Raw genomic sequence first — 71,790 nt, 5'->3', positions numbered from 1 at the left:
AACTATATCAGGGTGTCATTTCTCAGGCAGAAATGTAGATAAAAATAATGAAATCCTGTTCCCCAAACAAGTGCAAGAACCACAGAGTCAAGAATAGGTTAAATATACAAATAAAATAAAATCAATTAAAAACAATAGCACATCAACATAAAAACATGTAAACATAAATCTGAAAGCGTTGCTCAAACTCCCGTAACAGTCCCGTTATTTTATCTTTGAACCGCTTCATGTCTGCCACATGTTGGGTCGCGCACACATTTTTCAGACAGGGGAAGTGAGCTGCATCACCACCGGCAAGTTGCGTCTCCCACAATGACAGCTTCAACTTGAAAGAACGTATGCTGTCATAATACTGCGTGACAACTTTGTTGCGCCCTTGCAGCTGTTTGTTCAAGTTATTCAGGTGCTCTGTAACATCCACCATAAATGCAAGGTCCTGCATCCATTCTGCGGAATGAAATTCTAACACTGGTTTGCCCTTTTCTTCCATGAACTGTTCAATTTCTTCTCGTAAATCAAAGAAACGCCTCAGCACAGCACCTCGGCTTAACCATCTTACCTCAGTGTGGTATGGCAGGCCATAGATGTGGTCTTTCTCTCTGAGAAGGCTGTCAAACTGACAGTGATTCAGGCTTCTGGATCGGATGAAATTAACAGTTTGGATGACCACCTTCATGACGTTATCCATCTTTAATGACTTGCAACACAAAGCCTCCTGGTGCAAAATACAGTGAAAAGTCAAAAAATCACGTCCTCCATTTGCAGATTGCACTTTCTCACTGAACTTTGTCACAACGCCTGCTTTTTTCCCGATCATTGAGGGCGCACCATCTGTAGCCAGGCTGACAGCGCGGGACCAGTTCACTCCGACCCTGTCCAGCGCGCCGACGAGTGCGGTAAAAATATCAGCTGCTGTCGTTGTATCTGTCATCGGCACCAACTCCACGAACTCCTCGGTGACGGTCAATGTGTCATCAACTCCGCGGATGAAAATAGTCAGTTGTGCAACATCTGTAATGTCCGTGCTTTCATCAATTGCAACCAAAAACGCAATAAATTACTTTACTTTTTGCTTCAACTGGCTGTCCAAATCCACTGAAAGATCGGAAATCCTGTCTGCAACTGTGTTTCTTGTCAGGCTGATATTTGCAAAAGCCTGCCGCTTTTCAGGGCACACAATCTCCGCCGCCTTCATCATGCATGTTTTTACAAATTCACCCTCACTAAATGGTTTTGAAGCCACTGCGATTTCATTAGCAATGAGGTAGCTAGCTTTCACTGCAGCGTCACTGATGTCTCGGCTGTGAGTAAACACAGACTGCTGTTTCTTCAGACCCACCAACAGTTCATTCACCTTCTCTCATCTCCGCTGTCCTTGAAAGTTGTCATATTTGTCGGCATGAAGACTCACATAGTGGCGACGAAGGTTATATTCTTTCAGCACTGCAACATGCTCTGAACACACCAAACATACAGCTTTCCCATTCAATTCCGTGAATAAATAGGATGACCATTTTTCTTGGAACACTCTGCACTCTGCGTCCACTTTTCTCTTTTTTGACAGAGACATATTGGGGCAATGAGGGTGCCAAAGCACATAATGTTAAAAGTAGAAGACGTAATAAATATCGCGGCAAAACAAAGTAGCTCATTGGCTGCACGTGCTTGACCTACTTGCTCTGCCCCGGTATATACAGTTTGCTTGCTTAACACAATTGCTATTGCGCCATCCAGTGGACGCAATTGGAACAGCAGTTTATTTTATTGAATAAATTGCAGCGCATTTTTATACTTTACAAAAAATATATATATATATATATTATTTTTTTTTGAAATCATCTTGCGGGCCGGATTAAACCCGTTTGCGGGCCTGATCCAGCCCGCGGGCCGTACGTTTGACACCCCTGGGCTAAAGGATGCAGAGGCCTCTATAGTGGGCAGGACACACCCTCATCATGGGCAGAATCAGGATATTAAAGGACCTGACTGTGGGTCTAGTCTCTAGTCCAGGGCTCTTCAACCCTGTTCCTGGAGAGCTACCCTCCTGTAGGTTTTTGCTCCAACCCCAGTTGTAACTAACCTGGTTCATCTAATCCACCAGCGTATTATTAGAATCAGGTGCGCTAGATTAGGGTTGTCGCGAAAACCTGCAGGACAGTAGCTGTCCAGGAACAGGGTTAACTTGGAGAGCCCTGGTCTAGTCTATATTTAGCATAGCGTTACTACAGTATAACTACGTGGCATAGTGGCGTTGGCTGACGTAAATCTCAGGCATTAAGATAGAGGGGTGATAGAAGATTACAGGTTAATTGTTTTTTAGATGTTGTGTAACATATTCTGGATTTTCCACCGTTGTGTAATCAATCACCCTGGCATTGAAGTTCTTAGTTATTGTCCTCGGCATTGACCTCATTGTCTTACCTCGTCTTTATTGCCTTTACCATAATGTTTCAAGGGGGAACATTTGATGATGTTTGCTAAGACTGTACATACAGTACAATCTTTTGTAAATGAGTCTGTAACAACACAAGCTGTTACAGTAAAGTTGATAGTGAAGGAATAGATCGATACAACTCATTGAACTTCATCGATCCAGACTCAAACCTAGAACCAAACCTGTCCATAACCCTAACCCTAACAATCGATAGTGATAACCCTAACCACCCTGACTCTAATCATTAACCACCAAGTGATAGACATCTCCTACAAGGCATTGCAGGATCTGCTGAGAAAGGAACATAACTGTATCAGCACTGTACAACAGAGCTGTTGTAGTGTTCTGTGACTGAGATTGAAGTAGAATAGAATGCTTTCGAATGTTCCCTTTCATTGTGTTTCAAAGTGACATGTGACAACAGAACTGTTTGCTGTTTAACATATAGTGGTTGGCTCCATGTGTTTCTCTGATGTAGGACCAACCACTGCCTATGATAGATCAAGCGATTAGCATAGGAAGCTATAATGACTTCCATTGTGAAGGGATAACAATGGGATCTTTCAGAGGACAACATGGACACAGGAGGCGGTGGGGAGCAGTCCGAGCATTTCAAAGTCCAGGCGGGGTCTCGTAATGCGAAGACCTGGGAGGAACTGTAGGAGAGCAGACTCAGAAGCAAGTGTGTGTCCCAAATGGCGCCCTATTCCCAAAATAGTGTACTACTTTTGACCAGAGCCCTATGGGTCCTGGTCAAAAGTAATGCACTACATTGGGAATATGGTCTCATTTGGAAATGTAATTATAGCATTGAAATAGACAGGAAGTATTTTATGGCTGTTGCTTCCGCTTGGCCATGCAGGGAACCCTTGAGAAAGAGATTAAATCTCAATGGGACTCACCTGCCTAAATAAAGGAGAAATGAAATTTTAAAATGAAGTATAAGAACATGACCTGCCTGAGCAAGCTTGTGTAACACTGTCAAAGTAATGGGCACTGTCTAGGAAATCTGACATTCCTCACATTACGTATCATCATTATGATGTTCATTAACCACAGCTTAGCCCAGGAACCAAGACCAAAATCAGCAGGAATTAAACTTAAGCTCCGTTTCCACTGGACTTGGTCTGTCACCTCACCTTACTTGAAAACTCACTTCCTCATCGTTGTCTAGCAACAGTTTGAGCTTGTGTAACACAAGCAGGTGGTTTGTGATGCTTAGGAATGAATCATGGTCAGGTTTCTGTCAGGTTCTTTCTTTATTTGATAATATCAACTTTTTTATGTACAGATTTCTCCACAGTATGGATATTACTGATATAGGATATGTACTACAGAGCAATATACAATATAATGTATATTGGTATATATATTATATAATGTATGTGGTAAATCAGTAATATTGCCCTCTAACTAGAGAGAATGTATAGTGGAAATTTCAGCAGAAATGAAACTAATACAATCAGATCCTCAAATATCCATGAAGTCATTGTCTTGTCAAGTTGTGGCAAGCAAGCAAGTCCTTATATTTCACCATTTAAACACACATTCCCAAAATACTTTGTACATTCCTCACATTAATTATTATTTGCTTTCTACAATATGTTATACTTTTTCTCTTTTGATCTATTTACAATTTGTATGATTAATTATTCCTGTAACACATTGTTTATTGAGTAACTGTGTAGGCTATAAGAATATCAAGAAGGGATACATTTTTTATGCACTTCCTAGTGAGAAACCAGCTTCATTCAAACTGGCTTCATTTAGTAATTGGACAACAATGATGATAGATGCTGTAAAGAACAACTGGTATTGCGATAAGATATTCAAGAGACAATATAAGATATGATATCCAAGACAATCATTGATATATTGACATACAGTATAATCAACCTTGGTCAGAGTTGAAGCTTACAGTAATTTCACAGACAATATACTGCTTGTCATCAAATTGTCACCATTGCACAGTATCTCTTACACAGTACCTACAGCAGGCATAGCAACATATTAGGAAGAAATGGCAGCTTTAAAAACTGTAGTCTCTTTGGTTCCGTAAAATAATTTCTGTTTGATAAATGTAGGTGATATTTTTTGCAAACATGACATGCACAAAACCCTGTCTGACTGACTGAAATAAGTACCAGCATTGTTTGCAAATTCTGTCTCAATATATGGAGAAAGATTTGTCCCAGCAAGAGTACTCAATAACTTTAGCTAATGTAGGTAAGCATGAAAAAGCTTTAGGTAAGCAGCGTTTTATTCACCATTGATAGAGACAGGGTAGAGGTTACTGACAATACTGTTCTCACTTCTCAATAGCTTATCAAACATATTCCATGGACCTCTTCCTATGTGGGATATTGGTAGTGTGTACGTGTGTATGTCTTCTCTGTAGCGGTATGGGCATTTGTAAGGTGCAGGGCTCATCTTGTAGGCACACGCAGGAGGTGACCAACAGAGAGCCAGCCACCAGGTGTAGAAACCCTGCCGTCCAGCCACAAAACAGGGCATCCCCAAACTCCCAGCGCGGCACGATGGCCGGCACGGCCTCATCGAAGAACCGCATAACCGTCAGGTGAGCGATGTAAGACACAGGTATGAGACCCAGTATCCCTGCGACCAAGCACAATATCCCCCCCAGCATCTTCATCAATCTCTTCACCCTCAACCCCTCAGACCCCTGGTTGCAGCTGTTGACCCAGTAGATTCCAGGAATGGCTAGCAGGAGACCCAGGAGGCCAGTGGCCACTGTTACACACATGAGGATCCGGGCTAGTTTGATGTCTGGGGGCAGGCCGAGGAGACTGTCATAGGGTCTGCACTCCAGAATTCCAAGGTCCTGCACCACACATGTCTCCCACAGGCCCAGCTCGTAGCTCTCCGCGGGCAGCAGGTCGGTGGACAGGGTCAGCCAGGTGGACATGATGGTGGTGGCCAGCGAGCAGATCCAGGCACCAATGGAGAAGAGGACCCCGAGGAGTTCCAGAGCGCACACCCCCGGATCCATAGTGCTGCCCACTCTGAGTGGCCACTCTCCGGCTCAGCTCAGCTCTGGCTCCCAAGTTGCTTGCTCTCCCCTGTCTCTCTGTGCCACAGTCAGCTGCAGCCAGGGCTCCCGACTGCTTCTCTCTACTCCTGTCTCTCTGTGCCACAGTCAGCTGCAGCCAGGGCTCCCGACTGCTTCTCTCTACTCCTGTCTCTCTGTGCCACAGTCAGCTGCAGCCAGGGCTCCCGACTGCTTCTCTCTACTCCTGTCTCTCTGTGCCACAGTCAGCTGCAGCCAGGGCTCCCGACTGCTTCTCTCTACTCCTGTCTTTCTGAACTGCAGCCAGTTGAAGCAAGAGGAAGCTACGGCCAGTAGGTTCCTATCAAGGCTCAATTTGTTCAAAAGACTGTTTGTCCAATTAGGGTTTACAACTACCAGCATGGGCTGGGAGGGAGTAACTTCTTCAAAAGATCAGTAGTTCACTCAAAACATGCACACATCATCTGCAGTTGAGAGGAGGAGAGTGGTGGCTTGCTGACATGTTGCCCTCCCCTTGGAGGCTCGCTTCAGCCGCTGCTTTGCTCAGTGGTCAGGAGAGAGTGACTGAGTGAGAGCCAGACGCATCGAACAACAGCATCATTCAGATCTACAGTGATGCCCATTTCCACACACACAGTGAGGAGGTTGTAGCCTACGCAGGATGCTATTAAAATGCAGACAGGATGTTATAAAAATTATGATATTTTTTAGAGACAGAGCCTTTTCCCTGCAATCAAGAGCCATAATTGTAATGCCTAATTCTATGTAAAAAAATAGGTATATTTTTCTGCATAGGTTATCTTAGCTAAGATAGTTAGACAAGTTACTCTAACTTGATTGATAGCCTGAAATGGCTTGGTAGCTAGTTATGAGGTTGGGAGATAGCTTTTGCTAGCCAGCTAGATAGGGAACCTAACTTCATAAAACTGCTAGGTGGCTAGTATTACAGGGAAACAACAAAATATTTTTGTTTGATTTATTCCATCAAGAAGGAATCAATAGGCTACATAGCTTGATCAAATTATACTGAACAAAAATGTAAACGTAACATGCAACAATTTCATCGATTTTACTCAGTTAATATAAGGAAATTAGTCAATTCAAATAAATTCATTAGGCCCTAATCTATGCATTTCACATGGCTGGGCAGGGGTGTTGCCATGGGTAAGCCTGGGTGGGCATAGGCCCACCCACTTGGGAGCCAGGCCAACCTACTGGGGATCCAGGCCCAGCCAATCAGAATGAGTTTTTCCCAACAGAAGGGCTTTATTACAGACAGAAATACTCCTCAGTGTCACGGTTTCGGCCGAGGCTGCTCCTCTTCCTTGTTCGGGCGGACTTCGGCGGTCGTCGTCTCCGGAGTACTAGCTGCCACCGTTCGATGTTTCTTGTTCTTTTGGTTTTGTCTGTTCATAACACCTGTCCCTTATTTGTGTTTTGATTGTTCCCCTTATTTAGTTTGTGTGTTTAGGTCAGGTGTTATGCGTTATTGTTTTATGTCAGCCTGTGTCTGCTGTATCAGTCTCTCGTGGTTATTTCGAGAGTTTGCACTGCGTGCGCTTCTTTCTTGTTTTCCGCACAGTGTTTCAGTGCGTATTTTGTGCGCCACCCGGTTGGGGAGGCTATTTGTCCTATTTTTGGGATTTACTAAAGTGTTTAACGTCATCCTGGTTCCTGCGTTTGATTCCACACACACACACCACTCTGACAGAATAACGCATCAAAATGGAATCAGCAGGAGCGACCGCGCCGACCACCGATATGGACGAACGTCTTCGTGGTCAGGAGGACCGAATGAACCAGGTCTGTCACGCCCTGGAGAGGGTGATGAACACTCTACACCGATGGGAGACCAGCGGGGTGCCCACACCTCCAACCACCGACCCAGCTCCAGCGGTCAGCCCTCCGGTTTCATCTCCGGAACCCAGTGGGATTCGGCTCTCGCTCCCGAGGGCGTACGACGGCTCCACCGCCGGGTGTCAAGGGTTCCTGCTGCAGGTGGAGCTCTACCTCGCCACCGTACACCCGGCGCCCTCGGGACACGAGAGCGTCTCAGCCCTCATCTCCTGTCTCACCGGCAAGGCGTTGGAGTGGGCCAACGCCGAGTGGAGGAGAATGGACGCCGCTACCACGAACTATGCGGAGTTCTCCCGCCGCTTCCGTGCTGTATTCGACCATCCACCAGAAGGGAAGGCGGCGGGGGAACGTCTGTTCTACCTCCGACAGGGGATGAGGAGCGCACAGGACTTTGCCTTAGAGTTCCGGACCCTAGCGGCTGATGCAGGGTGGAATGAGCGGGCCCATATTGACCATTTCCGCTGCAGCCTCCGAGAGGACGTCCAGCGAGAGTTGGCGTGCAGGGACACGTCGTTAACTTTCGACCAACTGGTCGACATGGCCATCCGGCTGGATACCCTGCTCGCCACCCGTGGGCGTCCCGGAGGAGGGGGTTCGCCCATTCCACTTTCCAGCGCCTCCGAGCCGAGTCCTATGGAGCTCGGGGGTGCTGGCGCTAGGGAAAGGAGGAGGAGGAGCCCACGGGGACCCGGCCCTTGCACCAACTGTGGTCGTGGAGGGCACACTGCGGCTAGGTGCTGGGGCGGGTCCTCCAGGGGAGGAGATGGCAGGTCTAGCATTGGGGGGTCCCCCCAGGTGAGTAGGCGCCCTGCTTACCCAGAGCTTTCTGTCGTGCACCTAACCTTGCCTGTTTGTTTCCCACAGGTTGCACCTCGTTCCCAGCATAAGGCGCTGGTAGATTCAGGCGCAGCTGGGAATTTTATAGATCGCCAGTTTTGTTTAGAGTTAGGGATTCCCCTTCTTCCAGTGGATAAGCCTTTCCCCGTCCATGCCCTAGATAGCCGTCCGTTAGGGTCTGGGTTGATTAGGGAGGTCACAGCACCACTTCAGATGATGGCGCAGGAGGGTCATGAGGAGAGAATTCAGCTTTATCTGATTGACTCTCCTGCGTATCCGGTGGTGCTGGGTCTTCCCTGGTTGATGACTCATGACCCTATTATTGGGTGGCGAGAGAAAGCTCTTAAAGGGTGGTCTGCTCAATGTGAGGGGCGGTGTCTGGGTGTTTCCATAGGGGCGACCTCGGTGGAGAGTCCGAATCTAATGCCAGCACTGCAGATTCCCCCCGAGTATGAGGATTTGGCATTGGCGTTCAGTAAGACTAGGGCTGCGCAGCTGCCGCCTCATAGACGGGGGGATTGTGCGATAGATCTCCAGTCAGGCGCAGCTCTCCCGCGGAGCCATGTGTATCCCTTGTCTCAAGAGGAGAAGAAATCTATGGAGACATACATCTCTGAGTCTCTTGGACAGGGATACATACGGCCCTCCGTTTCACCCGTTTCCTCAAGTTTCTTTTTTGTGAAGAAGAAGGATGGAGGTCTGCGGCCGTGTATTGATTACCGCGGTCTCAATCAGATCACAGTGAAGTACAGCTATCCACTTCCTCTGATTGCGACTATGACGGAGTCACTGCACGGTGCGCAGTTCTTTACAAAATTGGATCTTAGGAGCGCATATAACTTGGTGCGCATCCGAAAGGGCGATGAATGGAAGACAGCGTTTAGCACGACTTCCGGGCACTACGAGTATCTAGTCATGCCATATGGGTTGATGAATGCTCCCTCAGTCTTCCAATCCTTCGTTGATGAGATTTTCCGGGACATGCAGGGACAGGGAGTGGTTGTGTACATCGACGACATTCTGGTGTATAGTCCTACCCGTGCTGAGCATGTAGCCCTGGTGCGCCGAGTATTGCGGAGGCTGTTGGAGCATGACCTATATGTCAAGGCAGAGAAATGTCTGTTTTTTCAGAAGTCGGTCTCCTTTCTGGGTTACCAGTTATCTGCGTCAGGGGTGAAGATGGAGGTAGACCGGGTGTCAGCTGTGCGTAATTGGCAGACCCCAACCACTGTGAAGGAGGTGCAACGGTTCTTGGGTTTTGCGAATTACTACCGGAGGTTTATCCGGGGTTTTGGACAGGTGGCAGCTCCCATAACGTCTCTGTTAAAGGGGGGTCCGGTGCGCTTGCGGTGGTCAGCTGAGGCGGACAGGGCATTTGGGAGACTGAAGGACCTGTTTACCTCGGCGCCGGTGTTGGCGCATCCGGATCCCTCTTTACCGTTCCAAGTAGAGGTGGACGCGTCAGAGGCCGGGATAGGGGCCGTTCTTTCCCAGCGTTCTGGTACTCCACCTAAACTCCGTCCCTGTGCGTTCTACTCTAAGAAGCTCAGTCCGGCGGAGCGGAATTATGACGTAGGAGACAGGGAGCTGTTAGCCGTGGTACAGGCCCTAAAGGTGTGGCGGCATTGGCTCGAGGGGGCTCAACACCCTTTCCTCATTCAAACTGACCATCGTAACCTGGAGTACATCCGGGCAGCTAGGAGACTGAATCCTCGCCAGGCTCGTTGGACTATGTTCCTGGCCCGGTTTGTGTTTAAGATCACATACATCCCGGGGTCCCAGAACGGGAAGGCAGATGCTCTGTCCCGGCGGTATGACGCAGAGGAGAGGTCAGTTGAGTCCACGCCCATACTACCGGAGTCTTGTCTGGTTGCTCCGGTGGTGTGGGAGGTTGATGGTGAGATCGAGCGGGCGTTACGCACCGACCCGAGTCCTCCTCAGTGTCCTGTGGGTCGGACGTACGTTCCGCTCGAGATACGCGATCGCCTCATTTGTTGGGCTCATACGTCCCCCTCCTCTGGCCATCCGGGTATCGGCCGGACAGTGCACTGCCTTAGCACGAAGTACTGGTGGCCAACGTTAGCTAGGGATGTGAGGATTTATGTCTCCTCCTGTTCGGTGTGTGCCCAGTGTAAGGCGCCCAGACATTTGCCCAGGGGTAAGTTACAACCCCTGCCTATTCCACAACGACCCTGGTCCCACCTCTCGGTGGATTTTGTTACCGACCTTCCCCCCTCACAGGGGAATACTACCATCCTGGTCGTTGTGGATAGGTTCTCGAAGGCCTGTCGTCTCCTTCCCATGCCGGGTCTACCCACTGCCCTACAGACCGCTGAGGCTCTGTTCACCCATGTCTTCCGGCATTACGGGGTACCCGAGGATATAGTGTCTGACCGAGGCCCCCAGTTCACCTCTAGAGTGTGGAGGGCATTTATGGAACGGTTGGGGGTGTCGGTAAGCCTTACCTCGGGTTACCACCCGGAGAGTAATGGGCAGGTTGAACGTGTCAACCAGGATGTGGGTAGGTTTCTGAGGTCATACTGTCAGGGCCGGCCGGAGGAGTGGGCGAGATATGTGCCCTGGGCCGAGATGGCACAGAACTCTCTTCGCCACTCCTCCACCCAACTAACCCCGTTTCAGTGCGTGTTGGGGTACCAGCCGGTGCTGGCACCATGGCATGAGAGCCAGATCGAGGCCCCCGCTGTGGATGAGTGGGTAAGGCGCTCGGAGGAGACGTGGGACGCTGCACACGTCCATCTGCAGCGTGCCATACGTCGACAGAAGACGAGCGCCGACCTACACCGCAGTGAGGGGCCAGTGTACGCACCTGGAGATCGAGTCTGGCTCTCAACCAGAAACCTGCCCCTCCGCCTGCCCTGCCGGAAGCTGGGTCGGCGGTTTGTGGGGCCGTTTAAAGTCCTGAGGAGATTGAACGAGGTGAGTTATAGGTTAGAACTACCTGTTGACTACAAAAATATTAACCCCTCGTTCCATGTGTCTCTCCTCAGGCCGGTGGTAGCTGGTCCACTCCAGGACTTTGAGATTGAGGAGACTCCTCCGCCCCCGTTGGACATCGAGGGGGCTCCGGCGTACACCGTGAGGTCCATACTGGATTCTAGACGCCGGATGGGGGGTCTTCAATATCTCGTGGAGTGGGAGGGGTACGGTCCGGAGGAGCGGTGCTGGGTGCCAAGGAGGGACGTGTTAGACCAGTCCCTACTGACCGATTTCCATCGGGGTCATCCTGCGCGCCCTGCTCCGCGTCGTCCGGGTCGTCCTCGAGCTCCGGGTCGGCGCACGGCTGGAGCCGCGCGTCAAGGGGGGGGTACTGTCACGGTTTCGGCCGAGGCTGCTCCTCTTCCTTGTTCGGGCGGACTTCGGCGGTCGTCGTCTCCGGAGTACTAGCTGCCACCGTTCGATGTTTCTTGTTCTTTTGGTTTTGTCTGTTCATAACACCTGTCCCTTATTTGTGTTTTGATTGTTCCCCTTATTTAGTTTGTGTGTTTAGGTCAGGTGTTATGCGTTATTGTTTTATGTCAGCCTGTGTCTGCTGTATCAGTCTCTCGTGGTTATTTCGAGAGTTTGCACTGCGTGCGCTTCTTTCTTGTTTTCCGCACAGTGTTTCAGTGCGTATTTTGTGCGCCACCCGGTTGGGGAGGCTATTTGTCCTATTTTTGGGATTTACTAAAGTGTTTAACGTCATCCTGGTTCCTGCGTTTGATTCCACACACACACACCACTCTGACACTCAGTTTTATCAGCTGTCCGGGTGGCTGGTCTCAGATGATCCCGCAGGTGAAGAAGCCAGATGTGGAGGTCCTGGGCTGGCGTGGTTACACGTGGTCTGCGGTTGTGAGGCCGGTTGGACGTACTGCCAAATTCTCTTTAACGACGTTGGAGGTGGTTAATGGTAGAGAAATTAACATTCAATTCTCTGGCAACAGCTCTGGTGGACATTCCTGCAGTCAGCATGCCAATTGCACACACCCTCAAAACTTAAGATATCTGTGGAATTATGTTACATTTTACATTTTAGCCATTTAGCAGACGCTCTTATCCAGAGCGACTTACAGTTAGTGAGAACATACATTTTTTCATACTGGCCCGCCGTGGGAATCGAACCCACAACCCTGCCGTTGCAAGCGCCATGCTCTACCAACTGAGCTAAAAGGGACTATGTTGTGTGACAAAACTGCACATTTTAGAGTGGCCTTTTATTGTCCCCAGCACAAGGTGCACCTGTGTAATGATCATGCTGTTTAATCAGCTTCTTGATATGCCACACCTGTCAGCTGGATGGATTATCTTGGCAAAGGAGAAATGCTCACTAACAGGGATGTAATCAAATTTGTGCACACAATTTGAGAGAAAAAAGGGAACATTTCTGGGATATTTTATTTCAGCTCATAAAACATGGGTCCATCACTTTACATGTTGCATTTATATTTTTGTTCAGTGTAATTTACAAACATACTGCACCTCCTGCCCAGCACCGGCAGCTAAAATCAAAACCACTTACTGGGGAGAATAGGGGGGGTACTCTTTTCCTGGTCCAGTCAGTGTGCCCTCTCAGCAAAATACAGCTGACAGACCTTTTTATAAATAATGATGATAAAACATGTGCTTAAAAATGTTTAGTAATTAATTGAACATCTAAAAAAATTGAAAAACAAGACAATCTGAGGGGGCATGTGTCTTTGTGCCCCCAATGGGCATGATGCTACTGAACACACACACACACACACACACACACACACACACACACACACACACACACACACACACACACACACACACACACACACACACACACACACACACACACACACAGAGGATGGAATTGCTTTTTAAGTTTATGGAATGACTTCTTCCTCTCACTACTAGCTTTGTCTCTTTAGAAACTGTGGGGCCCCATGGAGGGTTGCCAGATTAAATAAGAATACAACTGACTGTGTGTACCTTTAAAAATAAGGCTGATGGAAATGGGAAAAGACATCACTTTGGTTGCTATATCAACTAAAAAGACCAAACAAGCTATGCTGCTACTAGGGCATTTACATGTCATCTATAGATTTAGGAGACTCTGAACTGATCAAATACATTCAATAGCCTGTTTATTAACTGCTATTTTAAAGAAATCAAGTGATTGTTTTACTATACAGAGGTATTCAAAGTGGTGCATTTATTTGATTTGGAACAATATCCGGTGATACATTCCTTTTTCCTGTATCACATCTCTGACATACAGAGCTTGTGACCCAAGTAGGCGGCTGAATATGCAGGCCATGTCAAGAAGAGAAGAACAAACATTTTCAACACACAATAGCACACAAATAACCCTCTATAGAGGCAGTTTAGTGGTCTGGTGGTCTCTCTGTGAGTGAACAGTAGCCTACACACTGAGATGAATAAACGGATACAAATTTTAGATTTTTCTTTCAGCCACAAGGTGCTGCCATTTCCCTACTCACAAGTCCACCTTCATGCGTTGACAGGTTGAGCAGATGCATTGTGGGAAGCAGAAGCCTATGACGTCATCTTCTCTCTATTTTCTAAACAGGTTTGGCTGGTGACAACCTAACACCGTATCAAAATGCATTCAATATTGGTGATTATATAGCTAAGAGATATATATGTCTTTATTTTGAGGAGTCGGATCGTGTGAACAATGGACGGAGACGGTAAGTGTGAATTTCATTGCATGTCTAATAATGCCATAATGATTAAAGGGAGACGCAATGATATCTGGCCAAATCTTAGCTAGCAGTAACGTTAGCGGTCTTATTACATCCATATCTACTTGCTTTAGCTAGGTATATCTAAAAGCTACATGAAGGCCTCTGTCACTGTCACTGATCAATGATTTGTAATTCAGTATTCAAGCATGGCCAGCAAGTTCCGCATGTAGCTAGCCTACTCTTGTATTCTTGACTGCTCAGTAACGTTACTGTTTTCGCTGCCTCTGCATGACGTAGCTACCCTATGAGAAAAAAATGACAGAATTATAGCGACCATGTATCCAAGTAAGCTACTAATGTAGTTATGTGCAATAAAATGCAAATAATACATGTGAAATATATGATGATCAACAACAAGAACATGAAAATAGGGCCACTGTCTGCTCTGGACAAATGTCCAAACTGAAGCTAAAATTAATCTGGACATAGTATCACAAGGTCTGTCTGGTGACCCGAATCCCAATAATTACAATTTCATACATTTCATGGGCATTATTGGCAGCATAGTGCTTCATACAGTGTTGAGGATCGGAGTACTGACTTGGCTGGGTTCGCGGTCTCTTCAACCTCTGTGTGTGTGTGTGTCTTTTGGAGGTGTTGGGATAAAGCAGAAGTGTGTGAAGGCCTGCATTAGACAATAAGAAATCTTCTTTCGTCTCTCTGACCAGGGGCCAGCAGTACTGGGGCCACTCCCTCAGAGGAGATGAATGGTACTGGGAACCTGATGGACTTCCTGGATGAGCCCTTCCCTGACGTGGGCACCTATGAAGACTTCCACACCATTGACTGGCTCCGGGAAAAGTCACGCGACACAGACCGCCATAGGAAGGTGAGGGGCACACACACACACACACACACACACACACACACAGCTCTACACTCTAAGCATTTTCTTCTTCTTCATCCCCAGAGGATATCATTCTTCTTCTTCTTCTTCTTCTTCTTCTTCTTCTTCTTCTTCTTCATCCTCTTCATCGTCATAATCGTCATCATCATAGAAAAACTATTGATGTCCACCTCATTAATTTAACCTGATGATCCATTGAACCTCCATTGATGGTTAATTGATGGTTGTTCTAGATCACCACCAAGAGTAAGGAGTCTTACTGGGAGCTTATTAAGAGTCTTCTGGATGCCTGGTCAGGATGGGTGGTGATGCTGCTCATAGGAATGCTCACAGGTAGGAACCACAGAGACAGAGGCATCCTGCAAAGCTCTTACATCTTTGGTACTACACTAGTCTCTTGTGATATGGCACACATGAGATTTGCTTCTGGGTGCCGAGATTCATACTGCACAAACATGAACACATGACATGGCTCTCTAACAACCAATCAAAAGTCACACAGCCAGAGTTGTGAAATACCACGTCTGGTCTGGATCCTTTTGATAGGCATGCCCGTTCCCTTTCTTAGAGTGATCTGTGGTCTCATGCTGTGTGTCCTCCCATGTAGGTACGCTGGCTGGAGTGATAGACCTGGCTGTGGACTGGATGACAGATCTAAAAGAAGGGGTGTGTCTGTCTGCGTTCTACTACAGCCATGAGCAGTGCTGCTGGACCTCCAACGAGACCACCTTTGACGACAGAGACAAGTGTCCGCAGTGGCAGAAGTGGGCCGAGCTGATGACTGGTCACTCTGAGGTCAGCAGATCAATGACCGTTAACCAGATATCCTCTTGATTAAAGCCACAATACTGAGTTTGTGTTTTAGCCCGACGAACGACAGACGTCACTTGGCTAGATTAAGGGATGTGGCTTGGGGAAATGTAACTACTCTCAGTTTCTGAGGTTTAACTTGGTGTTTGTTGTGATAGAGAGTGGGATGATTGTGTATCAGGTCATTAAACCCATATATTCCACCTGTTCTTGTTTCTCCAGGGTGCCGGGGCATATGTGTTGAATTACTTCCTGTATGTATTGTGGGCGCTGTTATTCTCTTTCCTGGCTGTGTCTCTAGTAAGAGTCTTTGCCCCCTACGCCTGTGGGTCAGGTATTCCTGAGGTGAGTGTTTGAAATGTTGGCGTTCACTAATAGAAAATAACCATACTATAGTATTTTAAATACTACATTTTGATTGGCTGAAGAGCATTCTAAGAGTGTTTATTAATTTCAGATAACTGCACAGTTGCAAAGGTTATACCAAAGGGGGATGCTGTGTGTCGTCTTGTGTAGATCAAGACCATCCTGAGTGGGTTCATCATCCGGGGGTACCTGGGGAAGTGGACCCTGCTGATCAAGACGGTGACCCTGGTCCTGGCTGTGTCCTCCGGGCTCAGCCTGGGGAAGGAGGGACCCCTGGTCCATGTGGCCTGCTGCTGTGGTAACCTCTTCTGCTCCCTGTTCTCCAAGTACAGCAAGAACGAGGGCAAGCGCAGAGAGGTACAGTTGTAGCCCATTACGCTCACATTTCAGGGGAAATAATACAATTTAGAGAAATTAAACAATTTATCCAAGTATTTAGTGTAGTCTGTATGTAACTCGGTTTGTCTGTTGTGCAGGTGTTATCGGCTGCTGCTGCCGCTGGGGTGTCAGTGGCCTTTGGAGCTCCGATTGGAGGAGTTCTCTTCAGCCTGGAGGAGGTGTTGTATACTTAAGTCCATTAGAAATCACCTGCTGTGTCCAATCAAATTCCATCTCACTTCCAGATACGTTGCTGTTATTTTTGATCCATTTCCTTTTAAATACTAAAGTATCTCTGTCCTGTCCAGGTGAGCTACTACTTCCCTCTGAAGACGCTGTGGCGCTCCTTCTTCGCTGCGTTGGTGGCAGCCTTCACCCTGCGCGCCATCAACCCGTTCGGCAACAGCAGACTGGTCCTGTTCTACGTGGAGTACCACACCCCCTGGTACATGGCTGAGCTGGTCCCGTTCATCCTGCTGGGGGTGTTCGGGGGCCTCTGGGGAACCCTCTTCATCCGGGGGAACATCGCCTGGTGTAGGAGGAGGAAGACCACTCTGCTGGGGAAGTACCCCGTCCTAGAGGTAACTAACTGTGGCACCCTATTCCCAATATAGTGCACTACTTTTGACCAGGACCCATAGGGTAGTTCTTGCATTGATTTACTTGCTTACTAGCACTGATTTAGTAGATAGTAGCTATTTATAAGAATGTTTTAGTGCAATGATTGTGATTTGGCCTATCTTAGTTGAATGCACTGATTGTATTTAAGTTGCTCTGGATAAGAGCATCTGCTAAATGACTCAAATGTAATGCCAGTTTCTGCTTCTTGCTAGCTTTTTGGGGTCTTTGCCAGTTTACTGTAAAGCACTTTGTGAGAACTGCTGATGTAAAAAGGCTTTATTAATACATTTGATTGATTAAGGTGATCGTGATAACGGGTATTACCGCGGTCCTGGCGTTCCCTAACCCGTACACGCGGCGCAGCACCAGCGAGCTCATCTCAGAGCTGTTCAACGACTGCGGTGCGCTGGAGTCCTCTCAGCTGTGTGACTACGTTAATAACCCCAACATGAGCCGTCCGGTTGACGACATCCCAGACCGCCCTGCTGGACCCGGGGTCTACACCGCTCTGTGGCAGCTGGCCCTGGCTCTTATCTTTAAGATAGTTATTACCATCTTCACCTTCGGCATGAAGGTCAGTATGCTGTACGGCATGGCTAGATAGGGTTATGTTAACTGACGTAAGCAGTTATGAAATGCTACTGAACTGCTTATGTGTGGGTTATGAAATATGAAAGTGTTAGGTCCTTTATGTAGCTCCCTTCAAATAAAGTGTTACCAAGTTTGGATCCCAGATATTGTGAGTAGGATAACCGTGCTCATGGTTGATTTGTTGTGTTCAGATCACCTCTCCGCCATGTTGTTCTATGTCCTCTGTGTTGTCTCCAGATCCCGTCTGGGCTGTTCATTCCCAGTATGGCTGTGGGGGCCATCGCTGGGCGAATCGTGGGCATCGCTGTGGAGCAGATGGCCTACCACCACCACGACTGGATCATCTTTAAGAACTGGTGTCGTCCCGGAGCCGACTGTGTTACCCCAGGGCTCTACGCCATGGTGGGCGCTGCCGCATGTCTGGGTGAGTCCCTATTCATTAGGGTTGTGTTCATTAGGCACCAAACGGATGAAAACAGACTGAAACAGGGCGGGATTACTTCACACTCTATAAAATATACACTCAGGTCATTAGGTTGACTCCTTTGTGTTGTTGTTATAGGAGGTGTGACCAGGATGACCGTGTCCCTGGTGGTCATTATGTTTGAGCTGACCGGTGGTCTGGAGTACATCGTACCCCTCATGGCCGCAGCCGTCACCAGTAAGTGGGTAGCGGATGCCTTTGGGAAGGAGGGTATCTACGAGTCCCACATCCAACTCAATGGCTACCCTTACCTGGACGTCAGGGACGAGTTCACGCACAGGTATTAATGAAAATGTATGCACTCACTAACTGTAAGTCGCTCTGGATAAGAGCGTCAGCTAATTGACTAAAATGTAAATGTATTACGGGATACATATTAGGAACTTTGTCGTTCCTCCTTCTCAGGGGAGGAACCTCGCCCCTAGTCAAGTCTCAACCCTGCAGTAGTCAAGAGTCATCCCTTCTCTAAGGGCTGGTTTTACCAGACACAAATTAAGCATAGTCCTAAACTAAAAATATATGTGTATACTTTGAGCATGTTTTTGCTTCCAGGAGTGGGATTAATCTGTGTCTGAGAAACAGCCCAAAGAGTTCCTAATATGTGATCCGTACACAGGACCCTGGCCACGGATGTGATGCGTCCCAGGCGCAGTGAGCCCCCCCTGGCCGTGTTGACCCAGGACAGCACCACAGTGGAGGATGTGGAGACGCTCATCAAGGACACCGACTACAACGGCTTCCCCGTGGTCGTGTCCCGAGAGTCGGAGCGCCTCATCGGCTTCGTCCAGCGCAGGGACCTCACTGTGGCCATCAGTAAGACATTAACCCTGGATCTCGCACACACAAACACACTCACACACACATTTTATATACTTTATTCAAATCCACAAATCACATTACAATCAAGAAGGATTCAAACATTTCGAAGGTCTTGGATGCATGGAACACTTAAGGATACAAAAAGCACCTTCTCCATACAGCTAGGATGCCCATAACACCTGCAAGAGAACAGTACCTTGCTAATTGCTTTACTCAAGTCTTAGGTCGGCCTGCAATCTGAAGGCCACGTACTGTAAGCCTATGTAACGTGGCCAAGGCTGCCAAATATCAGTGCTACCGACTTACAGTCATATCCAAGGCTGTGCAAGCGTGATATAAGGGGCTGGTATTTAAGAAGCTTTTCAGCAAAGGCCCACTCCATCAAACTTTCAAATGAGCAGCCCACTTCCAAAATGACCACCTCTCTCTGGCCTCCCTCTACAACAACAATATATGTTGTGCTTAAAGGCCTGCTTCCATTGAACAAAATAGTGGGACTGTTACAGTAGGTTGTTTTCACTGTGAAATGACAGGCTAAACAACAAACATAATAGTTTGGAGAACATGAATAGGAAGTTGTGATCATAGCTATTGTAAGTCACATAGAAAGACATCAGCATATGTTGAAGAACACTGTATTTAATGTGTCAGTTCATTGAGTATTATCTGTGGTGTCTGAGGAGTCACAGCTGATATTTCTCCCTCCCTCTCAGAGACTGCCCGTCAGAAGCAGGACGGGGTGGTGAGCAGCTCTGTGGTCTACTTCACGGAGGACACCCCCCAGGTGGCCGAGGCCTGCGACCCCCAGCCCCTGAAGCTGCGGCGCATCCTCAACCTCAGCCCCTTCACCGTCACAGACCACACCCCCATGGAGACTGTGGTGGACATCTTCAGAAAGCTGGGGCTCCGACAGTGTCTGGTCACCAGGAGCGGGTAAGGCTGAGAGAGGGGTGTGTGTGTGAGGGATGAGTGTGTGGGGGTGAGGGTTATGGGGGTCTAGTGATCTGAGCTGGGGCTCCGACAGTGTCTGGTCACCAGAAGCGAGTGAGTCTGTCATCAACCAATCAACCAACCTAACATAGTCTTCATCCACCAGAGTTTCTGCTAGTTTAGAATGTTTCACATTTTAGTCATCGAGCAGTTGCCCATGAGCGACATACAGTCCAGGGCCCGGTTTCCCATAGCGATGGAATTTAGGCTTACGACTGTTTTAACAACGCATCTTTTCTACAACGGCCGAAGTATGTAACGTGCGTTTCCCAAAACACCACGCAGATAGAACGTTCGCTAAGTGCGTTGTTGAGGCATGTGTCGATACTAATAGGATCGAAAGAAAGGCAGCGCTGCTCTCGGATCAGCTTTCTCCCTTTCAAACCTTACCTTAACATTAGAATTATTCCACAATACTGACGACGGGTCAGCTCCTATGAGATATTATCACCTATGGCTACAAATATTGAAGCGCCTTATTCTAATGCTTACCCTATAATAATGCACTAAATCAAGATTTGGCACATCATTGCGCACATGTAGGCTATACATCATGAAATATATTGAGGCAAAAATTACAGACAGTAGCGTAGCCTACAAGCTAAATAAAACTCAATTGAATTAACTTGAAATGAATTCCTTATAGTCTATACTGTATGTATCTTTTAATACAGTCATCTTGGTTTTCATTTGAAACATCTTTATATCCTTCGCTTGTTTGTAACAATTGCAAAGACATTGGCAACTTTGTATTTGTAGTCACATTCGTTCTGATGTTGTCTGCGGTCACAGAAAGACAGATAAAAAAGTTGATTTTGTGTTAGCTGAGATCTTCTGTGTATAAAGGGCAAAAAAGTATCTAACGACGCACTTGGTGGTCTGAGGCAGTAGTTAAATAACAAGTGTTTAAGGGCAACTGTAGTGACGAGGGTTTTGGGAAACAGCTCAGAGATTTAACTATGCTCCTACAAAGGTTCTAACGATGAACTTAGCCTTAAGATGCATTTGGGAAAACGGGCCCAGTATTCTAAAATGGGCTCATTTTACTTTGGTGTTAGATTTATGAAGACCATAGACTCTGTTGAATCATTCCAAGGTTTATTGGATGGTGGAATGATTTGTGTTTTGTCCCCCCCCCCCCCCCCCCCCCTCTCTCTCTAGGCGTCTGTTGGGCATCATCACTAAGAAGGATGTCCTCCGTCACATGGCCCAGATGATGAACCAGGACCCAGAATCCATCATGTTTAACTAGCGGCCCAAGAAGAAGAAGAAGCTTTGTTATCCCCAGGACCTCTCTGCCCCTCCCCTCCCTCAGACTGTAAATAGTGAAACTCTACTGTAACCTGTAATGAAGATGACTCACTCTCAAATACTAACAGGCCCCCAGTGTTTAGAATGGAGGGATGGAGATAGCGGGGTGAAGAAAGAGGGGGATCAGGACTAAGATGGAGAAATGAAGGAAGAGGGGTGTGTGGACCAGAATGGAAGGATGAATAAATAGGGGTGTAAGGACAAGGAAGGAGAGATAAGGAAGGAAGATGGTGTCTGGTCAAGAATGAATGAAGGAAGGAAGATGAATGAACAGGGTGTGAGGACCAGGATGGAGAGGGGATGGAAGAGGTGTCAATCATGGCAAGGAGGGAAGCACCTTATGTCTGGGATGATGACAGTTGTTGTTTTAGTTTGATGTGCTGCTGACACCATATTTATGTTTTTAGTGAAGCTTCAACGCCTACTGTAATTGACTTGAGTCTAAGTTGTCAATGTTAAGTTGGTGGCCCTTAGAACCCATTGTTCCGAGGGTATATTTCACATGTTAACGTTACTTTAACATTTGCGTCTTCTCAAATGTTTCTCAATATTGAACTGTAATAACATAGTTTTAACACTGGTACTGTATGTATTTACTAGAAGACAGCATATCATGTCAGTTGATTTAGTTTATCCAGGGTATGTATATATATGTATATTTTTTTTGCAATGAAGAATGCACTTTGGATGAAAGAAAGCTGAACCAGAAAGCGCCACCAAGTCCATTGTTTTTCTTGTTACTTTATAGTTTTCACTCCATGTTGTCCCTCACCAGTTTCATAGGTTTTGTTTTTATATGCCAAGGGAATGTATTGTTGAAAATAACTGGAAATATTGAACCTGCCTCACTTTTGTTATTTTTGTTTTATTTTATACTTGTCAGTCCAGACGGGCCACAGTGGTTGTGTGGATTCAGCCACACTTGGTTCTCTTTCTTAGTCATTTCATACTGAAGGATAATTCCATATTTTTCTCAAATCCAAATCCATCCATCCATCCGTTGTTACTGTATTGCGAAACTATCGATTGTCATTATCTCGAGCAATTGAACACTACTGTAGTTGTTTATATTTATTGTTCAACATTACTGTAACTTGGAACTGGTACAGAAAACAGTTATTTGCACATTTGTTGGTGTTTGTAAATGATGTCTAAGTGATGCACAATATATACTATTTGCAATGTATGCAGTTCTGACATTAAAGAAAAGGGACATTGTGTCAACAAGAATGAGATTGTATTTATGTAATTGAGGCATATGATACTCATCGCGTTAGTAATATCTTTGTCATATTTGTGATGTTGAAACACAAGGAATCATGTGGAAAATGAATATTTTTAAGGGTGGTTCATTAAACATTGAGCGTCGCTATAATATTATGTAGAGGTTCTACTGACAAACTGTTTACGGTCACATTATTTTAAAAAGGAGGACCAAGTTCTAAGATCAGGTCATCCCATAATAGCCAGTGTTTAACACCTGAGCTGTTTTAAAGTTCAAAGGTCGATGCGACCAGTCTCCTTGAGCTTTTTGGTCAGGATACTTCTACAGTTCTCTGAATGGACTTGAATTTAAACACAGCTGGTTGTGGTTGTAGAGGGGGATGGAGACGATAGTGGGTAGCTCCCCAACAGGTGGAGGGTTGTACTTCTCCACCCTCAACAGTCAACATATAAGATACTGTCTCTGTCCTTTGGCCAGGTGAAAACTAGAGTTATCTGGAGCCAAGCACAAACATGGTACTGAGACAAGTGGGAGAGACACTCCATTAGAAGGACATTGATCTGTACTACAAAGTGAAATAGTGTTATTTACACATAGTGTTTTATTAACAAATGCTTTATTTACACAAAACTATTTGAGATACAAAACAACACACTGCACAAAAACTTGTAATTGTCAGTGTTACTGTTTTGCGATCAAATATTTGAAAGTGAGAGTGAGCTTTCTGTAATAGACAGCAGAGGGCACTGTTGGCGTGCAAACAAGCTACACATGTATGACTTTCATTGGAAATTATTACTATAAACAATGTAACCAAATAGCTAATGTAGCTAGCAGATTTTTTTTTTTTTATATAACTGTTGCTAGCTAAATGATATCACATATTGGATCGAGCTAGCGAGCAGGCTACATAACGGTCTGCTCTGAGTACTGTACTTGGCTCCACGCATACAGTACGTGTGGGTTCATCGCCTGCTACTACTGCTGGATGTCCAGTATCCTGGCTCTTGATTTTTTCCGAACGAATCTGAGCTGAGACGAGCGTCTGGATGCAGATTACTGGTAATTGGCTAACTAGCTAGTTAATAATCCCTTGGTAAATTAGTGACGACAATTGCTTAATTGTAGTCTAAATGAATTGACCGCTGATATTTGTTGGCATGATTTAAATGTTTGCTGGTAGCTGCTAGAGACAGTTAGCCAACGGAAGCTAGCTGGCTAGCTAGCTGGAGGAGCCAGTGACGGTGAAACAGCTTGGCGTGCTAGCTAGTGGCTAACTAGTTAGCTTAATCTAGCTAGCTAGCGTTAGCTACGTTTGCTGTGTTGATTCAGCTTTGATTGATAGCTACATTTAATCTAGTTAGCTAACAATTTAACTGTAATGTTTTAACTAGCTAGCTTGTTATTTGTCTGTATAGCAAATAATTCGTCCTATTTCAAGTTAGCTAGCTATCCATTTTGCTTAGCACAAAAGCTACCTAGCTAGCTACCTAATTTACTAAGCTAGCCAGCTAGCTTGGCTAAACACTAGCTAGCAACTTTCACAACGTGAAGTAGCCAGCTAACTAGCTAGGTAACTAACGTTAGCTAAGCCAATTGTGTATTGATACTTCAATAAAAATTGGGTTTTATTGCTGTGTAACGTTAGTGTGTATTTGTCAGTTCAGTAGTCCAGCTAAATACTATTGTTATTAACTAACTACTCATTGTTACACTGACTGTAACTACACTGTTTTGCTTAGCCTATGTTTGTGTTACACTAAGGCCTATTGTCTGGAGTACTTGTTATAATACTTCTGTATCCCCTTGTGATTTTAGGTCCATAGGAAAGCAAAGAATTACTGAAGAATGAAGTACAATCATTTCAGCAATCCTCTTCTTCATCATCAGTCCACGTTGCTGTCCTCTTGTCCACGACTGATCATATTTGTAGTTTGATCTGGAACACAAGAGTGACCTAAAACCTCTGGACAGTTCCTGACTGGACTGCTGTTATCTCTGCATTCTCGCCTTCCCCGAGATTTCATCTCCACAGCATACCCTTGAAATAAAGGGTCAACTTTTTGGGATAAACGTTACACACTTTATATAGGAAAGTGTGTAATATATCTGGAATATAGGCCTACCCTACACTTCTCTGTGAGCAGAATAGGCCTATACATTTTTCTTTGTCCCGTGTTATTGTGGTGTTATACCTTTGGTGAGACACTATGGAGTGGAATATGGAGTACTGTATGGAGCAGGTTATGCAGAAGGACCTGGGTCGGAGACTACAGGTGGGCCAGGACATCATAGACTCCATCCTGGACAAGGACAAGTTCCAGGACTTGGAGCAGGACCAGACCATGCTGGACAGAATGGTGGATGGTGTCGCTACCAACTGGGTCAACTCCAGCAATTTCAAGGTATGGGATACCATGGGATGGCACTGTCACAGGCAGCCAAAAAACGTGCTGCTATAACCATAAGGTGAAAGTGACTGGTGTAACACAAGTATAGGAAAGAGACTGTCATTCACTGTAACATAATTCAGAAAGGGTGTGTGAGACTGTCACCTGGGGGGAGAATATAACCTACAGGCCCTGTGGCTTCAAACTTCACACAAGGGCTTGTTGTGCACAATATTAGGTTAGTTGCTTTATAAGCTAGCTTCATGCATACTGCAGTGATGAACTGACTAGTGGGTTAGCTCCTGATGACTGTTGATGGCCACTCAGTACCATGGGGCTTTTAATAGCTGGCTGTCGTAAAGAACAGTGCAGAGTGAGATGGATGGACTCTAAACCACTTTGGTGTCTGTGATCCCTGTGTATCATAGTACAAATTTGAGGGTCTTCTTGACCCCCAAATCCCACCAGAGTAGATCTCACCTTGCCAGTCCTAGATAAGATGTGATGGTGATTCATCAGATGTAGCCTAAGCCTAGCTAGCCTACATGTCCAGCAAACCAAAACATTACATCACCCACCCATTCTTTCACTATTAGGTCTTCAGCCTCAGTACAGTCACAAACACAAGATGAAGGCTGAGCAGTAAGGAATTCATTCTTCACCAAGGGGATGGTTATCTGTTTGGTGGCCTGAATCCTTTGTGTTTGATCTGTATCCACTAGAGACGGTATCCCAAGGGACATTTAGCTAACTACACAATCACTGCACTGCTGAAAGGCCATAGGATAACATGATAGGATAACATGGGACCCTAATGTTATCAGCAGAGCAGACAATTCAGCCCCCTACCCAAGCTTTAGGCTATTAACCTAGCCTATAAAATTCCCCAGACTGTTTATAACAGCTATTCAAACTCCACAAATGTCCTTCCAGACTGTCAGTGGTCAGAGTCTCTAACGGCTTCTTCCATGTAAACATTGAGGTGGCGGAGCGGGACACTGTCAACAGTATCACAGCTTGTTTTTGTCGAGCTCTGATGTTGAGTAATCTATCGACTGAGCTCAAGCAAGGGGTTCGCTGCTTTGATTTGTCTGTGCTTTCAGGCTGGAGCTGACCTCTGAACTCTGTGTGTGATGAAGGGAGAAGCCATGTCAACCACTCTACTGCCACACACACACACGCGCACTCACACGCATAGAAAACAGCTTACCCCTCTCTCAGCGAATCAGAATGCTGCACCCTGTGCTGCTCTAGAAATGGTGTCCCCTCCAATCAGAGTGATTACTCCGAGAGAGCAGTGCAGTAATGGGGACATGGACTCCCACGGCAATAGTGTTGAGCTTATTTTACCAACTATCATTAGGCTACCCCAGATAAGACCCAGTCTGTCTACCTGGGCTGGCCCCCCACAAGTAGAGGGGAGGAGAACACCAGATATGAATGGCTAAGAATCAATGAATAGGCTAACCCCCTACGTGAAGAATGATCAGGATTTAGTTTATTTTCTCATTTTGCTAGCTTCTGTCATCGCTCTGCTAGTAAAGACCAGTTAGTTTTTAGCATTCAGCGCCGGAAATGCTGTGTTTTTGTTTCAGCATCAGATGGGAGTAGGTTGAAAGCTGTTGATAAAGAAGGAAAGGAAGGCAGGCCTAGTCAAACACTGCAGGACTTTCAGAGGGAGGGAGGGGGCACTGCAGCAGGCTCACAGCTCTATACAGCTGTTGACGGACAACCTGTTCTCAAATGGTGTGTGTTTGTGTTCTGTCACTTCTGAATAGTCTTCAGCACCTTGTTTTAAATGTTTTTAAATTAAAGCTATTTACTCAGACACATTTTTGATATGCAGCAATTATGAATTTGTATTTACAACCAACAATTATTTTGTACGTGCAATGTGAACTTCTCCACTAGGTGACATTAGGCAGCAGGAAACTGTTGAGAAATTGTTCTCTCTCTACAAATATAAACCCTGGGGTTCCAAAAATTGCACCATAGCCCGAGCAAGAAGCTCAGGTGATGCGAATGTGTTGATTATGGCGTTAGCAGGGATACTCTCACTACACGTTCATTGAGTGTCCCATGCCACCCCAAGACAAGGAAAGATACCTTCCTTTGTGCCAGCCAAACCCTTATCACATCTCAAAGTTGTTTCCGACATGGTTAGTATTTTATTTTCTACAGTAGTCCTACAGCAGCATCAGTAGGTTGTTACAATATATATATTATTTGTGTTTGAGGGCTTCCTTTGCTTTTAACATTTTATAAAGGGAACAAAACCAAGATTTATCACATTACCCACAATCCTTTGCAACCTGAACTTGTATTTCAAAGGCTTATTTTTATGATGTTATGCATTCTTCTCTCTCAATGTCTCTAACATTTATGCTTTTGTTGAATAGCCTATGTTATATATAAAAAAATATATATACTAAAATGTTTATCTTTTGATCTTTATTCTTAGGTGGCTTTGTTGGGAATGGACATACTGTCAGCTTTAGGAACAAGACTACAGGAACGGTTTAGGACACAGATTGGAACTGGTAAGCTATCCATGGCAATTGTATGCATTATAACAAATATTTTTGATTCATAATTGTTTTGTCACATAATTAATATCTTTGTCCTTGCCTTCTTCCTCCCATTAGTTTTGCCGAGTTTGATAGATCGACTAGGCGACTCAAAGGACCAAGTCAGAGACCAGGACCAAGCTCTTCTACTAAAGATCATGGATCAAGCTGCTAACCCACAGGTAATGTCAGCATGTACTGTAGACTCACCTACCTGTTAGTATCGGAAATAAACATTTAAATATAAAAAACGGACAACAATACATTTCTTTTATTTTATTTATTTGCAGTATGTATGGGATCGAATGTTAGGAGGATTCAAACACAAGAACAACAGGACCAGAGAGAGTGTCTGCATTTGCCTTATCGCCACGTTAAATGTGTAAGTTCATAATAGCCAGGAAGGGTTAAAACATACTATTTCATCTGTTTTGTCATACACATTCTTTGTGCTTTTAAAAAATAATGATTTTTTTCCCCCTTACAGATATGGAGCTCAAGGCTTGACCCTCAGCAAAATTGTCCCCCACATATGTAATCTTTTAGGAGACCCTACAAGCCAGGTATAGTTACATTATTTTTTGAAGCAAAAATTGGTGCTTAGGCTATTAAACTATACTGAACAAAAATATAAATGCAACATGCAACAATTTCAAAAAATTGACTGAGTTACAGTTCATATGAGGAAATCAGTCAGTTGAAATAAATTAATTAGTCACATGACTGGACAGGGGCGCATCCATGGGAGGGCATAGGCCCACCCACTTGGATGCCAGGCCCACCCACTGGGGAGCCAGGCCCAGCCAATCAGAATTAGTTTTTCCCCACAAAAAACGGATTTTCCCCGCTGGTGAAGAAGCCAGATGTGGAGGTCATGGGCTGCAGTTGTGAGGCCGGTTTGATGTACTGCCAAATTCTCTAAAATGACGTTATGGTAGAGAAATTAACATTAAATTGGACATTCCTGCAGTCAGCATGCCAATTGCACGCTCCCTCAAAACTTGAGACATCTATGGCAATTTAATGTGTGACAAAACTGCACATTTTAGAGTGGCCTTTTATTGTCCCCAGCACAAGGTGCACCTGTGTAATGATCATGCTGTTTAATCAGCTTCTTGATATGCAACACATGTCAAGTGGATGGGTTATCTTGGCAAAGGATACATTTTTACTAAGGGATGTAAGCAAATTTGTGCACACAATTTGAGAGCAATAGGCTTTTTGTGTGAATGGAAAAATTCTGGGAAATTTTATTTCAGCTCATGAAACATGGGACCAACACTTTACATGTTGCGTTTATATTTGTGTTCAGTATACATTGTAGTGTTAAACTTGATTTCAGCTGTCACTGAGGTTGACAACAGCATTATTGGTGTTTCAGAACTCTCTGGTGGTTGACCAACAGTGTTACAGATTCCATGTGAACTTATCAGACTTCAGTACTTTCCTGATATCTCTAGTCTGTTTATTCCTTGCAATTAGCTTGTTTTGTACACTTTTTCAAAAGGCTTTGCTCTCTTCTGTCATCACGCACTTCAACAGCACTTCTGCACTTCCTGTCGGGAACAGGAAGCTGTGTCCATGGACCTCTCTTCCTGTACTGATATAGTGCAAGCCATCTTTGTCAGTTTCAAATAGCACAACTATATTGACTATTACAGTCAATAAGAGAGAATTTCTGTATTTTTTACATATAATTTTGTGTTCAATCCAGACAAACGATTTTGTCGTTGGTTAGTGTGCAGATGGATGAGTGAAGCCGTGTTAATGTGTCCTGTTTTATTTCCTGACACGCAGGTGCGAGACGGGGCCATGAACTGTCTTGTTGAGATCTACAGACACGTCGGGGAGAGGGTGCGGATGGACTTGGGGAAAAAGGGACTGCCACAGTCACGGTACCTTCATCCTCTGTTGTATTTCTGATATCAAGGCTTTCTGTTGAAGTGCAATCACCATGACCCAGTTCTCTGGTATCTCCAGGGAGCCTGCCTGTCCGCTTTTAGGCTTGCACCTTGTCATAATTGTATGAAAATGCCTTTAAAACAATATTCTGTCTTTCTCTTTCCAGGTTGAATGTCATTTTCAGTAAATTTGATGAAGTTCAAAGATCGGGGAACATGATTCTGTCCCCTGTCTCAGGTAAGCACAGTACTTCCTTTGCTCTCACTGTTGTACTTTCCAACTGTCCAACACCACATGGAAACATTCATCCCTTTCCATTGAGCGTTGTCATATTGATATGTTCTGGTGTAGTGCAAGCAGTGCACTGGGATAGGACTATGCTTATGGAGTTGAGGGGGGTCTCATATCCAAGCTGTGCCCATATCCATAAAGCATCTCAGAGTATGATTGCTGATCTAGGATCAGTTTTGGCATTTAGATCATAATGCATGAAATTATACAGAGCTGCTATCCTAATTTGATCACTGTTGTTGCAGAGAAATTTCCTGCCCAGCACGAAATGCAGCTTCTAAAGTTTGTAATTTGCCCTAACGAAAAATGTATCAACCCCTACAAACATTTCTATTAATTATAATGCACATAATAATTGACATTTCCTATTGCTGCAGGATTATTTTCCTGCTGTGAGAAACTGGTCAAATTAAGACAAGATGTATGTACAGGTGGGGACCTGATCCTAGATCAGCACTCCTACTCTGAGACACTTTGTGGATACAGACCCTGGGCTCAGACCACTTAGAGCTGGACAGAAAACCAACAACAGAGAAACCTGTTCCGTGTCCAGGCTCTTTCAGAAGAGAACAGTTAGTATGCATTGAGCAGTCTCTCTGCAGCAATGCAGGGCTGCAGGCAGGGGGTCAGATTCTCCTTTCAGCTGCTCTCTATTGGACATGTTCTTGGTATTCTGCACACAGAGTAGTGCCTTACCCTGAAGCAGCAGTATTGAACCAGGACCGACTGATATCGGAGATTGTGTCTCTTTGTTGCTGCGGCCGTATCATTTGACTTTCCTCAGGCCTCTTAAGTCTGGGACATAAAGGGTATAATTGCTGTGGTCATGAGGCTTCACTTTCATCACAAGAGTTCACCCTGTAGAGATTAGACTAGAGCTGCTGTAATCTCTACTTTCATTTAGTAGACTGAATGACTTCATATCAAACCTAAGCAAATTGGCCAAAGCAAGGTGTCATGCTAGTTATTTTATGGTAATGCATCATTGACGTCATTGACCGACATCTCATTGGTGTTTCCTGTTCACCTTGTGGGCCAAAGAAAGGGGAAAACCCTTTGCTGTCAACACAGTTTTTCCCCCTGTGCGGCTCGAAGGTTAACCAGGAATAAAGGCAATGTCTTGGCCTGGCCTCTCTACAACACCAGATACTTCAAAGGCCTGCCTCTCCTGTGCAGCTGACAGCTCATGAATGTCAACAGTCCAGGCAAGTGGAAAGGACCTCTCTCTCTGCCCAGGAATCCTGTGTCCTATTCATTTGGTACCAACCCGATTGAAACAGGGAGGTACTGCATCTGAATTTGTCCAATGAGAAACACTTGTTTTCACGGCGTGCCCTAATGAATACTAGACCTGGGGCTGGCGAAGGGAAAGGGAGAGCCAGAGAGGCTTAGCCTTGGAAGAGGCAGCAACACAAGGGACTCTGCTGCAGGCATTTTGTCATCCGTGCAGTCACAAGACCTAGCTAGAGGGGAGGGGAAGGAGTAGCCTGGAGTACGGTAGGTAGAGACAATAGAGAAGAGACAGACATACGGCAGTGTTTGTCCTTGTTGCTCACTGTTACTTAGGTCTGTTAGTGTGTGGAATCAACAGCCCTGCTATGACCACAGGAGAAGGTATGGATCTTTTTTCTCTTTACAAAGGCCTTTTATAGCTACTGCATGGGTAGATTAGCTATAGTCGTGTTCGCATTGGGATTAGCCTATGGTGTTTACAGGTGGCCTCTGTAGGTAAATGAAAGGGAGTGGTGTTTTTGGTGAGAACTGCAGGAGATTTCATACAGGATGTTTCTCTTTCTTTCATTTCTTATAAAGGAAATAGTTTGGGCTGTTTATGTTACTGTGTTTGACATTGGTGAAACATTATACTAAGATGCTAGATACAAGGCAAATTAGCCCTGGTTTGTTTAGCTCATACTTGGACAAATGTTTTGGTCAGAAGAAAGAGCAGAGGACTAAATGTTACTTTTGTCTACTTCCTCATCACTTCCTTGCCAGTAGCCAGTCAATTAAGGTGCCAACTGTGCTCTGTGAATAGCCCTCTGCCTAGTGCACTTCTGACGCACACATTATGAATAGGGGGCACTGAATGACTGGCAGAGGTGCCTTCTGTCAGTAGGGTAGGGTTACAGCTAGCTAGGGCTTTCATAGTATTTTGTCTTTTTTGTATTTTATTAGGCTCCCCAATTAGCTACATCCAAAGCTGCAGCTACTCTTGCTGGGGTCCACATAAAACATGACATAATACAGAACATTAATAGACAATTACAGCTGAACTACAGAAAACAACATATTACATAACATTAAGACAGGTACAGAACTAAATAAATGTAAAATAAATAAATACATTATAATACATAGAATTAAGACATGAAGTACATACATTTAAAATAAGAATACACACTTTCATATTCTTATGCCTTAGCCTTTTGTTACAGTTGCTTACTGTTACAATTGTAGGTCCTGATCCTAATCTCTCAGAACCAGTTGTTCTGCAAAGACTAGCGAGAATCTCACAACATTAGGAACCACCCGTGTCCTTGGTTCTCCCATTTTGAAATCAATACTATTCATAATAATAATGTGATTCATAGATTCTACTGAAATGCAAGTGCACTGCAAACGACAATGGAAATGCTACAATTCCTCCAGCTAAGGCTTCAACCACAGTTTTCACCCCAGCAACTGCCATTCAGCTCATAAATGAGCTACAGATGGAGTTTCCTCCCTGTTAAAGGCTTCAATTTAATCCTTCACCTCAGCAACCGCGTTGGAGTTTTCTCCAGCTAAAGTTACAATTGAATCATTCACTTTAGCTACATAGGTGGACTTTTTAGAGATCCATCACTCCGCTAAATATATTAAACAGAGTCGTCATTGTGATGAGGTGTGAATGACGGAGTCAGGCGCAGGAGGTAAAACACAGAAATCCAGAGTTTATTCAGTGTACATGAATAAAGCGCAGCAAGCGTCAAAACGAAACTAGCACAAGGGAAAATCCACCTTGGCTACATACAAGGAAAGAGTAGCTCAACCAAGCTACTCACTCTCACAATGAACAATCACTCACAAAGGACAAGGGGGCAGAGGGAACACTTATACACAGACTAATGAGGGAATGAGTAGCAGGTGTGTGTGATTGACAAGACAAGACAAGACAAATGGAGTGATGATAAATGGAGCAGTAGTGGCTAGTAAGCCGGTGACGATGAATGCCGAAACCTGCCTGAGCAAGGAGGAGGGGCAGCCTCGGCTGAATTCGTGACAGTATCCCCCCCTTGACGCGCAGCTCCAGCAGCACGCCGACAACGGCCAGGAGGACGCGGAGCAGGGCGAGTCGGATGGCGACGATGGAAGTCCCTCAACAGAGAGGGATCGAGGATATCCCTCACTGGGACCCAGCACCGTTCCTCCGGACCGTACCCTTCCCACTCCACGAGGTACTGAAGGCCCCCCACCCGGCGCCTCGAATCCAGTATGGAACGGACAGAGTACGCCGGCGCCCCCTCGATGTCCAAAGGAGGTGTAGGGACCTCCCGCACCTCAGACTCCTGGAGCGGACCAGCCACCACCGGCCTGAGGAGAGACACATGAAACTAGGGGTTAATACGGTAATCAGGGGGGAGTAATAACCTATATGTGACCTCGTTGATTCTCCTGAGGACTTTGAACAGCCCTACAAACCGTGGGCTCAGCTTCCGGCAGGGCAGGCGGAGGGGTAGATTCCGGGTCAATAGCCAGACCCGTTCCCCGGTACAAAGACGGGGGCCTCACTGCGGTGATGGTCAGCGTTGGCGTTGGAGGTGAACATGGGCAGTGTTCCACGTCTCCTCCGCGCGCCAAAACCAGTCATCCACCGCAGGAGCTTCGGTCTGGCTCTGGTGCCACGGTGCCAGAACCGGTTGATAACCTAAAACACACTGAAATGGCGTTAGGTTCGTAGAGGAGTGGCGGAGAGAGTTCTGGGCATATTCTGCCCATGGCAGGAACACTGACCACTCCCCCGGCCGGTCCTGGCAATAGGACCTCAGGAACCTACCCACATCCTGATTTTCCCGTTCCACCTGCCCATTACTCTCAGGGTGGGACCCAGAGGTCAGGCTGACCGAGACTCCCAGACGTTCCATGAACGCCTTCCAGACTTTTGACGTGAAATGGGGACCTCGGTCAGACACTATATCCTCTGGTACCCCGTAGTGCCGGAAGACGTGTAACCAGGGCCTCCGCAGTTTGCAGAGCTGTGGGAGACCGGGCAGAGGAAGGAGGCGGCAGGCCTTCAAAAAGTGGTCCACAATGACCAGGATGGTGGTGTTCCCTTGAGAGAGAGGCTGCCTAGGTGCCTTACTCTGGGCGCACACTGAGCAGGAGGAAACATACACCCTCACGTCACAGCTCCCGATCACCAACGCCGTAGTTCTGCTCCGCCGGGCTGAGCTTCTTTGAGAAGAACGCACAGGGGCGGAGCTTGGGTGGCGTGCCCGAGCGTTGAGACAGGACTGCTCCCATCCCAACCTCGGACGCATCCACCTCCATTACGAACGGTAGTGATGGATCGGGGTGGGCCAGTACCGGGGCCGAGGTGAACAGTTCCCTCAGGTTACTGAAGGCCCTGTCAGCCTCAGCAGACCAGCGGAGCAGGGACGGCCCACCCTTCAACAGAGATGTAATGGGAGCTGCGACCTTGCCAAAGCCCCGGTTAAACTTCAGATAATAGTTGGCGAAGCCAAGGAAGCGCTGCACCTCCTTTACCGTGGTTGGAGTCGGCCAATTACGCACGGCTGAAATGCAATCTCCCTCCATCTCCACACCTGAGGTGGTAATTCGGTATCCGAGGAAGGAGACGGACTGCTGGAAAACAAACTTCTCTGCCTTGGCATAAAGGTCATTTTCCAACAGTCGGGCCAGTACTTTGCGAACCAGGGACACATGCTCGGCGCGCTTAGCGGAATACACCAAGATGTCATCGATGTAGACCACTACACCGCGACCAAGCATGACCCGAAACACCTCGTTCACAAAGGACTGGAAGACTGAGGGAGCATTCATCAAACCATAGGGCATCACCAGGTATTCATAATGCCCTGTGGTTGTGCTGAATGCTGTCTTCCACTCATCTCCCTCTCGGATACGCACCAGGTTGTACGCACTCCTGAGATCTAATTTAGTGAAGAAGCGCGCTCCATGCAATGACTCAACCACTGACTGAATGAGGGGGAGAGGATAACTAAATCTAATCGTCTCCCTGTTCAGTGGTCGATAGTCAATGCACGGGCGCAGACCGCCGTCTTTCTTCTTCACAAAAAAGAAACTTGAGGAGGCGGGTGAAGTGGAGGGACGTATGTACCCCTGGCGCAGGGACTCGGGGACGTACGTCTCTGCCTGCGACAGGGGATACATATTATACCTGGGAGGTACAGCGTCTACCCAAAGGTTTATTGCGCAATCCCCTGCCCGATGAGGTGGCAATTTAGTTGCTTTATTCTTGGAGAAAACTTGTGCCAGATCATGGTATTTGGGGGGAATGCGCACGGTGGAGGCACCGTCTGGACTTTCCACCGTGGTTGCACCAACGGAAACACCCAGACACCTACCCTGACACTCTCACGACCACCCTGTGCGGCCATGAGAAAGTGGGGTTGTGGAGTGCTAGCCACGGAATACCTAACACCACAGGGAAAGCAGGAGACTCAATGATGGAAAAAGTGACCTGCTCACAATGCGTCTCCTGTGTGATCATGGTGACTGGTACCGTGACTTCCTTTATCAACCCGGACCCTAATGGTCGACTATCAAGTGCTCTGATGGGGCGTGGAATGGATAGGGGAACTAATGAAATGCCCTGGCGGCGTGCAAAAGTTTTATCCATAAAGTTCCCAGCTGCGCCTGAATCTACTAGCGCCTTACACTTGGGAACTCTCATGTAATCAGGGAAGTATATGGGTATGGTACAGTGCACAGCAGAGGGCTCTGAACAAGTGTGGGTGCTCAATACCTGGGGTGATGCGAGAGTGCCCTGCGGCCACCTCTTGACCCAAAAGAGCGCTGACGACAACGTGTGGTGGAATGTCCCTTCGTGCCATCCGATTGGCACTGGCGCTGTCGTCTTCTGCTCTCTCGGTGTGCGGTACCACCCAGCTCCATGAGCTCTGGATCCGCGTTGGTTGGGGCGGGAACGGGCAGACCTCCTCCAGGACGTCCTCTGGTTGCCAGCAGGTTATCCAGACGAATGTCCATGTCCACCATTTCGGTAAAAGACAAACTGGTGTCACGGCACGCTAGCTCCCGTCGGACGTCCTCCCGTAGATGGCACCGGAACTGGTTGATCAGGGCCCACTCGTTCCACCCGGATCCTGCTGCCAGAATCCGGAACTCCAGTACGAACTCCTGTACTGTCCTTGTCCCCTGCCTCAAGTGGACCAGCTGCTCACCCGCCTCTTGACCCTCGGGCGGGTGATCGAAAACCGCCCGAAATAGGCGGGCAAACTCCCTGTAGTCCACCAACGCGGCTCCTCCTTCTCTCCAAACCGCGTTGGCCCACTCCAGGGCTTTCCCCGAGAGGCAGGAAATGAGGACGGACACCTGCTCTCGATCTGATGGCACCGGCCTGACACTGGAGCAGTACAGCTCCAGTTGGAGAAGGAATCCCTGACATAGAGCCGGCGTCCCATCGAACGCCCGTGGTCGAGATATCTGGATCCCTCCGGATGCTGTGATGTAGGTGGCTGGATCCGGTTGGCCAGCTGGTCTCGAAGGATCGGTTCCTCTTCTCTCCAGGCGTTGGACGACCTGAAGAACCCGATCCATCGCTTCCCCCAAGCTGGCCAGCATAGTGGAATGTTCCTGGACCCTTGCCACTATTCCAGGCATGCGCTCCTCTCCTGCTGACTCCATAGAGGGTGAGTGATTCTGTGATGAGGTGTGAATGACGGAGTCAGGCGCAGGAGGTAAAACCCCGAAATCCAGAGTTTATTCAGTGTACATGAATAAAGCGCAGCAAGCGTCAAAACAAAACTAGCACAAGGGAAAATCCACCTTGGCTACATACAACCGAGCTACACACTCTCACAATGAACAATCACTCACAAAGGACAAGGGTGCAGAGGGAACACTTATACACAGACTAATGAGGGAATGAGTACCAGGTGTGTGTGATTGACAAGACAAGACAAGACAAATGGAGTGATGATAAATGGAGTGGTAGTGGCTAGTAAGCCGGTGACGACGAACGCTGAAACCTGCCCGAGCAAGGAGGAGGGGCAGCCTCGGCTGAATTCGTGACAGTCAATATCATCAGATGGGCTTCACTTACTGCATTCGCCCTGTCTAGTGCATAGAAATGAACTAAACCAAACAATTGCCGTGTTACAGTCTACCGCCCGTAAAGGCTTAGCTAAGGTATAGTTTGTGGCCTTTGGACTTATTTTAATAAAGTCCCCTTGATATGGAGTTTCCTCCAGTTCTCATGAACTTGTTTTGCATATCTATTTTCATTCCCGCATCACACTCACACCCAGCAGCATCCACCAGTCACACACAAAATAAGAATACACTTTCATAAAACTTTGCTCTACTGACTGACATCAGTAAACTGACCAGACTATCATATCATATGGAGCAGTACGTTCTTACTCTACTGAGGCTTTGCTTACAAATGCTTTCTCTGAGCAGGCACTGATATCTTGATACTAAGGGCACATCCTAGCTTTTAACTTTAACCCAAACACCAAATGTGCTTGCAAGGGAGATGCTACAGCTATTTAGGTCAGAGGCGCTGTGGTTTGCTGTTTTATTCGTTTTTTAAAGCTACTTTTGCTGCTTGCTTGAGTGATTTGAGATGGCAGGGAGTTCCAAGCTACAGTATTATGGTTCTATATATTACTGTGAATTGCCTTGAATTCGTTTTTTTGGCTTTAGGGACTAAGGAAATACCTTTAGTTGCATGCCTTGTGGAGTATGAATGTCTGTCAGAGCTGTATGTTAGTTGATTGAATAGACCGTTTGGAGTAACAAAAAACGAGAAGTGATACAGACAATTTCTTCTCTACTATGAGCCAGGAAAGGTCAACATGCTGTTGACATTAGCGCTCTTGGAACATTGCTGGATAAGACGTGCTGCTCTGTTTTGGGCCAGCTGTAGCGTTATGTCTTTCTTTGCAGCACCTGACCATATTACCGGGCAGAAGTCACGATAAGATCAAATTGAGCCTGTAGGACTTCTTTGATCAGTTGTGGTAACCTAGTCCTGACAGTTTACAGTCTAAAGTGACACCAAGAAGATTAGTTTCCTCAACTTGTTCTATAACCACATCTTTCATAACCAGATCCAGCTTAGGTCTAGAGCAGGGGTCTCCAACAGGTCGATTATGAGTAGCTTGCCAAACAATTCTGAAAGTACATGCAATTTTCACGTGTTCCACTGCAAACTGTCATAAACAAATCTCACAAGTATCAGACACCGCAAGCTCCCAGCTACTATCTAATCAACGCAACATTGACATTTATCCCATTCCTGGTTAGCCACTATTGGCTTAAAAAGCCAAATTTAACACAATATCGGCCAATTAATTTCCAGCAATATTGCCCACCTGTCTGTGTGGTGCGTGCGTTTGTCTATCACTCCGTGTGTAGCCAGTTGATGTGATAACCATTTTGTGGGTTGACAGAAATACTTTCCCCAAAACCATCTCAATTAAATGTTAACTGCAAAGTAGGCTTACCTGGCAGAAGTATATCATGAGGAAGTATATCATTTGTATATATTATTTGTTCTTTTCAAACTTTTCCATGAAATGAGAAGCAGCAGTGCAGAACCAGAGACTAGAACTAACTAGTCTAGACTAACCAACTAGACTGGCATATTCCTCACTCACTAGATGTGCAATTAAAGGGCCAGATGCGCAATTAAAGGGAATTACTCAAAAATATATTTGTTTGTTTTCTTCCAGACCTAAAAACAATTGTCTTCTGATGTGATGTAACCAGTGGTGTAAAGTACTTAAGTAAAAATACTTTAAAGTACTACTTAAGTAGTTTTCTGGGGTATCTGTACTTTACTATTTATATTTTTTCAACTTTTGCTTTTACTTCACTACATTCCTTAAGAAAATATTGTACTTTTTACTCCATACATTTTCCCTGACACCCAAAAGTACTCGTTACATTTTGAATGCTTAGCAGCACAGGAAAATGGTCCAAAAAAGGCACTTATCAACAGAACACTTACCCTAGTCATCCCTACATCCCTACTGCCTCTGATCTGGTGGACACATGCTTTGTTTGTAAATGATGTCTAAATGTTGGATTCTGCCCCTGGCTATCCATCAATTTAAAAAAAATAAGAAAATGGTACCGTCTGCTTAAAATATAAGGAATTTGAAATGATTTATACTTGTACTTTTGATACTTAAGTACATTTTAGCGATTACATTTACTTTTGATACTTACTTAAGTATATTTAAAACCAAATACTTTTAGACTTTTACTCAAGTAGTATTTTACTGGGTGACTTTCACTTTTACTTGAGTCATTTTCTATTAAGGTATCTTTTACTTTTACTCAAGTATGACAATTGGGTACCTTTTCCACCACTGGATTTAACTATTGACATTGACTCAGAACATCCAATTCCATTGTTTCTCTATGAACTATTTTATTTTTGAGAGTGAAAAACCTAAAAGAAATCTAAAACCAGGAAAAATAAAATCACATATTTTATAGAGCCCCCCTTAAGAGGGGCTTAATAACCATTATTTTACATTTACATTTTAGTCATTTAGCAGACGCTCTTATCCAGAGCGACTTACAGTTAGTGAGTGCATACATTATTATTATTTTTATTAATTTTTCATACTGGCCCCCCGTGGGAATTGAACCCACAACCCTGGCATTGCAAACGCCATGCTCTACCAACTGAGCTACATCCCTGCCGGCCATTCCCTCCCCTACCCTGGACGACGCTGGGCCAATTGTGCGCTGCCCCATGGGCATATTGACAGAAAACAGTGCGCTACTTTCTCTTGTACAGTAAGGAACAGGGAAGAGTTGCAGGGGAGTGGAAAAGAAAAGAATGTTCCTATTTGAAAGCTAGAAAAGAATGTGTAGCTCGTGACGTTTCATTTTTTAAAAGTAGCTCTCATGTTAGAAAAGGTTGGAGACCCCTGATCTAGAGCTTAAGGAATGATTTGTTCTGAAGTACTATGCTCTTAGTCTTCGATATATTCAGGACTAGTTTATTGCTGGCCAACCATTCTGAATCTAACTTCAACTCTTTGTTTAGAGTTGCAGTGATTTCACTAGCTTGTTTAAGGCTAGTGGTAAATCATTAGTAAAAATAGAAAACAGTAACAGGCCAAGACAGCTCCCTTGCGGAATTCCACAGTTTACATGTATTAGATTAGAGAGGCTCCCATTGAAGAAAACCCTCTGTGTTCTATTAGATAGATTGCCATATCATTGATCAAAAGCTGAGGGTGTAAAGCCATAACACATACGTTTTTCCGCTAACAGATGATGGTCAATAATATCAAAAGCTGCACTGAAATTGGTCTGCTGTTAGAACCAGAAAAGGGTGGTTAACCATTCTTGGGAAGCGGAATGACTTTAGCTTCCCTCCAGGTTTGAGGGAAAAAATGTTTCTCCAAGCTCAGATATGAGAAATAGGAGCTGCAACATATTCCGCTACTATCCTCAGTAGCTTTCCATCTAAATTGTCAATACCAGGTGGTTTCTCATTATTAATGGCCAGCAACAATTTGTTCACCTCTTCCACACTAACTTTATTTTTCTAATGACATTTTAATTTACATTGCTTTTCTTTCATAATAATGAAGATCTAACCAGTGTGAAGAGAGTGCCTGTAGGCATGGGATTGGTTATGTGCAACATTCATTCATTCAGGATTGTTTTGATGCTGGCTTGGCTTTTCACTCCTATTTGTCTAGTTGATTGTGAGAAATTACTGCTGAAATTTGTATTTTTTCTTGCAGAAATTGCATTAATATTTGAAACGAATAGGGCTGTTGAATTGTGCTGAGTAGCTCGTTCCCCGGTGAGAAAGTTTCTCTGTGAGAGAATGGCTGGTTTGTGCTCAAGGTATCGGATGGTGGAGAGGAAGAGCAAGCTGTGTGTTGATAGTTGGTGTCCTCAGGTACTGTAGAGAATAATGGAGTGTTCTCCTCAGAGGTACTGTAGGTTGAATTCCACAGTATCACTTTCAGGTTGAAGCTGTTGTTGCGCTGTTCTCAGACAACAACTGGTGCATTTATCAGGGTGCACTGCCATCTAGTGGATTAAATGGTGAACGTCTGGTTTGCATGAGATTATTACTGCATTATAAAGTAGGTCTCATGTGCTTATGATTCATTGCTGATTTTGTTGTTTTCTTTTAGGATGCACTCATGGATCCATAGGTTATGTGTCTAACATTGTCTATGCAAACACTGTTGTCTATGTCCTGAACATGTAATCAAATGGCTACCCAGACTATTTGCATTGCCCCCCCCCCCCCCCCCCTCTTTTACGCTGTAGCTACTCTCTGTTTATTATCTATGCATAGTCACTTTAATAACTCTACCTACATGTACATATTACCTCAATACCGGTACCCCCTGTATATCGCTATTGTTATTTTTACTGCAGCTCTTTAATTATTTGTTACTTTTATTTCGTATTATTTTATATTGTATTTTTTAGTGTGAATTTTATTTTTGTATTCTTTCTTAAAACTGCATTGTTGGTTAAGGGCTTGTAAGTAAGCATTTCACTGTTGTATTCGGCGCATGTGACGAATAAAATTTGATTTGATTTGATTTTCTTCGTAGCTTTAACCAAACAGGATGTTTTGCATTCAGACCAGTTGTACTGCCCTTGCTCACAAAGAGTCCATGGTTTTATCTGCATAGAAAAGCCAACACCTCTCATCACCCCGAGAACACCATCCCCACAGTGAAGCATGGTGGTGGCAGCATCATGCTGTGGGGATCCCCTGTAGCTCAGTTGGTAGAGCATGGCGCTTGCAACGCCAGGGTTATGGGTTCGTTTCCCACTGGGGGCCAGTATGAAAATATATGCACTCACTAACTGTAAGTCGCTCTGGATAAGAGCGTCTGCTAAATGACTAAAATGTAAATGTAATGTTTTTCATCGGCAGGGACTGGGAAACTGATCAGAATTGAAGGAATGATGGATGGTGCTAAATACAGGGCAATTCTTGAGGGAAACCTGTTTCCAGAGATTTGAGACTGGGATGGAGGTTCACCTTCCAGCAGGACAATGACCCTAAGCATACTGCTAAAGCAACACTTGAGTGGTTTAAGGGGAAACATTTAAATGTCTTGGAATGGCCTAGTCAAAGCCCAGACCTCAATCCAATTGAGAATCTGTGGTATGACTTAAATATTGCTGTACACCAGCGGAACCAATCCAACTTGAAGGAGCTGGAGCAGTTTTGCTTTGAAGAATGGGCAAAAATCCCAGTGGCTAGATGTGCCAAGCTTATAGACACATACCCCAAGAGACTTGCAGCTGTAATTGCTGCAAAAGGTGGCTCTACAAAGTATTGACTTTGGGATGGGGGAATAGTTATGCACGCTCAAGTTTTCAGTTTTTTTGTCTTATTTCTTGTTTGTTTCACAAAACAAAATATTTAGCATCTTCAAAGTGGTAGGCATGTTGTGTAAACCAAATGATACAAACCCCCCAAAAATCAATTTTAATTCCAGGTTATAAGGCAACAAAATAGAAAAAATGCTAAGGGGGGTGAATACTTTCGCAAGCCACTGTAAGTCAATGCAAAATTTGTAGAATTGCAGGAAATTAGCTTTAAAAACAGCTTCTATATTTTTCAGACTGTGACCACACCCTTGGCCACTCCCATGGCTATGCCCACCGACTAAGGCCCATTTTGATCCAGAAAAAACTCAGTCTTTATTTACAATGCAAACACTGCAATCTGAACCTAAACCCTCTCTGCTTGCTTCGAAGCCAACATTTGCATGCAGCTCATCCTTTAGCTGCGAATTTCCCTCCATTTTGCTGTGCTGTCTGTGCTGACAAATTCCACGTCTGTTAAGGAAAATAATATTGAAGACAGAGAATAACCGCCTGTAGATAGAGTAAATTCCACCTTGTCTCTCTCATCACTCTCCAGTGATGGCGCTAGGCTCACTGACCTGTTAAGATTGAATTCATGGCTCATCAGTTTCTGTCTGGCTCCTCCCACTCCCAGGCTTGGTGGCATATCATGGTGATAGAGAGGGTGTGTCCTTGGCTCCTCTCCCCCCTGTGGGAGGTGGAGCTGTCCATCTGCTCTCTCTGTCATCACTGCTCTACGGGCCGGCTCACTGTGCTCAGTAGGGGGGGCACCTAGCATCACAGCACAGCAAGCGCTTGTGTGTTACTGGGAGAGAGTGTCAACTGTGTAGCAGGAGGGCAGCCATAGCCTGAGCCACGGGTGCTCACGCGTCAGGGAGGAGAGCGTGTAGCTGTTACTGCTAGCTGCCTGCAGCGAGGGAGCTAGCTGGGAGACCTGTGGAGATTGTGAGGAGTGAGGAGTGGGTCTGGAGTGGACTGTCTGTCGACATGCTGAGGAAACTGGTCTGCAGGAAGATCTGTGCCTGTAAGCTCTGCTTCTCTTTCTTCTTGACACGTGGGGGTAGAGGAGAGGCCCATTGTATTAATGTTAATGAGCGCCTTGGAGGAATGTGGGTCATGTCAAGAGATGAAGATTGAGAGATTGGGGGGATTTACATTTTCAGCTGAGGAGTGACAGACAGGAGAGGACAGCTGGGTACAGAGTATGCACTATAAAGACTGAAGGCTCAGACAATCTGAAGGCTATCACTAACCATTTCTGGATTTTAATACATTCATTGCTGAATGGTTGTTTCCACTAAAATGGTCTTTAATCTAGATGAAAACGGGTACAATGAGTTTTGTATCTGTTGTACTTTGTGTTAATGAGCTACCCTTATCACAACTGGTGTTGATGACACAGAAATGCTCAGAGCTGGGTTTTAAATGAGGCTGGTTTATTAGACACCTTGTTGGGATATTGACAGTGTACGTCGTTTTAATATTGCAATGAGGAGAGAAACACTGAGGTAGATGGCACATAACTGATGTGATGTGTTGGTGTGCTGCCCTGCAGTGTGTGGACCTCTGAATAATGCATGGGGTTTTGTTTCATTGATCGCTGGTCTGGCAGATTACTCTGCCCCCTCTGGGCCGACCGACCGGGACTCACATGTTCAGTACACCACAGTTTGTGGGGTAGTCACTTCACTTCCAAAGCATGTGGGCGCAACCACCGGTGACCGGAATCAGACCTAGACAATTACCAACAGAATGAACGCTGATGACCCCCCCCCCCCCCCCCCCCAATGTGTGTGTGTGAAGGTCATGCCAAAAGGTCATGTAGGCGGCTGCTGAAATGTGTTGTTGTATGAGGGAATGGGATTGAGCACATGGTGCTGATATGAAACGTGCTTTGTTTGTTTTGTACAGTCAGCATTCAAATTGTGTCAGAGTTGAAATAACTTGAGTTCTCTGTTTTGCCTTCCCTCCCAGATAAGAACTTTGATGATGATGATTCGGTGGACGGGGGGCGGTCCTCCTCTTCTAAGGGCCCCTCCTCAGGGAAGAAGACGGTGAGCATGGGGTCGTTCCGTAAGCCCAGCTCTGCTTCCAGCACCAAATCAACAGGTGAGATGCCCCTTCCTGTTCACTCCAGCACCAGCAGAGAGTGTATTAGGGATGGAACGATGAGCCATGACTATTTTAACATTGTCAAATGTGATTAGTTCTTTCTCCTACCACAGTATGCCTTTCATTTGCTTCCTCAAGAATGATTGTGTGTGTGTGTCTGTGTGCGTGCGTCTATCTGTGTGAGTGCATTGTTCATGCTTTTTAGACTTCATGATGTCTGGATGATCTAGAAAAGCCTTTATTTGGCTATGGGTAATAACAGGGCTCTGCAGTGCAACCATTTTACTCACAAATGCACATGGAATTTTTATTTAGGAGCACCAGTGCGCCTAGAAAAATGAATGATTCTAATTAATATCTCAAATACTTTTCATCGTGCTCCTAAATTGATTTGTGTTCGCCTACATTTTTCAACTTAGGCGCATACGTGCTCCATGTAACAAAGTTGAGCGTAGAGCCCTGAATAATGACCTCTGTCCAGGATTTGTATGGGAGATAAGCCACTGTGGAGCTGTCTAGTGTCTATCTGTAACCTTGGAACAGTGCCGATGGTGAGGATTATGTTATGATGTAATGGAACCACAACACAGAGAGAACACAGATTTGATAGAAACATGGGATAATGAGAAATGAGCGTGATATACCCTGCATGAACTCCATAAGGCTGCAGCCAATCCAAGATGAATATTTGTGTGAATAATAGCCTACTAGAATAGCTTCCTGGTAAAGTTAACAATTTTGACCTTGTGGTCTTCTGCTTATATCAGGGAGAGATGGTCCTAGTGCTGCTTCTGCTGCTGGGGCTGTGGATGAGGAGGACTTCATCCGGGCCTTCGAGGAGGTGCCCATTATGCAAGTATGTGTTCACTCTCATAACGATATCAAAATCATTCCACACTATTCTCGCTTGGGCAAACTTGCCCTATGTTACAGGTAGTATATTAAACGCATTTGGAATGTGCTTCCTCTAAGTGATTCCTCTTCTCTCCTCCTCTCAGCTTTTCTCTAACAGGGAGATGGAGGACGCCATGACCAAGATCAGAGAGGTGCTGGCTGACGACAAACGAGACTGGGAGCACAGAGTCACTGCGGTAAGAGACTACCAACCAATCGTCCCCCACCTCCAGATGACTTCATCACACTGGCTACATTCCAGTATCCACACTAGCGTACCACTTAGAATGACGCAATGTATTGGCCATGCATTCTAAGTGTGGATTTTGGAATGTAGCCACGACTATTAAGTAACTGTTCTGTTAAGCAGCCACTTCTATCATTTGATTGGAAATGTTATTTTGATGAATGGCTTGATGGTTTTGGTTGTCTTCTTCTCTCTAGTTGAAGAAGATGCGTTCTGTGCTCCTGGCAGGAGCGGTGGAGTTTGATGGTTTCTCCCAGCAGCTGCGTCTCATGGAGGCAGCCTTTAAGATGTCCGCTAAAGACCTGCGCTCTCAGGTGGTCAGAGAGGCCTGTATCACTCTGGGGTAAGGAGACCTCTAGTCCTTTTCTCTTACTCACGGTATCAATTCAAATCAAACAAGCTTTCTTTAATGTTACCAAAGCCATACTATTATAACGTTATACAATATCAATGCAATAAAATAACTGAAATTACAAAGAGTGTTAGGAATGTTTTTTCCCCCCACACTTTATTGTACAGCCCCATCAGTACAAAATAAGATACTATTGATATCATAATAACTTGTCTCCATCTCTTTTTCGTACCTCTATCCTGCAGCCACCTGTCCTACATCCTGGGGAACAGGTTTGACCATTGTGCTGAGTCCATCATGCCCACTCTCCTAACCCTGGTCTCTAACTCGGCCAAGGTCATGGCCACATCCGGCATCGCTGTCATACGACTCATCATCAGAGTGAGTGGACAATAAAGTTATTGACATTTGAATGAAGTTGAGGTGAATTTAATTTAGTTCAATTGAGCTGGGTTGTTGAGTGTCAGTCAGACCAAATGGTCGAGTGGCTAGCCTTTCTTTTTAGGAACACAAACACACATCTTTCCTTCCCGAGGGCTGCAAATGACATTCCACTGCATTCCGATGTGGGCATTCATTGTTGGTGGTTGCTTGCGATTGTTCTCCAAAGATGCCTTGTGTGTTCCTCACATTTCTATTGAGTTTAGAACAGCTAGTTACTGAATTAGTAAAAACGGGTCTTTCTCTGTCTTCCAGCATACACACTACCCTCGTCTCATTCCTATCGTGACCAGCAGCTGCCAGTCTAAATCTGTGGCCGTGAGAAGGTAAACAAACAAACAGCCTCAGAAAGACTTATCCCTATTCGCTCTCTAGCTGAATGTCTGTCTGTTTTCCCTGACTGTCTTATTGTTCTATTTCCAGGCGCTGTTTTGAGTTCTTGGACCTCTTGCTGCAGGAGTGGCAGACCAACTCTCTAGAGAGGTACGCTAAAATGGCTGCTACTAGACAGGCCTATAAACTCATACTTATAATTGTCCCTCCTCTTCAACAACTTAATATTGTATTGCTGTGATGTAGCTAGCTACTGTACTGTAAACCTTTTTCTAGCTACTGTCAAGTGAATTTTTACAGTAATATGAAACAATGTTGTTGTCAGTGAGTCGCTCCTCATCTCCGCAGTTTCCATGGCAATGCCAGGGAGGGATATCTATCCCATAAAAGCACACTGTGCTTCATCATTGTGGTGAAACCAAATCTCTGACTGGGATGTCAGGGGAGCTCTCAGGTCCCCTTCTCATTGAATTACATTGCGTCCCAAATGGCACCCTATTCCCTGTATAGTGCAGTACTTTTGACCAGAGCCCTATGGGCCCTGGTCAAAAGCAGTGCACTATGTAGGGAATAGGGTGCCGTAGGGCTCTGGTCAAAAGCAGTGCACTATATAGGGAATAGGGTGCCGTAGGGCTCTGGTCAAAAGTAGTGCACTATATAGGGATTAGTGTGGCATTTGGGATGTAACCGTAGCTTTTTATGCTGTGGTGGTTTTGGTGGAGAGGGGGGTAAAGGGATGCTGCATGCAGAGAGAATGAAGCTGGTGTTCCTTCTCTGTTTGACCCCTCAGGAATGTAGCTGTTCTGACAGAGACCATCAAGAAAGGAGTCCATGATGCAGACTCCGAGGCCAGATCAGTGGCCAGGAAGTAAGTCACTCTCACACTGTCGGCCATACATGAACCATATTTTTATTTGAAAATAGGAGTTCACAAACATCACATGTTATCATGGTAACAACTTTTCCTCCACATTTGATATCTGCCAACCTGAAACATTGCTCCATTGAAGACAGGCTGTCTCACTCTTTCTGCGCCTTTGTCCTCTCTGTTGTTTTGTGCAGATGTTACTGGACGTTCCACGGCCACTTCAGCCGGGAGGCGGAGCAGCTGTTCCAGGCTCTAGAGTCGTCCTATCAGAAGGCTCTCCAGTCCCACCTGAAGAGTTCTGACAGCATAATGTCCCTTCCTGCCTCAGACCGCTCCTCCTCCTCCTCACAGGAGAGCCTCAAGTGAGACACTCCACCCTTTCTATCCTTCTCCCCTTCTGTCTCTCTCTCTCTCTCTCTCTCTCTCTCTCTCTCTCTCACTGTCTCTCTCTCTCTCTCTCTCTCTCTCTCTCTCTCTCTCTCTCTCTCTCTCTCTCTCTCTCTCTCTCTCTCTCTCTCTCTCTCTCTCTCTCTCTCTCTCTCTCTCTCTCTCTGTGTCTCTGTCTCTGTCTCTCTCTCTGTCTCTCTCTCTCTCTCTCTCTCTCTCTCTCTCTCTCTCTCTCTCTCTCTCTCTCTCTCTCTCTCTCTCTCAATTCAAGGGGCTTTATTGGCATGGGAAACATATGTTTACATTGCCATAGTAAGTTAAATAGATACTAAACAAAAGTGAAATGAACAAAAAAAATGAATAGGAAACATTACACAAAAGTTCCAAAAGAATAAAGACATTTCAAATGTCATATTATGTCTATATACAGTGTTGTAACGATGTGCAAATAGTTAAAGTACAAATGGGAAAATAAATATGGGTTGTATTTACAATGGTGTTTGTTCTTAACTGGTTGCCCTTTTCTTGTGGTAACAGGTCACAAATCTTGCTGCTGTGATTTAACACTGTGGTATTTCACCCAATAAATATGGGAGTTTATCAAAATTGGATTTGTTTTAGAATTCTTTGTGGGTCTATGTAATCTGAGGGAAATATGTGTCTCTAATATGGTCATACATTTGGCAGGAGGTTAGGAAGTGCAGCTCAGTTTCCACCTTGTTTTGTGGGCAGTGTGCACATAGCCTGTTTTCTCTTGAGAGCGAGGTCTGCCTACGGCGGCCTTTCTCAATAGCAAGGCCATGCTCACTGAGTCTGTACATAGTCAAAGATTTCCTTAATTTGGGTCAGTCACAGTGGTCAGGTATTCTGCCACTGTGTAGTCTCTGTTTGGGGCCAAATTGCATTCTAGTTTGCTCTGTTCTTTTGTTAATTCTTTCCAATGTGTCAAGTAATTATCTTTTTGTTTTCTCATGATTTGGTTGGGTCTAATTGTGTTGCTGTCCTGGGGCTCTGTGGGGTATGTTTGTGTTTGTGAACAGAGCCCCATGACCAGCTTGCTTAGGGGACTCTTCTCCAAGTTCATCTCTCTGTAGGTGATGGCTTTGTTATGGAAGGTTTGGGAATCGCTTCCTTTTAGGTGGTTGTAGAATTTAATGGCTCTTTTCTGGATTTTGATAATTAGCGGGTATCGCCCTAATTCTGCTCTGCAAGCATTATTTGGTGTTTTACGTTGTACACAGAGGATATTTTTGCAGAATTCTGCATGCAGAGTCTCAATTTGGTGTTTGTCCCATTTTGTGAATTCTTGGTTGGTGAGTGGACCCCAGACCTCACAACCATAAAGGGCAATGGGTTCAATAACGGATTCAAGTATTTTTTGCCAGATCCTAACTGGTATGTCGAATTTGATGTTCCTTTTGATGGCATAGAAGGCCCTTCTTGCCTTGTCTCTCAGATCGTTCACATTTTTGTGGAAGTTACCTGTGGCGCTGATGTTTAGGCCGAGGTATGTATAGTTCTTTGTGTGCTCTAGGGCAACGGTGTCTAGATGGAATTTGTATTTGTGGTCCTGGCAACTTGTTTGGAACACCATTATTTTTGTCTTACTCAGATTTACTGTCAGGGCCCAGGTCTGACGGAATCTGTGCAGAAGATCTAGGTGCTGCTGTAGGCCCTCCTTGGTTGGGAACAGAAGCACCAGATCATCAGCAAACAGTAGACATTTGACTTCAGATTCTAGTAGGGTGAGGCCGGGTGCTGCAGACTGTTCTAGTGCCCTCGCCAATTCGTTGATATATATGTTGAAGAGGGTGGGGCTTAAGCTGCATCCCTGTCTCACCCCACAGCCCTGTGGAAAGAAATGTGTGGGATTTTTGCCAATTTTAACTGTTTTTTCCCCCAACACTACTTTCCATCAAATTGTGTAGCAGACCCTCATGCCAAATTGAGTCAAAAGCTTTTTTGAAATCAACAAAGCATGAGAAGACTTTGCCTTTGTTTTGGTTTGTTTGTTTGTCAATTAGGGTGTGCAGGGTGAATACGTGGACTGTCGTACGGTAATTTGGTAAAAATTACAAAGTACATTGTTTTCACTGAGGAAATCTACAAGTCTGCTGTTAATGATAATGCAGAGGATTTTCCCAAGGTTGCTGTTGACGCATATCCCACTCTCTGTCATTCTCTCTCTCTCTGTCTCCGTTTCTCTCTCCCTCTCTGTCTGTCTGTGATATGAGAAGTAGTCGTAATGAAAGAGTATTGATCTTAGTCGGTCAGGTTAACCACTGTCTATCTCTCTGTCTGTCTCCACAGCCGTCCTCAGTCTGCCAAGAGCTCCATGGGAAACACCCTGACCAGGAGTAAGGACACTGACATTACATCACTGACATTACATGACTGACATTACATCACTGACATTACATGACTGACATTACATGACTGACATTACTACCACAGACATTACTACGTACGTCACACTGGAGAAAATATTTCAGATCTATCGTTTAAATGATCCACAGCTCTGTATATAATCAGACACCAGAAGATATATTTTTCATATTAATGTCGATCATGATTTTTCAAGCACAGCAACAACGTCCATGACATCTACTGTATGAAATCTATACAGTATCTTTGCACATTGTAAATATGGTATTGGAACTGACCCTGGAACTGACCCTGTATATAGCTTCTTACATTCTCGTGTTCTTCTTATTTTTATTTCCTGTGTGTATTTGTTCTAACTTATGTTATTTTTAGTACTACATTGATATTGATCACTGCATTGTTGGGTTTAGAGTTAGCAAGAAAGGCATTTCACTGTACTTGTGCACGTGACATTACGACTTGTTAATCATGTTATTTTCTTTCTTTATGAAATACATTTGGGTAGAGAGCTTGGCTTATAACCATTATTCTTCTCTTCTCCCTCTCCTTTTCCTCTCCTCCCTTCCTCTCTTTCCTTCCCTTCTCTCCCCGAAGCTAAAGCAGCTCCCTCCAGAGCTCCCTCCACCCCAGGCTCTCTCCAGCGTTCCCGTAGCGACGTGGACGTGAACGCTGCCGCCACCGCTAGTGCCAAGACCAGGATGACTCCGGTGCCCGCCTCTCCCGCCCCCTTCAGTGCTGCCTCCGCCCTGCCACCCGGCTCCTACGCCTCTCTAGGTGAGACAAACCATATGTTCTCTGTCTCTGTCTCTCTCTGTCTCTGTGTGTGTTCTAATTAAGCAATAAGGCCCGAGGGGGTGTGATATATATATATATATATGGCCAATATACCACGGCTAAGGGCTGTACTTAAGCTTGATACAACGCGGAGTGCCTGGATACAGCCGTTAGCCGTGGTATATTGTTCATATACCACAAACCCCCGAGGTGCCTTATTGCTATTATAAACTGGTTACCAACGTAATTAGAACAGTAAAAATAAATGTTTTGTCAAAGCCGTGGTATACGGTCTGATATACCACGGCTGTCAGCCAATCAGCATTCAGGGCTTGAACCACCCAGTTTATAATTCTATTTCTATGAGCCACTTTTGCTGACTATGAGGGATATAGGACCAAAGCATGGATATTTAACCCTCATTTCTTAATTTTCTTCTCAAAATATGATGATTAAAATACATCTTAGGGCCTTTCCGATTTCTTGTAACCCCCCTCAGTCTTCCATATGGGGATTATCCTGCTAACTTCTGCTAACCTCTCTCCTGGACTCTCCTGCTTTTGTTTTTGCTCTTAGACAGCACACCTGGTAACGTTAGACCAGAGGGTAAGATGAGATGGCTAACTGTGTGTTTGTTCTTGATGTGTGGAGCTGGAGGACGTCATCCAGATTTCTCTGTCCCCTTGGTCTGTGTAATGTACTGCACCATGTTTACAGTGGTCGTCCTTGGTCTGTGTAGTGTACAACATCATTGAATACGGTGCTCATCTGTGGAACTCTGCATGGACTGTCTGCATGGTAGAACTAGATTGAACTGGGTCATCAGGACTGGGGTTGGTAGCCAGAGAGAGGAGACAGAGACATTGATTGTGTCCACAAATAGATCTGTCCAACTTACATGACTATAAAGGCAGGCAGCCTCCGTGTCTGTCAGGTTATTGACCTTTATCATTGGCTGTTTAACTGTAATTTCATGAACTCATTTTGTGCTGTACTCTCCTTTTCCTATGTAGAACAGAATACAGGGATATATTTGTTGTGAATCATGTTTCTGTATTTGTGTCTATTGTTGTGAATTAATATGTTGAGATGAAACACTTTTTATAGAGGATGAGCCATTTGGGACTTGAGATGTCTTGCTTGAACCAGCTTAATAGAGATTTGAGTGCATGCGTCTGTTGAAATGGCTGGTAGCAACCTGCAAGTGTAGACTAGCGAGTATGTCTCTGTTTTCTGTGTGGTCTATGTATGAAGTCTTTGACTGTAGGTGATGATGGCTGGTTTCGCCAAGCTGGGTGTGTCTGCGGTTGAATGGATCTGTGTCCACATGAAGTTAACTCTGTTTTCTCCCCAACCTCTCTTTCTCTCTCTATCTCTCTATCTCTCTATCTCTCTCTCTCTCTATCTCTCTCTCTCTCTCTCTCTCTCTCTCTCTCTCTCTCTCTCTCTCTCTCTCTCTCTCTCTCTCTCTCTCTCTCTCTCTCTCTCTCTCTCTCTCTCTCTCTCTCTCTCTCTCTCTCTCTCTCTCTTTATCCCAGGCCGTGTACGTACCAGGAGAACGAGTTCAGGGAGCGGCGTGGGGGCGTGTCCCTCTGTCACAGACAGTAGGGGGAGGAGTCGAGCCAAAATGGTGTCAGTGTCTCAACGTGAGTATCTTCCCCAGAAAAATGAGCATCATGCCGTAATGAAAAAATACACATTGTTTCTAGATCAGTGTTTCTTAATCCTGGTCCTGGGGACCCAAAGAGGTGCACGTATTTGTTTTTGCCCTGCATTACACACCTGATTCCACTAATCAAGTCATCAAACTTTTAATCAGGTGTGTAGTGCCAGGGCAAAAACAAATATGTGCACCTCTTTGGGTCCCCAGGACCAGAATCAAGGAGCACTGATCTAGAGCAGTTGTTTGAAATTCTTCCCACCTTTTCGACATTGTGTGGGAATGTATTCTTCTCCCTTAAGAAATACACCATACTATGTTGTGTTGCAGCTGGCAGTCGTTCTGGCTCCCCTGGACGTCTCCTGAGCCATACATACGGCAGGATCCCCAGGGCCACTGGAGGGACAACACCAGCAGACAGGAGGTCTAAAGTCCCCCGCAGCCAGGGCTGCAGCCGAGACACCAGTCCAGACAGATCAGGCCTGGGTAAGGACCAGGAAGAGGACCACACACACAGACACACTGAAGACAGAAAACAGCCCTCTACAGCTGTACTCCGAGTCTCCAACCTCTCTGCTCTCTGAACCACCTAACCTCCTGTCTGTCACTGAATGCAACCACGTCTCTTCCTCTCCTCTGTCCCGACGAACTCAACTCCTCCTCTACTCCGCCTCTCTCTCTCTCTTTGAGTGTGTTGGGCTGCCTGGCTGTGTGTTATAAAGCTATTTCATCTTCCTGCTGCTCTCTCTCTCTGTGTATGTCCCACCCCCCCCACCACTATGCTAGCGAGGAGCCGTATCCCCCGGCCCAGCATGAGTCAGGGCTGCAGCAGGGACACCTCTAGGGAGAGCAGCCGAGACACCAGCCCAGCTCGGGGCTTCTCTCCTCTGGGTGAGTACAGTATAGTAACATGCCCACCCCAGAGACCATAGCCACCATGCCCCTCAGTGCCTGAACCCAGACTAGCCCGATGGAGAGTAGATCACAAGAAAACCAACCGAAACAAACCTCTTCTGCTTCCATCTTCTGCATGCGTTAACTTGTGTCTTTTCACATTTTCCCCTTTCACTCCTAAGTGAGTGACAACAACATTTTCCTCAACAACCATTTTTTACTAATCATGCTAGAGTCATTGACGACATGGATGTGACATAATACAGGGATGAGTTGACGCTGAACTTGTGTCCGCTGTAAGCTTATTGACTTGCGGTCAGAGCCTTTGTGTCCAATCCCGGGATGCCGCTCAACATTCTTGGTGCTAATGTTGGCATGAAGCCAGTTAGCGTTGTCACATGATAGAATGCCTCCTCCTCAGGTTGACAGTCATGTACTGTATGAGTTGAAGAAGATACTATTTTTAAAGGTATGTCAAACTTTACGTGTGGGGATATCCACTCCTGGTCACACTTTATTTGGATAGTCCGGATTGGTCATACTACCTGTTGATAAGCAACTGGTTGCTAAGGTTACGGTTAAGTTTAGAATAAGCGTTAGGGTAAGGGTTAAGTTTAGGGTTAGGATAAGTGTTAAGTGTAAGGTTAGTGGTCCTCTGTAGCTCAGCTGGTAGAGCACGGCGCTTGTAACGCCAAGGTAGTGGGTTCGATCCCCGGGACCACCCATACACAAAAATGTATGCACGCATGACTGTAAGTCGCTTTGGATAAAAGCGTCTGCTAAATGGCTTATTATTATTATTATTATTATTATTATTATTATTATTATTAGGATAAGGGTTAGTGTTAGAGGGGTTAGGGTTAGTAGATGGACTATCCAAATAAAGTATCACCCCACTCCCTCCCGTGTTCCTCCTCTAGCGTCCAGACGTGTCTCCCGCTCCACCAGTGCTCTCCACTCGGCTGAGTCCGTGGGCCACTCAGGTGACCTGTCCTGCATGTTTCTATTAAACAGACAATAGCATGTCAGTGTTCCATAGTGCAGTTCACCTCAGAATCCCACAGAGGGCGACATAGAGCTGAGCATCCTCCTTATTTCAGTTTGGATGCGTCTTACTTTTCAAGTCAATCTGTGTTCTTTTGTGTCATTCTGTTTTGTTAGTACACTTTTGTTTTTATTGGCAGATTTTTATACTGTGCTGTAAAAATACAACTTAAATTCATCATATTATTATTTTGTGCTATACCCTGTATCTTCTCTTGAGTTTCTCATGGCGTGCTGATGAAATTTGCTTCATTTGTTTTTCCACCATGACTTCTACTCCCCATTTTGTTAATAGGTCGACTGTTTTTCCTTTGTAATACTGTATTACTGTGCTCCTATACAATACTATTATAAAAGTATTATTCAACCTCTCTGTTTCTCCTCCAGAGCGTCTAGGTCTGGCTCACCAGGCCCGTATCTCAGCCTCTGTCAACGCCATGAGGATCCTCAACACTGGAACTGAGGTGGAGGCAGCTGTAGCCGACGCCCTGTTACTAGGAGACGCCAGGAACAACAAGGTAGATGTTAACCTCATCATTAACATCTATTTTGACTCTTATTAGCCTCTCGATTGTAGTCACATGGTAGTTTGTTTAACAGTAACAGTGTCATTGATTTGTCTTCACTCTGTGGCATGACTTAGTGAGTATACTGTATATGTACCTGTACGACCATCTGACCTCTGATCCTTGACCCCTCAGCGGCGGCCAGTCAGACGGCGGTACGAGTCCCCGGGGATCTACTCAGACGATGACGCTAACAGCGACGCCAGCAGCGCCTGCTCTGAGCGGTCGTATGGCTCGCGGAACGGCGGGCCGCCCCACTACATGAGACAGACGGAGGACGTGGCCGAGGTGCTGAACCACTGTGCCAGTTCCAACTGGTCAGAGAGGAAGGAGGGTCTGCTGGGACTACAGAACCTGCTCAAGAGCCAGAGAATTCTCAGGTGGGATGGAGACCATCTATTTTTGTTTTGAACTTTTGTAATGTATTTGAGGCCGTCACTGAGACAACTGGGCTCTAGATAGCGGCAGGTAGCTTTGTGGTTAAGAGCGTTGTGCCAGTAACCGAAAGGTCGCTGGTTCTAATCCCCGAGCCGACTAGGTGAAAAATCTGTCGATGTGCCCTTGAGCAAGGCACTTAACCCTAATTGCTCCTGTAAGTCGCTCTGGATAAGAGCGTCTGCTAAATGACCAATTTATTTAAATTTAGATAGAAATCTAGCTGAAACCAAAAGGCGCTGTGCGATTGATGGCTTTACTTTTTTTCCGCTCACGTGTTGCAGTCGTGTGGAGCTGAAGAGATTGTGTGAGATCTTCACAAGGATGTTTGCTGACCCACACAGCAAGGTGAGCTCACAACAGAATCCCCCATGTCTGATATAACCTGTGTTCTGACGGGAAGCTAATGTAGTTACTGTACTAACTGTCTGTTTCTGTGTCGCATGGTGGTCTTTGCCGTGGACTTATAACATCAGCGAGTAAGTGTTTTTGTCTGTCACCTTTTAATAATAATGCAATTGAATCAAACTATTCAGATAGTTGATTGATTAATTATTGATACTGTGTGTTGTCCTCTGTAATACTCCTTAACAGTGAAGTAAATATGTACATTATAGCCTATTATTGAGTGGCTGACTGTGTGGTCACTGCATCTGGTCTCAGGTGTTCAGTATGTTTCTGGAGACCCTGGTAGACTTCATCACCCTGCACAGAGAGGACCTGCAGGACTGGCTATTTGTCCTGCTCACCCAGCTGCTGAAGAAGATGGGAGCTGACCTCCTGGGGTCTGTACAGGCCAAGGTCCAGAAGGCTCTTGACGTCACCAGGTCAGAACTAAAGCTCCATCTCTATTACCCTTTTCACACAGGTATTTTTTTTCCTCCCATTTTGTGCTTTTCAGCACGATTCCACCAACTGTGGTGGATGTGTAACCTGGCCAGCTCAGTACAGCTTGGTTTGGTTCTGCTTGGTAGTGTGAAAAGCCCTTAGATGGTGCTTTTGTCTGTTTGTGGAGTTTCTAGTGGATCAGTCCCTCTCATCTCATGGCTATTTCTCTTGATTTTCCTCTCTTTCCCAGGGACTCGTTCCCGTTCGACCAGCAGTTTAACATCCTGATGCGTTTCATCGTAGACCAGACCCAGACCCCCAACCTGAAGGTCAAGGTGGCCATCCTGAGGTACATTGAGTGCCTGGCCCGTCAAATGGACCCCGCAGACTTTGTCAACTCCAGCGAGACGCGCCTGGCCGTCTCCCGCATCATCACCTGGACCACGGAACCAAAGAGCTCCGACGTCAGGAAGGTGGGTAGAGTTGGGTTTGTTTGTTTCCATAGCAACAACGTCAGACACTTCATTTTAATTGACTTTATATTTCACAGGGACAATACACATTAATCAGCATTTCTGTAAACGTGCCAGATTTAACCAGCCGGCTAATTTTCAAATAACTATTGTTTGCCGGCTTCATCCCTTTTTGGTTGATTTTATTTGAGTATTTTAAACTGATCATTTCCCCACCCTACCCGTCGGTCGACCCCCAACCCCAGAGCTTCCTCCATAGCTGGGCGGGTGAGGAGTTGTCAGGCAGGCCCAGCACCACCGTAGCCTCTCTACCTGGAGAGGGGAACGTGGAGGAGAGGTGCAAGCAGGTAGTAGAGTCCCATCAGTCAGCTGCTCGGTCTGCAGTCTGCCTCACATAACCTCCCCAAGCCTGGGCTCTCTGTCTCTAACACAGCTTGGCCTTGCTGGCAGACACAGAGTTGTTTCTGCTTTATAACTGTGACAGTGCAGGGGTGGGAATGGGGACTGAAATGGCTCTGAATGAGCCATAACAGTTGTTTCTGCTTTCAAAGGGTTCTTCATAATGAGTGAATGTTAAAGCAGCAATCAGCAGTTGAAATGATAACAAGGTGTCGACCCCACCACTGTTTCGCTAAAAAGCTGAGAGATGGGGCTGGAGAAATGTAACCGCTCTCAAATTCATAGACCGAGCTAGGGATGCAAGGACTTGACCAGCCATGATATCAAAATTATAGTTTTAACCATGTTTTGAGGCTATACCGTGTTTGTTTACATTTACTTTGTTTACAAACAGTGGAGTAAAACAAGCTTTTATTTGGGATTCTGATGGGGGTACAACAGTTGAACTAAGCTCATGAGGCATTTATAAGTTATAATCTTCAACAATCAATGGGTACATATAATTAACTTATAAGTCAAAACATGTATGTAGCAACTGCAGATTGCCCCTTTAAGCAATGGGGTGGGAATGGGCAACAGAATTGCTCTGAATGTGCGGTAGTATTTCATTTTCATAATATCCTACTGCTGCTGCTACTTATTACTCATGGTTCTTGTCTTGTTTATCTGCAGTGACAGGTTTGGTTGACCAACATGCATGGAATTCATACGAGAGCATTGTGATGCTGGTTTTTAACTGGTTTACAAGAACTGACAATGTGGTTTTAACTCGCCTGACTAACTGAATGCTATCTGAACCTAAACAAATATGTGCTACTGTATTTCTGTGCAATGTATTTGGATCATGTATTTGTAAATACATTGACCGATGTGACTCATGGTTACGTAAGAGCAGAATGGGCTTGTTGAATGTTCCGTCTCTTCTCTAAGGGCCAAATATTCCCTTGAAATGCACTTCATTATTGCGTGATATCATACATCAATGTTAATGGAAAAAGTGAACGCCCTCTTTGATGACCACTAACAATTGACCTCTCTGTGACCCTTTAAAACCCAGGCAGCCCAGGTGGTTCTGATCGCCTTGTTTGAGCTGAACACCCCAGAGTTCACCATGCTGCTGGGGGCCCTGCCCAAGACCTTCCAGGACGGAGCCACCAAACTGCTGCATAACCATCTCCGGAACTCCAGCAACACCGGAGTGGTAAGACCTGACTAAAATCGCTGTCTTCCAAAGATCTACTCATCATGAGAAGATGAGTAGTGAATTTACACAAAACAAGAATATTGAATTTGCTCAGGAAGATCCTCTCGAATGCGCTGACTATCTTCTCACTGGCACCGTTAGCCAATAACCTAAACTTTGTTCGCTGTAACATGGACAATAAAGTTGTATTGTAATCTAAACATACTGGGATTGCATCATATAATTAAGCAATAAGGCCCGAGGAGGTGTGGTATATGGCACGACTAAGGGCTGTTCTCAGAGTGCCTGAATTCAGCCCTTAGCCGTGCCATATTGGCCATATTATCACAAACCCTGAGGTGCCTTATTGCTATTATAAACTGGCTACCAACGTAATTAAAGCAGTAAAAATAAATGTTTTGTCATACCTGTAGTATACGGTCTGATATACCACGGCTGTCAGCCAATCAGCATTCAGGGCTTGAACCACCCAGTTTATAATGTACTGTAACTGCTCCAATTCTGTGTGATCCGCAGGCTTCTCCCAGTAACACCATGGGACGGACTCCTCCCCCAGCTCGCCACCCCAGCAGTCGCAGCAGCCCCCTCACCTCTCCCACCAACTGCTCCCATGGGGGGCTCTCTCCCAGGTAGGTCTAACATAACCTTTAATACCTGGTCCCCAACACACCATAGAAGTTAGTTACATCACTACTAACTTAACTAACAATGACAACAAGTAGTCCCCCGTCCCCGCTCTGCTCCGTTCCCTTCTCACATCTCTCTTTTTCTCCCTCGCGACTCTATTCCCCCTTTTCTTTCCCTCCCTCCCTCCCTCCCTCCCTCCCTCCTTCCCTCCCTCCCTCGCCGTGCTCTGGGTACATTACAGTCGGCTATGGGGTTGGAGTGCTGATGGCCTGTCGAAGTACCCCCCTCCCTTCCCTTCTCCTCTCTCCTCCACCCCTGCTGCCCCCTCCCTCAAGACCCTACGAAGTGCTTACTCTCCCAGGTACAATGTCACATGGCTGTGTCACCTTTTTGATTTGTCCCTACCCCACAGTCTCTTTGTTTTTCCTTTTTTTATTTTATTTTTTATTTGTTCACCTTTATTTAACCAGGTAAGCCAGTTGAGAACAGGTTCTCATTTACAACTGCGACCTGGCCAAGATAAAGCAAAGTAGTGCAATAAAAACAACACAGAGTTACATATGGGGTAAAAAACATAAAGTCAGAAATACAACAGAAAATATATATACAGTGTGTGCAAATGTAGCAAGTTATGGAGGTAAGGCAATAAATAGGCTATAGTGCAGAATAATTACAATAGTATTAACACTGGAATGCTAGATGTGCAAGAGATTATGTGCAAATAGAGATACTGGGGTGCAAAAGAGCAAAATAAATAACAATATAGGGATGAGGTAGTTGGGTGGGCTAATTTCAGATGGGCTGTGTACAGGTGCAGTGATCGGTAAGGTGCTCTGACAACTGATGCTTAAAGTTATTGAGGGAGATAAGAGTCTCCAGCTTCAGAGATTTTTGCAATTCGTTCCAGTCATTGGCAGCAGAGAACTGGAAGGAATGGCGGCCAAAGGAGGTGTTGGCTTTGGGAATGACCAGTGAGATATACCTGCTGGAGCGCAGACTACGGGTGGGTGCTGCTATGGTGACCAATGAGCTAAGATAAGGCGGGGATTTGCCTAGCAGTGATTTATAGATGGCCTGGAGCCAGTGGGTTTGACGACGAACATGTAGTGAGGACCAGCCAATAAGAGCGTACAGGTCACAGTGGTGGGTAGTGTATGGGGCTTTGGAGACAAAACGGATGGCACTGTGATAGACTACATCCAATTTGCTGAGTAGAGTGTTGGGAGGCTATTTTGTAAATGACATCGCCGAAGTCAAGGATCGGTAGGATAGTCAGTTTTACGAGGGCATGTTTGGCAGCATGAGTGAAGGAGGCTTTGTTGCGAAATAGGAAGCCGATTCTAGATTTAACTTTGGATTGGAGATTCTTTATGTGAGTCTGGAAGTTGAGTTTACAGTCTAACCAGACACCTAGGTATTTGTAGTTGTCCACATACTCTAGGTCAGACCCGTCGAGAGTGGTGATTCTAGTCGGGTGGGCGGGTGCCAGCAGCGTTCGATTGAAAAGCATGCATTTAGTTTTACTAGTGTTTAAGAGCAGTTGGAGGCTACTGAAGGATTGTTGTATGGCATTGAAGCTCGTTTGGAGGTTTGTTAACACAGTGTCCAATGAAGGGCCAGATGTATACAAAATGGTGTCGTCTGCGTAGAGGTGGATCTGAGAGTCACCAGCAGCAAGAGCGACATCATTGATATACACGGAGAAAAGTGTCGGCCCAAGAATTGAACCCTGTGGCACCCCCATAGAGACTGCCATAGGTCCAGACAACAGGCACTCCGATTTGACACACTGAACTCTATCTGAGAAGTAGTTGGTGAACCAGGCGAGGCAGTCATTTGAGAAACCAAGGCTATTTAGTCTGCCAATAAGAATGCGGTGGTTGACAGAGTCGAAAGCCTTGGCCAGGTCGATGAAGACGGCTGCACAGTACTGTCTATTATCAATCGCGGTTATAATATCGTTTTCACTTTTGTTCATTCCGCAGCAGCAATCTGTGCTCTCATGTGGCCACTTTTCAGAGGATTCACCACATTAACAGCTTGAGTCACCAGTCTGTTCCACTCTGTCTCTGTCAACACGTACTGTTATGCATGGTTGATATTTTATATGAAAAGGAATAGCGGGATAAACTGCTTGAAATGACATCTTTACATACTAGGTAAATAAAATGACGTTGTTTCAACCAGTTTTTTCCTGCTTTTGCCCACCTGGCAGACGTCTTTTTCCTGTGGTGTTGTTGTATGTGTATGTTAGTGTCGTACTTGTATAATAACCCTCCCCTCCCGGTGTGACCTGAAGCATGTTGGAGTACGACACAGAGAACCTGAACACTGATGAGATCTATAGCTCCCTGCGAGGCGTCACTGAGGCCATCCAGAACTTCAGCTTCCGCAGTCAGGAGGACCTCATGGAGCCAGGCAGAGGCAAGAGAGAGGACACGGTGAGGGGCTTTGGCAATTCCCTACCATTCTCCACTCACTCACTCCCCCTCATTGATTTAAAATACTTGGATTGGTGTTAGAATGGACTAGAGGGAGTATCTTCCAACAGCCCTTTTAAATCCAGATCCTTGTTTGGCTACTGTTCTCTTTGGTCAATATATTAGTTTTCTCTAGAATAGACATGGACATGCATACATTTGTTATTTTTGACATGTATAAGACTGTATGGTTGTTACGTTACGTTACGTTATATCAATAGTCTTGTTTCTCCTCAGCCGGGTGTTGGAGCAGCATCAGACTCTGGTGTTGACGTGGTGGAGGGGCCCGGGGGTCGCACGGCCCTGGACAACAAGACCTCCCTACTCAACACCCCCTCCCCCCGTTCCTTCTCCGGCCCCCGGTGCCGTGACTACAACCCCTACAACTACACAGACACCATCAGCGCCTACGACAAGGCTGCCCTGAGAGAGACGGTGTATGAGGACGACGTGGAGCAGCTTCCAGATGGTGAGGCTGTCTCAAGGGTCTGAAATGGCACCCTATTCCCTATATAGTGCACTACTTTTGACCACCCTGTTCCTTACATAGCTCTGGTCAAAAGTAGTGTGCTATATAGGGAATAGGGTGCCATTTTGGATGGTCATAATACATTTAAGCAATAAGGCCCGGGTGTAATATATGGCCAATATACCACGGCTAAGGGCTGTTCTTACGCAAGATGCAACACGGAGTCCCTGGATACAGCCCTTAGCCATTGTATATTTGCCATATACCACAAACCCCCAAGGTGCCTTATTGCTATTATAAACTGGTTACCAACGTAATTAGAGCAGTAAAAATAAATGTTTTGTCATACCCGTGGTATACGGTCTGATATACCATGGCTGCCAGCCAATCAGCATTCAGGGCTCGAACCACCCAGTTTATAATAGGCTATATATCAGCTGTAAGGAAGACTCCCCCCCTCTCACCCCTCTTCCTCGCAGGCCGCCAAGAGTGTGGTGCAGAAAACAAGATGCTGCACACCAAGCACAGTTCCCCTGCGGAGCAACTGGAACTGGTGATTGATAGACTTTTTATTTTTATTTTTATTTTTGACTATAGCTACATAATAACACTATAAAGTCACGGACATGGAGATCCTATTAAATTCCATTTAGTGATCTATATGTAATTCTATGCTCACTGACTAATATCTATTGTGGTCATTGAAAGGTGGGTGAGCTGCTGAAGGAGCTGTCGAAGCCCAGTGAGAGGCCAGAGGAGAGGAGGGGAGCCCTGGTGGAGCTGCTGAAGATAGCCCGGGAGGACAGCCTGGCAGTGTGGGAGGAACACTTCAAAACCATGCTGCTACTGCTGCTGGAGACCCTGTCAGATCAGGATGTAAGGACTCTGGAGGAATGGATCAATGGATGGATGGATGGAGAGATAGATAGGAAGAAAAAATACTTTTAAAACAACAATCAACAGGGCGGCAGGTAGCTTAGTGGGTAAGAGCGTTGTGCCAGTAACCGAAAGGTCGCTGGTTCTAATCCCCGGGCCGACTAGGTGAAAAATCTGTCGATGTGCCCTTAAGCAAGGCACTTAACCCTAAATGCTCCTGTAAGTCGCTCTGGATAAGAGCGTCTGCTAAATGACTAAAATATAAATGTAAATGTAAACTCTGTCCTGGGAGCAATGCCAAAATCTGATGCTTGAATCCATTGTTTTTCCTTCCACTGTCTGACTTGTTGGATCTGAGCATGTCGTGTCCTTTTTCCCCAACCTGCAGCACACCATCCGGGCCCTGGCGCTACGGGTGCTGAAGGAGATCTTACGTAACCAGCCGGCCCGCTTCAAGAACTATGCAGAACTCACCATCATGAAGACCCTGGAGGCACACAAAGACTCCCACAAAGAGGTAGCTCTCATTGGCTGTCTGTCTGTCTATGAGGCTCTGCTTTAGAGGACATGCTAAGTCTGCACTTCTTGAATGAATAGCTTTCAACTCTGTGTGATGATGTGTTTGTTTTTTTATGGAGTTGATAGCTCTCGAAATAAAATGATGAAAAGACTATCGGGATGAAGTGTAGTCTTGCCTGTGGATGTACATGTACCCTGCTCTGCCAATAAACCAAAATGAACCCATTCCATTATCACCCATTTCACCCTCTTCACTCCACCCTTCCCTCTCTACCCAGGTTGTGCGGGCAGCAGAGGAGTCAGCCTCCACCCTGGCCGGCTCCATCCACCCAGAACAGTGTATCAAGGTACTGTGTCCCATCGTCCAGACGGCTGACTACCCCATCAACCTGGCTTCCATCAAGATGCAGACCAAGGTGATCGAACGCATCACCAAGGAATCCCTCCACCAGCTGCTGCCTGACATCATACCAGGACTACTGCAGGTAAAAAGGGCTTTATAGATCAAGTTGAATGATTGGTTGGTCCATTGGTTGATTTATTGATGTACTTACTGATTGGTTGATGTAGAAGCACTTTAAATGTATCTACTTCAAATAGAAGCACTTTAAATGTATCTACTTCAAATAGAAGCACTTGAAATGTATCTACTTCCAGTACAGTGTTGATGCTTGGGGTTTAGTTACGTAAAATGATTACTTTCTGTCCTTGGGATTATGCCACACTGTCTATACACTGAGTATATACAAAACATTAAGAACACCTGCTCTTTCCATGACATAGACTGACCAGGTGAAAGCTATGATCCCTTATTGATTTCACTTGTTAAATCCACTTCAATCAGTGTAGATGAAGAGGAGGAGACAGGTTAAAGAAGGATTTTTAAGCCTTGAGACAATTGAGACATGGATTGTGTATGTGTGCCATTCAGAGGGTGAATGGGCAAGACAAAATATTTAAGTGCCTTTGAATGGGGTATGGTAGTAGGTGCCAGGCTCACCGGTTTGTTTCAAGAACTGCAACGCTTCTGGGTTTTTCACGCTCAACAGTTTCCCATGTGTATCAAGAATGGTCCACCACCCAAAGGACATCTAGCCAACTTGACACAACTGTGGGGAGCATTGGAGTCAGCCATGGGCAAGCATCCCTCTGGAAGGCTTTCGACACATTATAGAGTCCATGCCCAGACGAATTGAGGCTGTTCTGAGGGCAGGGAAGGTGTTCCTAATGTTTGGTATGCTCAGTGTATGTCTAATGTTCTGATGTCTTTGTGTGTACAGGGGTATGACAACACAGAGAGCAGTGTGAGAAAGGCCAGTGTGTTCTGTCTGGTGGCTGTCTACTCTGTCATCGGCGAAGAGTTGAAGCCCTACCTGGCCCAGCTCACAGGAAGCAAGGTACACTACCATCTCATCTCAACACCCTGTCTGGGTCAGTCTCAAATGGCAACCTATTCCCTACGTAGTGCACTAGGAAATAGGGTGCCATTTCGGACGCAGACATTGTCTTTAATTCCTTCTCTTTTGTTCAAGATCTACAGGTTGCAGAATGTTTTTCATTATCTTGAAACGTCATGTTGGGATTTGTTGGTTTCATTCAGCGTCTTTACTATCCCACTAGATGAAGCTGCTGAACTTGTACATAAAGAGAGCCCAGACGTCCACCAGCAACAGCAGCAGCTCCTCAGACATCTCCTCATACTAATGAACATGGCCCTCCGGCTCCATCCATGTGTGTGCAGGTACATACAGTACAGCGTTGTGTTCATAGGGCACCAAACGGTGCAAAACAGACTGAAACAGGAAGGGACTACCTGGACTACTGGTCCATTAAGAAACTAAATTTCTTTTATTTTTACCGTTTGGAAATATTTTCCATGGCGTGCCCTAATGAACGCGACCCAGATAGGGAAACAGTTGTGCCTCAATCTTTCTTTCCAGACCTCCTTGTGGTTTTAATGTATTTTAATAAAGGCTGTAGGTTGTTCCTTGTTGGGAAACCCTATGCCTGTTGCAATCAGTATTTTATTTCCTTCTGTTTTGTCGTCTTGTAAATACTTTAATTCCACATATTTTATTACGATTTGAATGCGACACTACTTCACACCTAGTCAAATGAATGTAAAGAGCTTTGAATGAAACCTGAATCCTTTATAAACCGTCTGAAAGGTTTTAATGTTGATGGAAGCAGAGTGTTGCTCTGTACGCTACTGCCTCATTGTCTCTAGTGTTCCTTCTCGCAATGGATAGATAGGCCTATTTGGAAACGTGTTTAGTCATTTGTAAAGAGGCCATTTTAAAATGGCGGTTTCGATAGTAATTGTTCCATAGTATTTGCCGTCTGAAGAATTTGTTCTTAGTGGCGATGCTATGTTTTTAAGCCTGTATTTAAAGAATAATCCTTGTGAAGAGGTAGAATTTCTCAGTTAGTGAGAATCTAAAAAACCTTAATTTCCATTAGTGGGAGAAGATCATTTGGCTGGCCAATGATTAGTAAATGCAGTGAAAAGCTGGGTTGGAAAAGCCTCTGTAAATTGCCTATGTGTGTAACCTATGTGTGTAACGCCTGTGTTGACTGTGGTTTGGGCCCAGCAACTGGTGAAGGAATATTTTCCCTTTTCACAACGATCACAATATCACCCTTCATACATAATTATGAAAGGGGAATTATTGGTTGAGTTGGTGGAGGTTGAGTCTGCTGTTTTTGTGCAAAAAAATGTAGGCATGTTGTAATGAGATTCAAAACTACTGGGATCTGAAGTATTCTTGTAATGTAAAATCGCAATGAAGAGTCCTAGAACTTTCAAATGTGAAATATTTTGTCTAAAAGCAAAATATGGGCAATACCTATTCGTCATATACTAGAAAGACCTTGACAATCTGACATATTAGTCGATAATCTAAGGACATTTTAAGTGCAAGTGCTCGAAAATAAATCTTTACAATTTAAAGACATAGGAGGCAAAAAATAAGAAATAAGAAGTTTGGTCTTTTGAATTGAATCCAGCAATAATTAATTAGTAACAAAAAATCCAACTACTTGGATGAACTTTTTTGTCAAAGCACTGTTAACCATCCTTATTTGAAATGTACAGATGTCATTTTTAAGTGCACCTATGAAATGTTACTGCTGCTTTAGAAATACTAATCATGGCGTTAAACCTTATGTATTTTACTGTACTTATTATGAATGTTAAAGGTACAGTTGTTTCGATTAGAACTAGAATTCAGAGTTGGGGTTAACTCCATTTCAATTCAATCCATTCAGAAATTCCAATTTCCAATTTTCCTCAATGCTTGTCTATGGGGATAAAAATGAAATTGGAATTTCAGTTTACTTCCTGATTTGATTGAAATGAATTGAGCCCAACCCTGTTAAAAGTCAAGATAAGGGTGACGTGTTACTGAGAACACTATCGGGCCTTACTGTTTCTGTAGTAGAGTTTCACTACATTAACTGTTAAATGTACTGTAACAGTGCACAATGTTTCTTTTTTCTCAAATGTGAGAACTCATAGCAATTTTATCAGCTCTGGACTGGATGGAACATTGGCTATGTCCAAGTCCAAAATGTTGTCAAATACAAACGCAGTATTTCTTTTGTTAGACCTGCCTGTTGCAATTGAATCAAAAATGAAACTCAAAATGAGTGTTTTGTACAGTACTTTTAATAATTGATTCACGAACTCGTTATAAAAAGAGAGTCCGAGAGACCTCATTTGCATGCGAGGGGACATGCATATTATACCCAGCAACCTCAATGATTAACTAACATTCCCAACTCTGACTTTATGTTGAAGAGACGTTGCTTCTAATCTATGAATGTCTGGTCAGCTTGTATTATATAACACACACACACACACACACACACACACACACACACACACACTATTGATATCCATCACAGCTACCAAGCTAGGGCTGATTTAGCAGACCAAACATGGTATACTATACTGTGACTGAATGCTCTGTGCACACATTGGCCTGTATCAAAAACCAAACCCTATTATCCTCAAGCCATGTATCTTGAGCGTGTATTTGCTTGTGCCTTCTTTTTTTTTTTTACAGTATACCTGGCAATATTAATCCATACTAATAGCTTATGAATACTGCTTTTGAATTGGTCTTTTTGCCCCCATTTCGAAATACTGTATTATATGTCATGGATGATACAGGAAATGTGTTGCGTTGGAAGACCAAGGTTATGTCCCAAGTGGCACCCTATTCCCTACCTAGTGCATTACTTTTGACCAGAGCCTTATGGGTCCCGGTCAAAAGTAGTGCCCTATATAGGGAATAAGGTTCCATTTTGGATGTATCCCAAGGCTGCTGTAAATAAAGCCAATAGTGTAATGGCAGTATTTTCCACAGATGTAATATTGGCTTGGCTGTTCTGTTCCTTGTGAACCACTTACAATGCATGCTTCTTTCGTTTAGCTTCAGTTATTGTTTTATCCCTCACATACTTATATTTATATACAGTCTGTTATATTTTCTGTGTATTATGACAACTGTACATATTTCATGTTTTGTTCACTTCTTTCTCCTGTGATAGAATTAGTTGAAATTGAAACTTGAAATAAACCAACTTCTGTCACTGTCCTAAGCATGTCATCACATATGTTGTATATTTGAAGTATAAATTGAGAGCATATATACAGTATTTTCTCGAATGCGGGAGAAAAAATATTCTGCAGGACATGGGAAGAGCAGCAGATGGCGCTCTTTGCATTTTCTTGAGAGGAATAGCATCCTCTGTGTATTGCTTTAATATATCTTTTTGGAAATAATTTGGGCTGCAAAAGTAGGCTATCTTAGAGGAAGCAAACTGAAAGTTGAATTGAACAGTTATTAGTTGTCCTGCTGCTCTTATGGGCTCATGGGTGAACAGTAGCCTTCCCTGATCAGCGATAGGATAGAGGGCACAGGCCATTACGCTTAGGATGTGGTGAATCAGCAATAAGACCGCAGACGCTCATTTGTCACTGCAACATCCTTGGTCTGTGTGCGTTCTCCGGTCATCTGAAGGCTCACCAATAAAGAGTGGAAAAACACTGTCACCACCTGCATCATTAAGGATAAAAAACAAAGTGTTAGTAGGCAGGCCAGCGTTGAAGTGGATTCCCTGTATTGTTTGTTACAATCAGTAGCATATGATTAAATTAACATTGGGGCAAATGTGTGACCTACTGAGACATCCAGGTTTACAAGCTCTAACTAGGCATGAATCTTTGAACTCCTCTGGATCACCCAAGACTCCAAAAGGTCCTTTTCATTTAGAGATCAAAGCTGAAGGAGAAAAGATGCAGTAGCTACAGTGCATGGCCTGTCAGGCAGCTACCTAGTCTCTACCGTCCCTGGTACCCTGAAACAGTCTCATTAGGGTAGGGATCTCTCTGCGGTGGCCACGTCTCATCTCCGACACGCCACCACCAAGGTCTGCTCTACTCAGCTCTATTAGTATTCACACGCTGTTGAAAATTAATTGTATTAAAGCCCCCTCCATTTCCACTGCCCCGGCCAACCCCCTTCTGTTTAAAGATCTTTATGGTGTATGATTAGCACACATTTCCCCAAGCAGGCAGGGGAGTGGCGGCTGGGTCGGGAGGTCGCCATAATGAAAGAAAACAACTTCATTGTGAGATGACTAGGCCATAAATCATCGGCCATTTTCTATAAATCACGGCAGATGGCAGGGAGCGGTGTGGGGACTCATGGGAGCTCGTATGCCCCTGTGCATGATGGGAATGGTGGTAGCATTACCGCAGCAGCAGACGCTGGCAGACTAAGAGGTCAGTGAAGAGAGGAAGACAGTGAGGCAAAGCAGGCAGTGGGGGAGAGAGGAGAGGTTTCGTTCCTGTGGCCCATGTTGTGTGTGTGTGTGTGTGTGTGCCTGTGTGTGACCGCACTACCGTACCTGCCTGATGAGAGGCAGCAGGACCCCGGAGGTCTCGGTAACAGCACCTCTCCAGGCTGCCCTCCGTTTAAGGTGTCTAATCTGCCTGTTTAATATGGAAGGGCCCTCATCAGGCCCCTAGCTTAGTCCCCAAGCTGTAGAGAGCAGAGCAGCACCAGTGTCAAACTGACATTAGATGTCTGCTGATCTGGGAATCCAGGAGGTGAATTTCTCTATTTTATTATTCAGGATGATAAGAAACTGGAACAGTAGGATTCAGGGAATTTGTGTGATATTCAGTATTTTAAGCAGTCTAAATACACCACATTTCATGTCATTTCATGCCAGCAGAGAGCCACTTCTAGTTAAAAGGATGTTCCGCACAAAATAATTCAATCTGACATGATTTTTTAAACTAGAACACCTTACAAACACGCTAATCCAACGCCTGTTATGATTGTGTCCCTTATGAAGATTTTTGATTTGAAATATACAGTACCAGTCAAAAGTTTGGACACACCTACTCATTCAAGGGTTTTTCTTTATTTTTACTATTTTCTACATTGTAGATTAATGGTGAAGACATCAAACTATGAAATAACACATATGGAATCATGTAGTAACCACAAAAGTGTTAAACAAATCAAAATATATTTAATATTTGAGATTCTTCAAATAGCCACCCTTTGCCTTGATGACAGCTTTGCACACTCTTGGCATTCTCTCAACCAGCTTCACCTGGAATGCTTTTCCAACAGTCTTTAAGGAGTTCCCACATATGCTGAGCACTTGTTGGTTGCTTTTCCTTCACTCTGCTGTCCGACTCATCCCAAACCATCTCAGTTGGGTTGAGGTCGGGGGATTGTGGAGGCCAGGTCATCTGATGCAGCACTCCATCACTCTCCTTCTTGGTAAAATAGCCCTTACATAGCCTGGAGGTGTGTTGGGTCATTGTCCTGTTGAAAAACAAATGATAGTCCCACTAAGCCCAAACCAGATGGGATGGCGTATCGCTGCAGAATGCTGTGGTAGCCATGCTGGTTTAGTGTGCCTTGAATTCTAAATAAATAACAGACAGTGTCACCAGCAAAGCACCCCCACACCATAATACCTCCTCCTCCATGCTTTACGGTGGGAAATACACATGCGGAGATCATCTGTTCACCCACACCGCGTCTCACAAAGACACAGTGGTTGGAACCAAAAATCTCCAATTTGGACTCCAGACAAGGACAGATTTCCACCGGTCTAATGTCCATTGCTCGTGCTTCTTTGCCCAAGCAGGACTCTTCTTCTTATTGGTGTCCTTTAGTAGTGGTTTCTTTGCAGCAATTTGACCATGAAGGCCTGATTCACACAGTCCCCTCTGAACAGTTGAAGTTGAGATGTGTCTGTGACTTGAACTCTGTGAAGCATTTATTTGGGCTGCAATTTCTGAAGCTGATAACTCTAATGAACTTATCCTCTGCAGCAGAGGTAACTCTGGGTCTTCCATTCCTGTGGCGGTCCTCATGAGAGCCAGTTTCATCATAGAGCATGATGGTTTTTGCAACTGCACTTGAAGAAACTTTCATAGTTCTTGAAATGTTTCTTATTGACTGACCTTCATGTCTTAAAGTATTGGTGGATTATCGTTTCTCTTTGCTTTTTTGAGCTGTTCTTGCCATATCTTCTGTATACCCCCTCTACCTTGTCACAACAACTGATTGGCTCACATTCATTAAGAAGGAAAAAAATACCACAAATTAACTTTTAAGAAGGAACACCTGTTAATTGAAATGCATTCTAGGTGACTACCTCATGAAGCTGGTTGAGAGAATGCCAAGACTATGCAAAGCTGTCATCAAGACAAAGGGTGGCTATTTGAAGACTATAAAATATAAAATATATTTTGATTTGTTTAACACTTTTTTGGTTACTACATGATTCCATGTGTTATTTCATAGTTTTGATGTCTTTACAATGATTCTACAATGTAAAAAATAGAAACAATAAAGAAAAACCCTTGAATGAGTAGGTGTGTGACTGGTAGTGTTTATATTTTTAAAGTAGCCATTTAATTATACTGTAATTACACTATAATCAATCTACTCACTGTATGTATGGTAAAATTCTTAAAGCTGTTCCATGTGTGTCCACTAGAGAGAGCTTAAGGGCTGCTAAATTGGACTAGACTGCTCTAAGTTGACAACACTTCAACCTGTTGAACATTCTAAAATGAATGAACACCATTTCAAATATAGGCTATGGAATATGTTTTTGTTATTCTGTCTGTATAATTTAGTGTTCTCTCAACTTGCAGTAAGCACTTCGAAGTAGATATATGTTATCATTTAGGATCTATATGTTCATATAAAATGAATTTGTTAATGTAATTTTCATGCAGAAAACAAGTGTTGTTATTTATTATTTAAAATAAATAAATGGTAAAGCTGCCAAAATGTATTTTAGCGAAGCAGCAGAACAATAGCTTTCTCTCTCTCTCTCTCTCTCTCTCTCTCTCAGAGCAGCACATTATTTTCCTGTTCAGCTCACAGGCTAATTGATCTCTCTC

General features: G+C 45.0%; 3 protein-coding genes across 3 annotated transcripts; 2 read left to right on the top strand and 1 right to left on the bottom strand.

Moving 5' to 3' along the window:
- Positions 1–4,760: 4,760 nt before the first annotated feature.
- LOC311112085 (putative claudin-24) lies at positions 4,761–5,444 on the bottom strand (the record flags this gene model as incomplete). The annotated part of the gene is made up of 1 exon (XM_084155063.1): positions 4,761–5,444. One exon carries the CDS (start codon positions 5,442–5,444, stop codon positions 4,761–4,763), a length of 684 nt encoding a protein of 227 aa, XP_084011189.1.
- An 8,232-nt stretch (positions 5,445–13,676) lies between these two features.
- On the top strand, positions 13,677–22,333 carry LOC311112022 (H(+)/Cl(-) exchange transporter 4). The gene is made up of 14 exons (XM_084154983.1): positions 13,677–13,837; positions 14,563–14,723; positions 14,975–15,074; positions 15,349–15,536; positions 15,774–15,896; positions 16,068–16,274; positions 16,394–16,474; positions 16,604–16,876; positions 17,218–17,490; positions 17,745–17,931; positions 18,070–18,271; positions 18,608–18,804; positions 19,524–19,743; positions 20,962–22,333. The coding sequence occupies exons 1-14, from the start codon at positions 13,825–13,827 to the stop codon at positions 21,050–21,052; spliced, it is 2,316 nt and encodes a 771-aa protein (XP_084011109.1). The 5' UTR covers positions 13,677–13,824; the 3' UTR covers positions 21,053–22,333.
- A 911-nt stretch (positions 22,334–23,244) lies between these two features.
- On the top strand, positions 23,245–67,942 carry LOC311112324 (CLIP-associating protein 1-B-like). The gene is made up of 37 exons (XM_084155385.1): positions 23,245–23,398; positions 24,155–24,741; positions 27,188–27,266; positions 27,372–27,475; positions 27,584–27,675; positions 27,781–27,856; positions 29,091–29,188; positions 29,362–29,432; positions 44,049–44,183; positions 44,954–45,042; positions 45,185–45,277; positions 45,525–45,670; positions 45,925–46,060; positions 46,376–46,446; positions 46,544–46,603; positions 47,244–47,321; positions 47,516–47,683; positions 50,019–50,065; positions 50,688–50,867; positions 52,406–52,513; positions 52,858–53,013; positions 53,314–53,418; positions 54,853–54,983; positions 55,167–55,411; positions 55,751–55,814; positions 56,130–56,293; positions 56,545–56,767; positions 58,224–58,367; positions 58,887–58,999; positions 61,297–61,438; positions 61,715–61,946; positions 62,426–62,499; positions 62,655–62,822; positions 63,211–63,339; positions 63,620–63,826; positions 64,622–64,738; positions 64,962–67,942. Exons 2-37 carry the CDS (start codon positions 24,547–24,549, stop codon positions 65,043–65,045), a joined length of 4,524 nt encoding a protein of 1,507 aa, XP_084011511.1. The 5' UTR covers positions 23,245–23,398; positions 24,155–24,546; the 3' UTR covers positions 65,046–67,942.
- The last annotated feature ends 3,848 nt before the right edge of the window (positions 67,943–71,790 follow it).

The sequence above is a fragment of the Coregonus lavaretus genome, assembly GCF_964263955.1.
Source record: "Coregonus lavaretus genome assembly, chromosome: 38".
Classification (NCBI taxonomy): domain Eukaryota; kingdom Metazoa; phylum Chordata; class Actinopteri; order Salmoniformes; family Salmonidae; genus Coregonus; species Coregonus lavaretus.
The sequence above is the reverse complement of the archived record's forward strand: the minus strand, read 5'-3'. Positions and strand labels throughout refer to the sequence as shown.

Coding starts and splice junctions, on each gene's coding strand:
- LOC311112022 (XM_084154983.1), top strand. Junction 15,897..16,067: donor GTGGGTCAGGTATTCCTGAG/GTGAGTGTTTGA, acceptor CGTCTTGTGTAG/ATCAAGACCATCCTGAGTGG. Junction 17,491..17,744: donor TCTTCACCTTCGGCATGAAG/GTCAGTATGCTG, acceptor TGTTGTCTCCAG/ATCCCGTCTGGGCTGTTCAT.
- LOC311112324 (XM_084155385.1), top strand. CDS start 24,547: ATGGAGTGGAATATGGAGTACTGTATGGAGCAGGTTATGCAGAAGGAC. Junction 27,476..27,583: donor ATCAAGCTGCTAACCCACAG/GTAATGTCAGCA, acceptor ATTTATTTGCAG/TATGTATGGGATCGAATGTT. Junction 50,066..50,687: donor GGGAAACACCCTGACCAGGA/GTAAGGACACTG, acceptor CTCTCCCCGAAG/CTAAAGCAGCTCCCTCCAGA.